The sequence below is a fragment of the Henckelia pumila genome, chromosome 4, assembly GCF_033568475.1.
Source record: "Henckelia pumila isolate YLH828 chromosome 4, ASM3356847v2, whole genome shotgun sequence".
Taxonomy (NCBI): Eukaryota; Viridiplantae; Streptophyta; class Magnoliopsida; order Lamiales; family Gesneriaceae; genus Henckelia; species Henckelia pumila.
Genome location: NC_133123.1, coordinates 202,014,168 through 202,070,790, shown reverse-complemented (window position 1 = coordinate 202,070,790; position 56,623 = coordinate 202,014,168). Strand labels below are relative to the sequence as shown.

General features: G+C 38.6%; 2 protein-coding genes across 2 annotated transcripts; one reads left to right on the top strand and one right to left on the bottom strand.

The window, feature by feature from the left end:
• Positions 1 to 18,516: 18,516 nt before the first annotated feature.
• LOC140864426 (uncharacterized) lies at positions 18,517 to 24,083 on the top strand. Its single transcript, XM_073268604.1, has 7 exons — positions 18,517 to 18,911; positions 20,030 to 20,192; positions 21,894 to 22,094; positions 22,160 to 22,405; positions 22,688 to 22,835; positions 23,099 to 23,330; positions 23,410 to 24,083. The coding sequence occupies exons 1-7, from the start codon at positions 18,584 to 18,586 to the stop codon at positions 23,745 to 23,747; spliced, it is 1,656 nt and encodes a 551-aa protein (XP_073124705.1). The 5' UTR covers positions 18,517 to 18,583; the 3' UTR covers positions 23,748 to 24,083.
• Positions 24,084 to 26,835: 2,752 nt separating this feature from the next.
• On the bottom strand, positions 26,836 to 28,309 carry LOC140864853 (sufE-like protein 1, chloroplastic/mitochondrial). Its single transcript, XM_073269237.1, has one exon. It carries the CDS (start codon positions 28,150 to 28,152, stop codon positions 26,968 to 26,970), a length of 1,185 nt encoding a protein of 394 aa, XP_073125338.1. The 5' UTR covers positions 28,153 to 28,309; the 3' UTR covers positions 26,836 to 26,967.
• Positions 28,310 to 56,623: the final 28,314 nt, after the last annotated feature.

Genomic DNA, 56,623 nt, shown 5'->3' with positions numbered 1-56,623 from the left:
CAAGAACAGCCACAGATTCCACCGCCACCTCGATTTGAAGCTGGAGGTAGTAGTAGTGGAAAGAAAAGTTTCTTCAAGGGCAAGAGCAAACAATTCAAGAGATCTGGTGGTAGTAGCTCTTCAAGTTCAGGTAGCTCTCGACAGTCTAGAGCTGGACAGAGGTCTGATGTGTATTGCACCAAGTGTGGTAGTTGCCATACCAATGAACAATGCCGAGGTGTATTTGGAAGCTGCCACATTTGCAACAAGATGGGACATTTTGCATGAGTGTGTCCACAACGAGGTTCTGAAGGTGCACAGGGTGCAGGATCATCGAGACCGGTAGGTCAATCTACATCTTCTGTTCACTCTTTTCAACCACAGCCTGCAGCACCGAGTAGAGGAGGAGGTCAGACAGTGAATCAACCTCCGAGGCAACAAGCACGAGTGTTTGCATTGACAGAAGAGCAAGCACAAGCAGTGCCGGACGATGTGATTGCAGGTAACTGTTTTCTTTCTGGTTATCCTGCTTATGTCTTATTCGATACTGATGCGTCGCATACCTTCATATCTGAACAATTTGTTACGTTGTATTCATTGCCTGTTGAGTCATTAACTACTGTAGTGTCTATATCTTCACCGTTGGGAAAAGATATAGTATCAGTGAAGTCTGTTAGAAACTGTATACTACAGTACGAAGGTATAGAAGTTGAGCTTGACTGTATCGTTCTTGGTTTATCTGATTTTGATTGCATAACCGGTATCGATATGCTAACCAAGTACAGAGCAACAGTGGACTATTTTCAGAAGATTGTGAAGTTCAGACCTGATATGACTGATGAGTGGAAGTTCTATGGTAAGGGATCACGAGCCAGAATTTCTTTGATATCTGTTATTGCTATGACTGATTTGTTACAGAAGGGAGTAGAGGGATTTTTTTATCTATGCAGTTGATATACTGAAGTCTAGTCCAAAATTGACTGATATACCGGTGGTGAGTGAGTTTGCAGATGTATTCTGTAACGCCCAGAATTTTCTTAAGTGATTTCGCATGCATAACTAGGAAATAATTAAATTAAAATTTAATAAATGGGTTAAATGACTTTATGTGAATTATGTGATTTTATTTGCATGATTTGAATATTATTTATATCATTTAACCCGCATTTTTTTTTGTTATTTATGAAATTTTTAGAAATAAAGTTTTTTTTCGATCGCGTAGACGGGACCGCGGACGAACGAAATTTATGTATTTTATTCTAAATATTTTTGAGAAAATTTTAAGAGTCTTAAAATATTATTTTAAGGTATTATTTTCATAAAATAATAGTTTTTATATATATAGATATATAGGAAATCAATTGTTCACAAAATAAGTTATTTTAAATGTTTTTTAGGAGTTTTAAAAATTATATAATTATATAATACGAAAATTGCTCAGAAATTATTTAATTTTAGGAGTTATATTTTTATATTAACTTGATATACTATCTTCCAAAAATTTAAATAAATAAGTAAAATATATCTAGCTTATCTTCTTCAATCCTTCTTAACGTTAAATCTACCCTAGCCGCCATCTATTCCCCTCCTCTCACACTCATCAGATTTCATACATTGTCACACACGATTTTTTTGAAGATTTTATACAAGGGTTTGTAGCCGTTCGTCCCGGTGTTCATTGTACGCGTCGCGATCACGTTTCTACTTCGAAAATAAATCAAGACACGTTTGAACTCTCTCCTTGGCCACCATTTAAGTCATATATTCTGTCATAAGCATGAAAATTCTGATTTTTTTGCCTGTTAAAAACCGATTTATATGGATCTCTTGATTGTATGAATATGCAACGCACGTTTGCTCATCTTCTTGCATGATTCCTTCGCTGATCACTCATGAGTTTGGCCAAGGCTGTTGGTTCACGGTCAGTGGGAATGTTAGGGTCCCTAGGGTCAGGTCGGCTCGTGTCTTGGGGTTGTAGATGGCTAGGACCGAAGTTTTTCCCTTTGTTGCAAAGTAGATTATGTTGGTTTTCGGGATTTCCAAAAGTTTTGCGCCAGTGCTGTGTAGTGATCGGTTGGGACTATGGTTGGTCTCGTTGGAACCACCCCGACATGGATTACGTCTGGGTGGTGGAGCTCCGGCCTGGGGATGGCCGGAGCTGGCTGGAAACAGGCCACAAAAATTGCAGCTCACGGCCGAGAGTTTGCACAATTGTGCAATTCTCGTATGTACTGTTCAGGCTTTAGATTCTTAGGATGGGTTGGGCTTGGTTAGGTCCGAATCAGGTCAATACATTTTGGGTTAAGTCGGTTGGGTCTGGGTCCGGGTCCGAGTTAGGTGGTCCAAGCTCGGGTATTTTTATTTTTAAGTATTTAATGATTTATTGTGTTTTTGGGCTAAATTAATTAGTTATAAAATTATTTGGGCCTCCAAATCATTTTATTTGGGACTCAAATATTTTATTTAAGTTAGCCCAATAATTTTTATGGGCTTGGGAGCCCATGAGAATTTGTGGGCCGGTCAGTGGACTTTTGGGTCAGTCTAGGTGATTAATGGTCTTAGGAATGGTTATTGGGCCAGATGTGTCTTATTGAGTTTGAATAAATTATTTGGGCTTAAGTATAAGTTAATGGGCATAAGTCTAAGGAGTAAGCAGCCTGAACCAATCCATGAAAAATATCCATGGTCCGTAAATATGTATTTAATTATTGCATGAATATTTTAAGTAAGAAAAAGTATTATTTTTATAATTATATTATTAATTAATTAAATATATATTTACGGGCAATATTTTTATGAAAATAAGATCATGAATGATTTTTATGATGTGCATGATAATGTACGTATATGTATGATGTTGGGCATAAAAATATTTTAAGGAAGTTGAAGTGGGTGTGTGACAATTACGGGATTGGGGATGGGATACCTAGGCTCGGAGCCCTTTTCATAGAGTACGGGACTGAGAGTCGGGATTCTGGGGCCCGATTGCCTTTCCATATGTTATGATGATTTGCCTATGGATCCGGGGTCAGCCTGGTGAAGGGGCCAAGAGGTGGAGAACCCACCGCCACGTACGTTGGTTCTTTGATTGATCAATCACTTACACGGTCACACGACATGGATATAACCTTCAGAGTTTTTTTAAATTATGATATTCCCTAATTATGATGCATGATGACTATGTTATGAGTATGTATGTTATGTTATGTTATGAGATGACCATGAGCTATGTATTTAGGACATGCATGTATATATATTATTTATTATATATCGTGCATGTGTTATGCGATGCATTATTTTTAATCATGTTGTTATTATGAAATAGAGCGTACTGAGCCTCTAGGCTCACTAGACTTAAATGGTGCAGGTGAGCAGGTAGACACTGATGTAGAGCATATAGCCCCGACTGGCGGTGAGGACGTATGAGATCCCGATAGTTGGCTAGCCCGTGACAATCGCTCTATTCATGTTTTCAGTGAATTGAATATTATTATGTTTTCCGCACAAGTTTTATGATTTAATTATGGGTTTATGGATTTTAGGTGAGAATTTTTATGATGATGATGATTTTATTACATGAGTTATACTTATTTTATTTGCATGCAAATTCTTATTATGGATTTTAGTTGGAACATTTTTATGGAAAATTATATATGTTTATAATTATTTTAGAAAGTAATTATTTACTATATATATATATATATATATGTATACGCTTTATATATATATATATATATATATATATATATATTAAGTATTAGTTATTTATTTGAAAAAAAAAATTAGTAGTAGTAGGATCGAGTTCTTTTCATTTGGTATCAGAGTGCGGTCCTTGGAGGGTATTAGCCTACTGCGTGGAGCTCAGAAGTCGCACTACCAGTCTGTAAGTTTTAATGTTTTAATTATGTTAAATTATGGGGCTTAGGATTAATTATGATATATTGGTTTAAATTATGAAAAAAGTTTAAGTATACTTAGTTATGCATTGTGATCACATGAGAGATTTATGGAAATTGCAGTATGGCGATGACACGAACCAGAACCCACCAATGGCGATGACACGAACCAGAACCCACCTCCGCCACCTCCACTTACTCCATTTGAGCAGGCTAGTGTGAACATGTGGGCCGAGATTACGAGACTGCTCGAGAACCAGGCTGCTCAGCCGAGGATGTCTCATGAGGAGGATGTAGCGGAAAGATTCAAGAAGCAGGAGCCCAAGGAGTTCAAGGGAACTACCGATCCACTTGTTGCTGAGGAGTGGATCCGATCTTTAGAGACCATATTTGCCTATATGGGAGTCACTGATGCTGACAGGGTTCGATGTGCTATCTACATGCTTAAGGAGGATGCAGCTCTTTGGTGGGAAGGAGCTGTAATCGGAGTGAACTTGACGACCCTGACTTGGACGAATTTCAGGACTATGTTCTTTGAGAAGTACTACACTGCGGAGGAACGAGGCAGATTGATCAGGGATTTTATGAGTCTCCGTCAGGGAGACAAGTCTGTTGCGGAATATGTGAAGCAGTTCGAGAGAGGATGTCATTTCGCGCCCCTGATTGCAAATGACGAGCAGGATAGGCTGAGGCACTTTACTGATGGGCTTAGACCGGATATCAAGCACGACGTTTTCATGGCTGATGTGGCGAATTATAGTGCAGCAGTGAAGAGAGCTTTGAGGTCCGAGCAAGAGAGGAAGGAGATGCAAGCAGCTTACCAGCAGAAGAGGCAGTTTCAGCAGCCTTTTCATGGTCAGTCTTCGCAGCCGGCGAAGAAGTAGTTTACTGGGCCGGTTAAGGGCCCGAATCCTCCCAGACCACAGCAGAGGCAGCAAGGCCCACAGAGGCCGCAGCAGAAAGGGGCAGCCGCCTCAAATCCTGGAGGTATTCCTTTATGCAAGACTTGTCAGAAGCCTCATTCAGGGCAGTGCATGTATGGTACGGGAGTCTGCTACAAGTGTAAGCTACCGGGGCACGTTGCGATGAACTGTCCTAATGCAAGGAACATCCCGAGGCGTGTATATGTCATGCAGGCAGAAGAGGCTGACCCAAACACGTCTTTGATCACGGGTAATCCTAACTTTTGTATTTAAGATTCGATAGTTTGCATGTCTATTATGAGTTGCATGGGAAATTCATTTTTACGTGTTAGTAATTGGGTTAATTGTCCTTGCATGTATAGTATAAAAAGGAAATGAATACGAATTTGGGTAATAGTATTCTTAAGGGCATTGTTATGAAATGTGGGTTTTATTAATTATTCTTAAGTTTTATGTGCGTTGGGACATTTTCTGAGTGCAGGGAAGATCCTCATTAGAGGTAATTCTACGTATGCATTGCTAGACTCAGGAGCTACGCATTCGTTTATCTCTCAAGAATTTGTTAGGCGGGTAGGCATCATACCTGAGGATGCTGTTATGGGCTATGATGTTACCTTGCCATCTGGCGAGATTCTTACTACCTCTAGTGTACTTAATGGTGTTGAGTTGGAGCTTCAGGGGAATCTGATTAGAGCCGATCTAGTGGTTCTACCAATGTCAGGATTTGATTTCATTCTTGGCATGGATTGGTTATCAGTTAATGGAGCTTCGATAGATTTTAGGAGGCGATCAGTTTCAGTGAATCCGTCAGATAGAGATTCTTTCATATTCCTTGCAGCTCAAAGTAGTGGTGCTTCGCATGTCATATCTTATGTGCGTGCAAAGAAGTTATTGTGCAAGGGTTGCCAGGGCTTCCTTGCAAGTTTAGTAGTTGCAGCGGATGAGCCGTCTTCTAAATCTATTGCAGATGTTGAGATCGTTTGTGAGTTTTCGGATGTCTTTCCGGATGATGTAGTAGGAATTCCACCAGCCAGAGAGGTGGAGTTCAGTATTGAGCTGATGCCGGGTACTGTGCCTATCTCTAAGGCACCATATCATCTTGCTACCACTGAGATGAAAGAGTTGCGGGATCAGATACAAGAGCTTTTGGAGAAGGGCTTTATCCGCCCCAGTGTGTCACCTTGGGGTGCGCTGGTCTTATTTGTGAAGAAGAAGGATGACATCATGAGGTTATGTATTGACTATCGAGAGCTGAATAGAGTCACCGTGAAGAATAAGTATCCACTGCCGAGGATAGATGATTTATTTGATCAGTTGCAGGGAGCTTTGGTGTTTTCTATGATCGATCTGCGATCGGGTTATCATCAGCTTCGAGTCAGAGAGGAGGATGAGTCCAAGACTGCTTTTCGGACACGTTATGGGCATTACAAGTTTATGGTGATGCCATTTGGCCTGACTAATGCTCCAGCGGTTTTCTTGGATCTCATGAACTGTGTCTTTAGGCCACATCTTGATCAGTTCGTCATTGTTTTCATTGACGATATTCTGATATATTCGAGGAGCTTGGAGGATCATAGACATCATTTGTAGACAGTTTTGCAGACTTTGAGAGAGCAGAAGTTGTTTGAGAAATTCAGCAAGTGCAAGTTTTGGCTCGAGCAGGTGGCATTCTTGGGCCACATTGTTTCTAAGGAGGGCATAGCAGTGGATCCATCAAAAGTCGAGGCTGTCCAGAATTGGGGAATTCCGAAGAATGCCTCTGAGATACGCAGCTTCTTGGGTTTAGCCGGTTATTATCGGAAGTTCATCAAGGGTTTTTCTTCTATAGCAGTACCCTTGACATCATTGACCAAGAAGAACGCCAAGTATGTTTGGAGCCAAGAGTGTCAGAGGAGCTTTGATCAACTTAAGGGGGCACTTACTTCTGCACCGGTTTTGGCAATGCCAGTGGATTGTGAGGAGTTTGTGGTGTATACAGATGCGTCTAAGATGGGCTTAGGCGCTGTTCTTATGCAGAATGGTAAAGTGATTGCTTATGCGTCGAGACAGTTGAAGACTCATGAGCAGAACTATCCGACGCATGACTTAGAGCTTGGAGCTGTTGTGTTTGCGCTCAAGATTTGGAGACATTACTTGTACGGTGAGAAGTGCCAGATTTTCACTGATCACAAGAGTCTCAAGTACTTATTCACCCAGAAGGAGTTGAATATGAGACAACACCGATGGTTGGAGTTAGTTAAGAATTATGACTGTGACATTAGCTACCACCCGGGTAAAGCTAATGTAGTAGCCGATGCTTTGAGTCGGAAGACTTCAGTGTTGTCTTGTGTTTCAGTGCAGCAACCTCTACAGGACGAGATTCAGAGGTTTGACTTAGAGATCTACCCCAGTGGACGTGCACCGAGATTATTCGCTCTTGTAGTACAACCGACTCTACAGGATCGGATTCGAGAGGGACATACCACTGATGAGCAGTTGCTGCGCATGAGGCGCAAGGATGAGTTGAAGGGTAGTCTTCTTTATACAGTGGATAATGACATTGTTCGATACAGAGGGCGTATGTGGGTGCCGAGTACTGATCAGTTGAGAGAAAATATCATGTCAGAGGCATATACATCTCCGTATTCCATCCACCCAGGGGGTACGAAGATGTACCGAGATTTGAGGACCTTGTATTGGTGGCCGGGTATGAAGAGAGATATTGGTCGGTTTGTTTTCGAATGCTTGACTTGTCAGCAAGTCAAGGCAGAGCATCAGCGACCAGCGGGTTTGTTACGACCACTTCCCATTCCGGAGTGAAAATGGGAGAACATCTCTATGGATTTTGTAGTTGGGCTACCGAGGAGTACTAGAGGATCGACATCGATTTGGGTGATTGTCGATCGACTCACCAAATCTGCACATTTTCTGCCGGTGAGGATTAATTTTACTATGACTCAATTTTCAGAACTGTACATTAAGGAGATAGTCAGACTTCACGGTATTCCAGTGTCCATCGTGTCGGACCGAGATCCAAGGTTCACTTATGCATTTTGGAAGAGTCTGCATACAGCTTTGGGGACTAAGTTATTGTTCAGCACTGCTTTTCATCCTCAGACAGATGGTCAGTTGGAGAGGGTAATTCAGACACTTGAGGATTTGTTGAGGGCATGTGTGATTGATTTCCAGGGCTCGTGGGAGTCGAGATTGCCTTTAGTGGAGTTTACTTATAACAATAGTTTTCAGGCGTCTATAGGTATGGCTCCATACAAGGCTCTTTACGGGAGGCGGTGTAGGTTTCCTGTGCATTGGGACGAGGTTGGAGAGAGGGTCTTGCTAGGACCCGAGATTGTACAGCAGACAGCGGATATTGTAGCTCAGATCCGAGAGCGGATGAGGACCGCACAGAGTCGTCAGAAGAATTATGCTGATCGACGACGACGACTAGACCTCGAGTTTGCCGTGGGAGATCATGTATTCTTGAAGGTCTCGCCTATGAAAGGCGTGATGCGTTTTGTTAGGAGAGGCAAGCTCAACCCGAGGTATATCGGTCCGTTCGAGATTTTGGAGAGAATTGGCACGTTGGCTTATCGTTTGGCACTACCACCGAGCCTTGCGAAAGGTCACAACGTGTTCCATGTATCTATGCTTCAGAGGTATGTCTCTAATCCGTCGCATGTTTTGGATTTTGAGCCTCTACAGTTGTCACAAGAGCTAGCATTCGAGGAGAGACCCGTTCGAGTCTTAGCTCGTGAGGAAAGGAGGCTTAGGATGCGGTCTATTCCGATGGTCAAAGTCCAGTGGCTGAATCATTTTGAGGAGGAAGCTACTTGGGAGACCGAGGCCGACATGAGGACTCGTTATCCGGAGTTATTTGGTAAGTAATCTAATTTCGAGGACGAAATTCAATTTAAAGGGGGGAGAGTTGTAACGCCCAAAATTTTCTTAAGTGATTTCGCATGCATAACTAGGAAATAATTAAATTAAAATCTAATAAATGAGTTAAATGACTTTATGTGAATTATGTGATTTTATTTGCATGATTTGAATATTATTTATATCATTTAACCCGCATTTTTTTTTGTTATTTATGAGATTTTTAGAAATAAAGTTTTTTTTCGATCGCGTAGACGGGACCGCGGACGGACGAGATTTATGTATTTTATTCTAAATATTTTTGAGAAAATTTTAAGAGTCTTAAAATATTATTTTAAGGTATTATTTTCATAAAATAATAGTTTTTATATATATAGATATATAGGAAATCAATTGTTCAAAAAATAAGTTATTTTAAATGCTTTTTAGGAGTTTTAAAAATTATATAATTATATATTACGAAAATTGCTCAGAAATTATTTAATTTTAGGAGTTATATTTTTATATTAACTTGATATACTATCTTCCAAAAATTTAAATAAATAAGTAAAATATATCTAGCTTATCTTCTTCAATCCTTCTTGACGTTAAATCTACCCTAGCCGCCATCTATTCCCCTCCCCTCACACTCATCAGATTTCATACATTGTCACACACGATTTTTTTGAAGATTTTATACAAGGGTTTGTAGTCGTTCGTCCCGGTGTTCGTCGTACGCGTCGCGATCACGTTTCTACTTCGAAAATAAATCAAGGCACGTTTGAACTCTCTCCTTGGCCACCGTTTAAGTCATATATTCTGTCATAAGCATGAAAATTCTGATTTTTTTGCCTGTTAAAAACCGATTTATATGGATCTCTTGATTGTATGAATATGCAACGCACGTTTTCTCATCTTCTTGCATGATTCCTTCGCTGATCACTCATGATTTTGGCCAAGGCTGTTGGTTCACGGTCAGAGGGAATGTTAGGGTCCCTAGGGTCAGGTCGGCTCGTGGCTTGGGGTTGGAGATGCTAGGACCGAAGTTTTTCCCTTTGTTGCAAAGCAGATTACGGTGGTTTTCGGGATTTCCGAAAGTAGTGCGCCAGTGCTGTGTAGTGATCGGTTGGGACTATGGTTGGTCTCGTTGGAACCACCCCAACATGGATTACGTCTGGGTGGTGGAGCTCCGGCCGGGGGATGGCCGGAGCTGGCCGAAAACAGGCCACAAAAATTGCAGCTCACGGCCGAGAGTTTGCACAATTGTGCAATTCTCGTACGTACTGTTCGGTCTTTAGATTCTTAGGATGGGCTGGGCTTGGTTAGGTCCAAATCAGGTCAATACATTTTGGGTTAAGTCGGTTGGGTCTGGGTCTGGGTCCGGGTCCGAGTTAGGTGGTCCAAGCTCGGGTATTTTTATTTTTAAGTATTTAATGATTTATTGTGTTTTTGGGCTAAATTAATTAGTTATAAAATTATTTGGGCCTCCAAATCATTTTATTTTATTTTTGAGAGATGTTTTATATGTTCCGGATTTGGTCAAAAACATTATATCTATTTCTATACTTGATAGAGATGGTTTTTCTTGCAATTTTGTAAATGGGATTTGCAATATTTACAAGAATGAATGTTTGATTGGAAATGGACAACTTGAAAACGATCTATATAGCTTAAAAGGACTCAAATATTTTATTTAAGTTAGCCCAATAATTTTTATGGGCTTGGGAGCCCATGAGAATTTGTGGGCCGGTCAGTGGACTTTTGGGCCAGTCTAGGTGATTAATGGTCTTGGGAATGGTTATTGGGCCAGATGTGTCTTATTGAGTTTGAATAAATTATTTGAGCTTAAGTATAAGTTAATGGGCATAAGTCTAAGGAGTCAGCAGCCTGAACCAATCTATGAAAAATATGCATGGTCCGTAAATATGTATTTAATTATTGCATGAATATTTTAAGTAAGAAAAAGTATTATTTTTATAATTATATTATTAATTAATTAAATATATATTTAAGGGCAATATTTTTATGAAAATAAGATCATGAATAATTTTTATGATGTGCATGATAATGTACGTATATGTATGATGTTGGGCATAAAAATATTTTAAGAAAGTTGAAGTGGGTGTGTGACAATTACGGGATTGGGGATGGGATACCTAGGCCCGGAGCCCTTTCCATAAAGTACGGGACTGGGAGTCGGGATTCTGGGGCCCGATTGCCTTTCCATATGTTATGATGATTTGCCTACGGATCCGGGGTCAGCCTGGTGAAGCGGCCAAGAGGTGGAGATCCCACCGCCACGTACGTTGGTCCTTTGATTGATCAATCACTTACACGGTCACACGACATGGATATAACCTTCAGAGTTTTTTTTAAATTATGATATGCCCTAATTATGATGCATGATGACTATGTTATGAGTATGTTATGTTATGTTATGTTATGAGATGACCATGAGCTATGTATTTAGGACATGCATGTATATATATTATTTATTATGTATCGTGCATGTGTTATGCGATGCATTATTTTTAATCATGTTGTTATTATGAGATAGAGCGTGCTGAGCCTCTAGGCTCACTAGACTTAAATGATGTAGGTGAGCAGGTAGACACTGATGTAAAGCATATAGCCCCGACTGGCGGTGAGGACGTATGAGATCCCGACAGTTGGCTAGCCCGTGACCATCGCTCTATTCATGTTTTCAGTGAATTGAATATTATTATGTTTTCCGCACAAGTTTTATGATTTAATTATGGGTTTATGGATTTTAGGTGAGAATTTTTATGATGATGATGATTTATTACATGAGTTATACTTATTTTATTTGCATGCAAATTCTTATTATGGATTTTAGTTGGAACATTTTTATGGAAAATTATTTATGTTTATAATTATTTTAGAAAGTAATTATTTACTATATATATATATGTATACGTTTTAATTATATATATATATATATATATTATATTAAGTATTAGTTATTTATTTGAAAAAAAAAATTAGTAGTAGTAGAATCGAGTTCTTTTCATATTCCCTAATGAGATTTCAGGATTGCCACCGTACAGAGAAGTAGATTTCGGTTTTGAATTGATGCCAGGTACACAGCCGATATCGAAAGCACCTTACCGAATGACACCGATTGAACTGAAAGAATTGAAGGACCAACTTGAAGACTTGTTGGCCAAAGGATATATCAGACCGAGTGTATCCCCATGGGGTGCTCCGGTATTATTTGTTCGAAAGAAAGACGGATCAATGAGATTATGTATAGACTACCGGCAATTGAACATAGCAACGGTAAAGAATCGTTATCCTTTACCTCGTATCGATGATTTATTTGATCAATTGCAGGGTTCGTCGGTATATTCGAAGATTGACTTACGATCCGGATATCATCAACTGAGGGTTAGAGATGAGGATATTCCTAAGACTGCATTTAGAACCAGGTATGACCATTATGAATTCATAGTCATGCCTTTTGGTCTAACAAATGCACCAGCAGTTTTTATGGGATTGATGAATAGAGTATTTCAAAGATATTTTGATGATTTTGTGATTATCTTTATCGATGATATTTTGATATACTCTAAGAATCTGGGTGAACATGCTGATCATCTCCGAACTGTATTGAGAATATTAAGAGAAGAGAAATTGTATGCCAAGTTATCCAAATGTGAGTTTTGGTTGCAGCGAGTTGTTTTTCTTGGTCATATAATTTCAGGAGATGGCATTTCAGTGGATCCGATTAAGGTTGAAGCTGTGATCAGTTGGCAGAGACCGACATCTGTGCCAGAAATTCGAAGTTTTATGGGCTTGGCAGGTTATTACCGTCGTTTCATTCGAGATTTTTCATCAATAGCGAAGCCTATTACACAGCTTACACAGAAGAATGCACCATTTATTTGGTCTGAGGCATGTGAAAGAAGTTTCGTTGAACTCAAGAAGAGATTGACTACAGCGCCGATTTTGAAAATCCCTACAGGTAATGGTGATTTTATTGTTTATTGTGATGCTTCTCACCAGGGTTTGGGATGTATTTTAATGCAAAAAGGACATGTTGTCGCTTATGCTTCTCGACAACTGAAACCACATGAAGTCAGGTATCCGATTCATGATCTTGAATTGGCTGCAATTGTCTTTGCATTGAAGATCTGGAGACATTACTTATATGGCAAGAAGTTTGAAATCTTCTCTGATCACAAAAGTCTGAAGTATCTGTTCTCACAATCTGAATTGAATATGAGACAACGACGATGGCTTGATTTGTTGAAGGATTTTGATTGTGAAATCAAATACTATCCGGGAAAATCTAATGCAGCATCGGATGCCCTAAGTAGAAAGGTATGTGCTTTATCCTTGTCTACGATAGGTGTATCTAATTTGATTGAAGATTGTTGTATTTCGGGGTATGTATTTGAGACAGATAGAAGCCAATGAGAGTGTATGCAATCAGTGCTGAGCCAGAGTTATTGATTCGTATCAAAGAAGCACAAAAAGCCGATCAGAATGTGCAGAAATCGATTGAAATGATTCGATCAGGACATCAGTCTGAGTACAAGGTTAGTGATGATGATATCTTGTATGTGAATGACCGAAGAGTTGTTCCCAATATTGCAGATTTGAGACAGAATATTTTGAAAGAATCCCATTGCAGTCGCTATAGTGTTCACCCTGGAGGCAGAAAGATGTACAACGACTTGAAGAGTCAGTACTGGTGGAAACAAATGAAGTCTGATGTGACTGAATTTGTATCTAAATTTTTGAATTGCCAACAGGTGAAAGCTGAAAGAAAGAAACCAGATGGCTTATTACAGAGTTTATCGATTCCTGAATGGAAATGGGACCACATTTCCATGGACTTTGTAACGAAGTTTCCACGATCATCTCGAGGATGCGATGCTATTTGGGTGATCATCGACAGATTGACAAAATCTGCGTGCTTTATTCCTTATCGAATGACTTATCGTCATGATCAAATGGCGGATCTCTATATTCGAGAAGTGGTAAGACTACATGGTGTGCCAAAGTCGATTGTATCTAATCGAGATCCGAGGTTTACTTCGCACTTTTGGCATAGTCTACAAGAAGCTCTAGGTACGCGCTTACATTTGAGTACTGCTTACAATCCTCAAACTGACGGTCAATCTGAACGAACTATTCAGACGCATGAGTATATGCTCAGAGCTGTAGTACTTGATTTTGGCGTTACATGGCAAAATTCTATACCACTCGTGAAATTTTCTTATAACAACAGTTATCAGATGAGTATAGAAATAGCACCATTTGAAGCATTATATGGGAAGAAGTGTCGATCGCCTTTGTATTGGGATGATGTTTCTGAGGTACCTGAGTTAGGGCCAGATATGATCAGACAGATGACTAAGAAAGTAAAATTGATACAGCAGAGAATGAGAACAGCGCAGCATAGACAGACGAGATATGCAAATGTACGACGACGGCCGTTATCTTTTGATCAGGGAGATAGTGTGTTTCTGAAGATTTCACCGTTCAGAGGCACCGTTCGATTTGGCAAACGAGGGAAATTATCTCCGAGGTATATTGAGCCGTATGAGATTCTCGAGAAGATAGACAATATAGCTTATCGACTCGCTCTTCCTATGTCTTTATCTGGGATACATGATGTCTTTCGTGTATCGATGTTAAGGAAGTATATATCTGATGCGTCTCATGTGATTCGATCTGATGAAGCTGAGTTGGATGATACTCTTTGCTACTTCGAGCGACCTATTCAGATTCTTGATAGGAAGACAAAGCAACTCCGAACGAAGACAATTCCATTGGTGAAGATTTAATGGAGTAGACACGGAGTTGAAGAAGCAACGTGGGAAGTCGAAGAAGATATGAAGCAACGATTTCCTTATCTATTTCACTGATGTGAGTTCTTATTCAGTTTTCAGTTATTCTTTATTCTTATGAGCATGCAGATTGCATATCTATACTGTTTATGAATTCGAGGACGAACTCATGTCTTAGTGGGGGAGAAATGTAAGGCCCGGGATTAATTAATATTAATCCAAATTTATTTAATTTTAATCCAAGTATATTTAATTTGGGGATATTTAGAGTTTTGATTTAAATTCTAATATTCTTAAATTATTTAGGATTGAAATTGAATTAAAATAAGGGCCGAGGACCAAATGGCAATTATTGAAGAGTTGAGGGACTAAAGTGCAATTTTTATTGAATGTTATCAGATTATTATGAAAGACTCAGCATGTGCACGTGTATTGTTGGTAGAAAATTCAGAAAATAAGAACAGAGGAGCGAGCTTCTTCTTTTCCTTTGCATTTGTGATTTTAAAATCCTTATATCTTTTGAACCGGTTGTCCGATTTCGATTCCGTAAATTGTTCTGGAATCCTTACGACGAGGGATTCGATTTAGTGTAAGTTTTTATATCTTTCAGCATGGTTTGAAGCTCAAAAGTTGACAGATATCAGATGTTGAGTTTTTGATCATGTTTATTGACGTATATGCGATTTTATCTCGAAACCGGTTTGAGAAGTTTGTATTGAATGCATCTAAACATGATTTACAACTTATGGTTGTTGATTATAGCTATTGAGATGAAGGTTTGAATGATATATCAGCTGGTTATTGATTTGAAATACATGTATAAGTTGGTTAGAAGTTAGAAATGGTTTCAGGATTACGTCGGTTACCGATTTTCAATCGCTACGCCATTTAATCGAGTTTTTGGACTGTTTTGATATTCGATAGCTAAGCTGAAACACTTATCTTGATGATGTGAATGTTATGGAATTTTATTCTTCCGTTTCAGTCGAGTTTGGAAGGCCAACGACTCGAGACAACGACTTTGAACCGAAGAAGTTGGATTGAGGTTTGAAATGAGTTTGATCGATGATCTTATGTTGTTTTCGACTCGATTTTGATATGATAGATTGAAATGAAGTTGATATATGTATTTTGGTTGTATCTTTTAGATTTGAAGAGTTCAGAATCAAGATAAACGAAGGTATAATGACGACATCGCGAAGTAGGGACTTTGAAACTCAAGACCGACTAATCTTGAGTTGGCCCGCAAAAACCACATACTTGTTTATGTTTTTGATTTGATTGTGATGTTGTCGATCCATCTCAGGTAGTTGATCTTTATATTCGAGTTGATATGATGCTATATTGAATTGATTCTATGCCAAGGTTGCTGTTAACCTTATTTGTGAGTCGGTTACGAACTCGTTAGATGGATATCCATGTCAAGATCAGTTATGAATCTTGATGGCTTTGAAGTTATGTGAATCAATTCGTATGTAAAGCATTTACGTACTCTATTTGTTGAGTCGAGTTTAAATAGAGTCAAGATGATTTATTTAACGCTTTCTATATGTTGGTTATACTGAGAATGTTTTCTCACCGGAGTTTATCCGGCTGTTGTCTTGTTTTGTATGTGTGCATGACAACAGATGGGGTAGGAGCTGGTCATCGACATCATTGACAGCTGGGAGAGAGTCTAGCACGTGAGGACTCGGGTTGTAGATGATGTCTTGAACTTTAGAAGCATGAAACTTTAGTCTAGTTGGTTTTGAATTACATGTATGAAACTTGAGATAGTTTATGTGGTTTATCGTTCTTTAGCGACTTGTTCGATGTAATAAAATGCATGTATAAATGCTTGTGACCTTGTTTATATGTATATGCATGTTTTGGAATTGATATATCATGTATTGGACCATGTTTTGATGATTTAAAATGGAAGGAATCGGATTGACAGCAAAATGAATTGCTGGTTTTGCTGGAAACAGAGGGCACGCTCGATCTTGTGAAAAGTCAAGATCGAGCGCGGCCATCAATTTTGCAAACAGAGAATTTTAGTTTTTGGCTCGCTCGATCTGCGGAAGTTGACGGATCGAGCGAGGCCAAATTGTGTTCCATCCGAGAGTTGAGCAATTGTGCTCGCTCGATCGGGTATTTTTCACCGATCGAGCGAGACACTGAATTTTAAAAAAAAAAATAATTTTACTTTGCTCTTGGTTTCTTTATTTGATGTTTAATGAATGTTAATTGTTTATTAATTGCCCTAAGATGAGATTGGCAACCCGAGGTCCCCACAATGATGAACAAAGTCGAGGCGAGAGAATCTCTGTATCCGCAAGACGAAATTGCCCGTTAACAGTGCTCAATGTTGGCGACAATCGTCTTTAAGATACAACGACTATTCAATCGAGATATAGCAGTACAACAAATATCTCGATCTTCGTCGAACTAAAAGATGTATCAACTTTTTCTTTTGTGAGAGAGAGGGAAGAATTCGCAGAGAAATCTGATAAATTACGTTATCATATGTTTCCAGATTATCCCTCTGCATTATAACAATCATATATATATATACTATGACTCCAAAAAATACGTTTTATGGCGTAAGGATGCAACCCATGACAGAAAAAGCCCAGAAATAGATGCAACTTTTTGGACTGTAGAGGGCGCGCTCAGTCGGTAATTTTTAACCGATCGAGTGCCTCACATTTTACCAACTTTCTGTTTCGCTCAAACGATGCTGCGCTCGGTTTGTAAATTTCCACCGATCGAGCGCCCAACTTTTGGCCAACCTACTGTTTCGCAGACGAGGGCTGCGCTCGGTCGGTAGTTTCTTACCGAACGGGCGCACTAACAAAAATAATAAAATATTATTTTTGAACCAAATTTTATCCAAAAAGAATAATTGATCATAAGACCTCGCCTCGCCCCGCCGTGCGCGCGCGTGTGTTTGTTGCATCGATTAGCGTCTTGCCCCTTTACAAAATATCCGGTGCTCTAAGTGCCCAATCCCATAATCCAAAGTTGGATTATATAAGGTGAACAATACATTGAACATGTTTCAATGTGGGACAACTTTTCATCCAATTTATTTCATCAATTCAAATTTTTGTATCAATTGGTACAAACTTTTTGGACAAGTATACAAGTCTTTTGGACAAGTAATTCAAGCCCATTTCATGCCATTTTCATCCAACAATTCATTCAACATTTTTTTTTCCAACAGTAATCAGTCATGGAAAAGCTCGACTTGGCAACATTTATTAATTACATGATTTTAACTTCTTGATTGATGTGATAATTAGCATAAGGAAACATGTCTTCGGGGATAGGAATGACAACGGGGTGGGTCTGAGGCGAGTCTGGCTAAACTCGAGACCCGCCACGCCTCCCTTTGGACTGGACTGGATCCGCCCCGCCCGCGAACCCGGTGGGTTTCGGGTTAAACCTGTTGGATCTGTCAAAAATTAAATAATTTTAAATTTATTAAATTAAAAAATATAAAATTAAAAAAAATAATTAAATTTAATTTTAAATATATATTGATAGTATTTAAAACAAAAAATATATTCTCACAAGTTAAAATTGATCAAATTATAATTAATTAATAATTATTAACCAAAAAAATATTATAATGATACATTTTTATACTAAATCTATCATAATAAAATAAATTGATTTCAATCCAATAATATTATACACTAAAATTACGGATAAAATATTTTTCAAAAAAAATAAAATTTATGGATAAAATATTAATTATTTAGTATAAAAATATGATTATATATTATTAATAATACATATATATTTTATATTTATATATATACATGTACATTTTAAATTTATTATATATACATATATACATGGCGGGGCGGATCCGGGCGGGTTTAATAAGTTAAATGAGTATTTTTTTTTAAAAAAAAATTAATCGATATCATAAAGTCGAACTACTAAACATCTCTAATTATTTATACGTAGAATATATAGTTCACATAAAAAAAAAAAGCATTTAACTAGTTCTACTTCTATCTAAGAAACTAATTAATTTATTTTTGTATGCAAACGTTGGGCCTTCAACTGATTGGGCCCAAATCCAATACATCGCACCCGTCCCAGCTCAGAAAAGCTCTGTTCCGATGCTCGGGTGTTGAACATGAGCTCGAAGACGACGACATGGCGCCGCCGTCGATTCCCCGTGCAGAGTCTTCTCCTCGTGATTGCATTATTCGCCACTCTGGGCGTTGTGATGCTCGGTATAAAGTCCGTTGATCCATCTTCCCCGCTTCCTGGTAACAATAACACCCTAGGAGTCTCTGAAAATGAGGATTACTCCCTGAATACGACGATGAATATTGCGAAACAAATTAACATTACAAAGAAATGCGCGACTGTTGAAGAAATGGGTGAGATCTTCGGCAGAGGATATGCGGAGGAAAGTCTTAGAGTGAGAGAAATCATTCAAGATCACTTCGCCCGAAATGGTACTCTCGTTTTCCCCAACTTTTACGCGTTTCTCGGTGGTAGTGGACATATTGAGTCCTGGAATTCGTTGCATAAATGATGTAGTTAACCAGTCGTCTTTTTCCCCACTTTGTTTTCTTGCAAGACACTAGGGTTTAGGTTTTCTGTTTTAGTTAGCCGTGAGTTGGAGATGACATTTCGATTGAAATTCGGAAATTAAGTGAATTGAGCTTTGTTTCTTAGGTTAATATTATTTGGTAGCAAATCACTCTGAATCCAATGAAAGCATAGATAGATTGAAGAAGTCCAAATGGTGATGGAGTTCTGTTGAGGGTAACCGTAAATGCCTTATATAGTTTGTTATCATAAATTTGGACTGATAACAGTAAGTCATATGCAGCGCTCTTGGATCGAACTGTGTGAGAGTTCTCCCGCAGAGCCATTAAAGGAAGTTAGTGTGTATTGCTAGAGTTCAAGATTAGTTGAGTAGTTAGTTAATCACTTAGTTCATTACTTGGCGTTATTATTATATTATATTTATTTATTAAATGTATCAGTGTTTGTTGATATTTGATAAATAACTAACTTCAAGCAACTAACTGAGTGATAAACTAACTAATCAACTAATCTTGAACAAGAAAAATTTGTTTTTCATCCATCAATCGATAATAGTGGCAAGCAATAATAGTGTACTGTGTACATCATTCTTTTTACGTACAAGCACTGGTATTTGATGAATAATTAACTCCAAGCAACTAACTAACAAATCTACTAACCTCGAACTATAATATAATCTTTTTTAGAAAAATTTGTTATTCATCGGTCAACCAATAGTAGTGTATTATGCATTGCAACTATTTGACTGTTATTTTTTCCTTGATTCCCTTAGTTGTTATTTCGTAGAGAAGATGATGATAAGTTGTGGGAAATATACTTTATACATCTGCTGAGCTATAACGACTGACAACGGTGCATTTACTATTTCTATGATTTTAAAAACAGTCTATTTCTTTGGTCGCTGATACGGACTTCTATTTTCATTGGGTGAATTAATGTTACCTGAATTGGTAATATTTGATTATTGTTGGAATAAGAAAACTCAAAAGATTCTGGTGATATGAAACTTATATTTATTCAGGTGCTTTAACAGTGAGAGAACTTCCTCAACACCAATTCTGCAAGCATGGTTTTGTTATTGGAAAGGCCTCAGAAGCCGGCTTGGGAAATGAAATGTACAAGATCTTAACTGCTGCTGCCGTTAGTGTGATGTTGAACAGATCACTGATAATTGGGCAAACCAGGCATATATTGGTTCTCCCTCAAGCCTTTCTGCCTTGGATTTTGGATATGTGCTTCTTCTTCGTTTTCTTCTTTTTCATTATTATTATTGACTGTAACCTTTTGTTTCTTGCTTGCAATTTTTAAACTCCAAGTAAATTTTATTTCCGGGAGGTGGATCTTGTTATGGCGGTGAATGGATTGGTTATTAAGATCTGTGAGATCTTTAGATTTATTGGGTATTCTTCCTTGTCTACCTATTTGAAAATCATAGGAAAAAAAAATAGAGGATTTTAAGAAGAGAACCTCACGATCGTTGATGATCAATATGAGGATAGTATTCAAGCTGTCATTTTTTATTCCATACCACTTCCTTATATACAACTACAAATGCACGTAACTTGATAAACAGAAATCTGCAAAATGAGATCCTACCACCTACCCTATCATTATCTCATGTTGGATAATGACTCAACAACTTTTATTTGGATGATAAGCAATCTGATAAAATAAATGTAGTCTTAACAATTGATAACTATCGCAGGATTCTAGCTGTCATGGAACATTAAAAACCTAGAGCCCTGAGAAATCACACTTTCTCATGCTCTGCATTTGTTGGGTCACGTTGGTGGCCCATGACATTACTGGCCCCTTGAGACTTTAGTTCGGCACTTCGGCCTCAAACATGGATGAGGGTATAACAACACGTTTATATCCTCCCTTTCCTCTAATGGTATTGCTTCTTGAATCCCTTCTGACCAAAATAGTTTCTTGCATTAATGCCTAGGCGTTTAAAGCTCTTCATAATTGTGACACAACCTGTTTATTCTTCCTTCTATATTTTCCAGTCCACTGTCTACCCAATTTTTTCACCCATGGTGGCTTAGGAGGATCAGCTGGCAATCTTCCCAGAGTGTCTTGCAATACAACCACCCCCAACCCCCCCAACCCAAAAAAAAAAAAATCTCCTTTCATAAAGATTGCAGGGCTGATGGCATCAGTCAAGTACTCTGGGTTTTAAGTTCCATTTCGATGGCTTTATCTTCTTGCAAGTCACCGTGAAAATGTTAACCTCTTTTTCACTTGTTAAGTGCTTGATTGTGCCGCCGATTGCTCAAACTGCGCTGGTAATCTTCCATGGTGCATGCTTGTTGCATTTGGAAATTTCTCCCTATCTATAGGGGGTCTAAAATGGAGGTTATGTTGCCTAAATCTTTCCATTGTGATCTGGGTAAATGCACAACCCTGCAACGCCTTCCAAGTGAAAGGAAGCCAATTAACCTTTTCTGCTTCCGGTGTTTGTTGATGCTAAAAATATTCTTTGCATTAGTATAGCCACTTTAATGGATAAGACTGCCCGTAGTCTAACTTGAGTGTTCAAGGACATATGAGTGGCCCTCACCTTCGTCTCATCCCTTGACATCCTGGCATCTGAAGTTTTGAGATCCTCTGTTGGTGCTTCCCCCATTTTGTCCAACTGTTGCTTCACTAGTTGATACATTTAGTTGCTTTGTACCTTCACATTTTTTTTTTGGTATGTGTTTATGAGAATTAGGTATGTGAAGCTAGAATCATGCGTCATCAATTTACAGGAAATTGAAGCCATTAATTGGTCTGGTCATGTGAAAGAATACGATGAAATTCCAGGGTTTATGATACATTTTTAAGTCTAGCGGCTCATGTTGATTAATTTAAACTAATTCATTATATCTTCTAAAATTTAGGGGTAAATACCCTTTCGGTGATTACATCTCTTATTCCAACCAAACCTTTACAATGAAAGAAGTAAAGCATCTGTGGAGAAAGAATCGCTGTCTGGCAAAGTATGGGAGACATCTTACAATGAGGATTGATGATTTTCAGAAACCGGCGTTGACAAATGTTCTCTGCAGTAATTGGAGGAAATGGCAAGAGCCAATCATATGGTACTGTAAAATATGCAGTAATTATCGGTAAATTGGCACATAATTATTAAATAATGTTCCATTAGGTTTCAAAATGCTACAGATGCTGTGGCTGCACAGTTTTTCTTAAAGAATGTACATCCTGAAATGAGGGAAGCAGCTTCTTATCTATTTGGGAAACCTGAAGATCTTCAACACAGGGCTAATGTGTTTGGAGAATTAATGAGGGTTTTAATCTTTCCTTCAAAAAACATTGAGCAGGCAGTAAATTGGGCTCTTAATGGCAGTCAGGACCCTGATATTGTACTGCACATGCGGATGATGATGAATAGGTAATGCAGCACAATAACTAAGGATGGAAATGATATTGTAAAATTAGCAAGTTGTCCACTTCTTCTTTCATGGTACATGGATCAAATAACTAACTTTTTCTATATTTATTAGTTAGAAAAAAAATTGAAGGATTTGTTTACGCTCACAAAGATGTATATGATTGGGTTTTCTTTATTCATGGAATAGAATTATGTTGCATGAGATTTCACATAACTTTTACCTATGCATTATCTTATGGCCTTTGGTAGAGACATGCTGGATTTTTTCCCTACTTTTTGCAGGTCAGTGAGAGCAATACAAGCAGCCTTGGACTGTGTGAAAAAAACTGTTCAGGATACTTCAATGATATCGAGACCTAAGTTGGTTTTGGTTACAGATACCCCTTCTCTGGTGAAAGACATTGTACCAATTTTAGAGGAATTTACAGAAGTAAGTATCCCTTCCTTTATTGCTATGACAAGCATATTCTTCTCAAATGCATGCTAATTTATTGCAATATTACAGTGAAGTAAAATCGCAATGAGGCCTGAATGTCGGTGTTCTTTCTTGCGATGAGACATTTTTTAGAAGGATATATGCTTCTCATGTTAGTGTGCATACTTTGGTTTCTAATCATCTTTAGGACATACTTGCACTTATGTCATGCTAATAATTATACACATTCCTGAACCTTGTTGAACTTTCCCTTTCAGGTTGTTCATTTCGATTACAAAAATTTCGAGTTAAATATTTCTGCCATCAATAACAAGTCAAACAGCTCAAATTTTAGAGTAAAGGACTGGGGCCCAGCACCCAGATGGGTAGCCTTTGTTGATTTTTTTCTGGCATCACGTGCTAAACATGCTGTAATTTCGGGAGCTCATCGACGGGTTGGGACAACCTATATTCAATTGATTGCAGCACTTGCAGCTGCTTGTAGACTAGGTAATTGCCTTTCATTTCGAATTCTGTCATTCAGATATATATTCTCATAATTAGTTTCTTCCTCTGCACCTGCCTGCAGATGAAAATAGTTCTAGCCATTCTGTCCTTAGATTCTTTAGCAGCTTCCAAGGTACTTTGCTTTCAGAGGGTTTGAAGAACCAGGTTGGATGGGGACATGTATGGAACAGATTTGCTGGTCCACTAAGCTGTCGCAGCCGCTCCAATCAATGCGCTTTAACACCTGTTCTTGCCCCTGCTTGGTGGGATGGACTTTGGCAGTCCCCTATTCCACGTGACATACGAAGGATGGAAGCATATGGCATCAAGCTCTCAGGGTTTGGAACATCTAATGACGACTACCTAAACCACTTTTGTCGCAGGAGGAAGACCCCGGTGGTTTCTGTCCCTCTTATTTGAGTTTGAGAGTACTTGGATTGTGTGTTGTACATTTGCCTATTCACTATTATGCTTCTCTACGACTCCGTCGCCCCTTGGCCATGCTGAATCCAAAACCAACACCACTCAGTTGCTTCTCAAAGGATCGTGTTTCTCCGCCGTGTAAGTCCCATTCTTCTCCAAGTCATGCACGGAACACGACTCGGTGCACCGAGGTATATCTTAATTAATTATGGGTTCGTGTGTACTTAGTTCTGTAATTATTTTTCAACAGTTATCGACTTTGTTCTATCATTATTTTCTATAGTCGGCCAGCTTGACATATAAATACGTTAGTTTTTTTTCTATAAATTTCTATTTTTGTCTGACTTGTTAAACTCATCAAGAAAAAAACTAAAATTGATAATCGCATAATACTACTGTGGTAAAATTAATGTTCTTACTCTTGAAAAAAAATGTTTTCGTATGTATTATGAAAATCTTCCATAATTTACCATTGCATGTATGATGATTGATTTTCCATTAAAAAAAAAACGACAAATGAAACGACCTTTAAAATGGTCCACACATTTTTTTTATACTTCAACGTGTGTATTTCTTTGCTTATTATGTAAGTTGGAGAAATAATGATGCTGAATGCAAGAGTAGCAAACTGTGATAAAACAAGTACTCATCTCAGTTCAGAAATCCTAAACGACATGCAATCATCGTATGCATATGATGCTCCAGAATTTTTGGATGAATATATAAATAGATAATTTAGACCACTTTAAACAATAACGTATGCATTTGATGCACCATATAAAGGTCAATGCAGAGGACAAACCTCCCAGTATTTATTCACTTCTTTCAAAAGAAGCAGCAATGATTCAGAGTGCGTGTTTGATTACTGAAGTAAAAAAAAAAAAAAAACATTTTTTTTAAAAAAAGAATATTGTTTTTCTTAAAAACTTAAGTGTTTGTTTACAGCAGCAGTTTTTATGAAAGCTCTTATTTAAGTACAAATAACTGATTTTTTAAAAATCTGAAATTTTGGCTGTGGCTTCTGTTTTTGTTTTAAAAAAAAATCATTTTTTTAACATTTATCCAAACGTTAAAACCGCTTGTGTTTTTTTTTTAGCAAAAACATTTTAGAAAACTGAACTTATTTAAGTGTTTTTTTTAAGCCAATGACTTTTGTATCCAAACTATGAATAAAGTATAAAATCGCATTTGAAAAAGAGCGGTGGCGTAAAATCGTATAATGATTCCAAATTTATTGGCTTATAATGCAGATTTGGAATAGATTATCCATGCTTCATACATGGACGTTAAAATCACAATATGCTATTCATTAATGAGGATCCTAAATTATCGGGGATAATGGCAGATTGCAGGAGAATAAACTAATGGTAATTAACAGTGAATGAAAAACTGAAGTATTCCTCGTTTATCATTACAAGTTCATGAATCTAGAATAGAAATTCTTATTTATCATTACAAGTTCATTTATGCAGAAAGATACAAACAAATTTATTGCAATTATAATCGTACAAGTAGAGTTAATTGAAAAAAATAAAGTAGAGTCAATTGATGGTAAAACATTATCCAAATAAAAGTACAATCTTGTCATGCCCTGTGTTGGACACTGAATGCAACACTTCCTTTTTCTAATGTCAACTGGGTCTATCTTTCTTGTTCAACAAATGTATCAAGCAAAGTTTTGACACTTAACTGAAAATACATCGGTAGTAAACATTTCTATGATCAGTGCTCCCACACAAATTACTGTAATTTAACTATCGGATACCATTGCCAAGGATGCATTCGTCTAGTGGTAAGGATCGAATCGATACCATCTATCCACATAAGAATACTATGCTTGGTATAAATCTTAAACATGACTGTCCACCATTTGGAAATAGTGAACTTTTTCTTCAGAGACCAATGAACATTTCTTAAATAGTTCTTACTCCAATGAGCCAAATCAGCCTATCTAATTTTTAAACCTAAAGAGCTATTCTTAGGCTCTGTTTGGCAGAGATTTTAGAAAGCACTTCTTAGTTTTTCGTACACAAAATTTTGAAATTTTGTGAAGAACTTTTTCCAATCGAATGATGCCATTGGTTCAAAAATTCCATAGACAAGAGGATATGCAGAGGTATTTAAGATACATTCATCCATAGATTAAACATGCCAACAATTTCACAACACTTAAGCATGAAGCAGTATTTTCACTTTGTTCTGCCAAAATCCTCATTTTACCTGAAGAACAAACAAGCTCAAATATATATGTACTGCAGAGGACTAAGAATATCCAGTTTCAATTCAAAATTTAAGAAACTCTCTGACTCTGAATTTGAAAATTTGAATAATAAGTTATAAGTTTATACAAAGTTGAAGCATGATTAGCTTTTCCCACAAATTCATCGTTTCTTCCGTTAATCATATCCTACCTCAGGGGCCGCCATGTTGTGCCGTCTAAAATCCATTTCCACTGGCTTCTGCAATCTCTACCCCAGCAACAAGCAGTTTCTTCCTCAGCTTCTCCCATGTCAACGTAGCCAAGTCGGTGATGTCACAACAAACAGGATGAATTCTTATAAACCTTAGAAGTATGAGTAGAGATTGTATGATGATGATTCCTATTGATGTAGTTCTATAAGGATATAACCCCAAAATCTATTGGAGACACCATTTCAAAAAATAAAAAGTAGATAGATCATAATTGATGGTGGCAAAATGAGTCTCAACGACAGGTTAACTAGACAGCCAAGAATGTACCATCTCAATAATATACCTCTGAATCAAAGCTTTCCAGTGCAGAATAAATTTATATGAATTACACTCAATAAATTCTAGCTTCTCCTATTCAAGTGACACCAGTACTAATCCTCTGAAAATAATGAATAGCAGCGATGACGCAGGGTCCCTATCAGAAAAACAAGATGAAACACTCAACCACTTGATGTCCAAATATCATTAAGCAACAGGTATGAGGACCAATGCACAACACTAGAAGATCATAGACAAATAACAAACCATATAATTCACTACGAGTTTCAAAACTCGACCAACAAATAAAAGAAATTAATCCACTACAAAGCTACTATAAATGTATCATCAGAGATCAATATAAAGTGTATGTTTTAGGAATCCATTGTATCTTTAAATAACCACATGCTCTGTCATAAATTATTCCAGAGAATGAGTAGCGATTTATAAAGAAAGCAAAATTAAACACTCAGCCATGCTAAAGCCTTCACGGAGTGCCAACTTCGGCTGGCGTTTTTGCCACAATTGACAAAGCATGTAATCCACCCTGTAACTCTTCTTGCAACAAGTTGTAAATCAATCTGTGTCTCTTAACCAAACTTTTCCCTTCAAATTCTTCAGAAACCACTTTTACATTGAAATGTGTCTCAGCATCACTTCCTCGAAACCCTGAATGCCCGGCATGCTGATAAGATATATCCTCAACTTCCAATTCTAAGGGCCGAAGCTCTTTCTCCAGCATCTCTTTAATCCGCATCCCTCTACTGCCCAACAAACTTCCATAGTCTGAGTCCTTGTTAATACCAGTAAAAGTTTCACTAGATTCCGATCCATCATCTCTGGCACCATCACTTGATTCCAAGTTTGAATTTTCAACCGGTCCTTTTCCAAATTCTTCACCGCTTGAATTTCCAGCCTTTTCAGCTTCATTTCCAGCATTTTCAGCTTCAAAATACAGCTGCAAAGCCTTCTTTTGCATCAGTTTCAACATATTCAAGAACCCATTATTCCGAGAAGGAGTTAAACTCTGCTGCAACCCCAAAAGCACCACAAAATCAGGTGACACCCTCACAATTTCATCCACGGGCCTGCCCGATAGACCTTGAACTAGCAGGGCAGCGAGCCCTTTAGTGAGTTCTGAATCAGAATCGGCCTCAAAGATAACATTTTTATCACTATCAAGGTATGCTCTGACCCACACCTGAGAAACACAACCTTGCACTTTGTTATCACTTGTTTTATACTGAGATTCCAAAGGGTTCAAGTTTCTTCCATAGAATAACAACTGTGCATACTTGGCCTTGGGTTCTTGAACTCCCCGGAAAAGATTGACAATTTCCTGTAGCTTAGGTGGCAGCTCTTCCACGGGTTGAAGAGAAACCGAAGGCGAAGGAGATGATGACTTGGGTATTTTGGTAGGTATTGGTTGTATAGTGATGGGATTAAAGAAGAACAAATTATGGGGTGGTGACGATAACAAAGATGAGGCTTTTATTGTATTAGAAATTTGGGTGTTTGAGCGGTGGAAGAGGGGGGAGTATGGGATTCTGCTGAAAATTGACATTTCAGATTTCTGATACTTTGAATGCGCAGGTAATTTTCTTGGACTGTGATTTGCAATGAGGGTTTGAAGAAGGCCAGTTTTAATTTGCAAGTGAAGGGGTATTTTCATCCGTTGTTGCCAAATAGCGACTTTGAAACCGCCATCGTTCTTGCTTGTTTCTCTCGGTTCTCTCCCCTGTTGCGGATGCTATGTCGATTCAAGTGAAGGGGTTTTTTTCGGAAAAATCGGGAAAATATGTCTGTTATTGATGATTTCAAGAGGGCATTTATTCCAAACAGATATGAAAGAAAAATATATCTTGGTGTACAAAACATAAAATCTTTCTATTAATTTTTAATTAAATTTCATTTGATATGTTTTGTCTTTATAAACCTCTTTATTATCCTTATTTAATTATTATCTTCTATTTAAGTTCATAATTGATATCTATGATTTGTTTCCATATTCAAGGACTCTATTAAGAATAAACAAAATCATCTACTTTTTAAAAAAAGATTGAAGAGTGAATGAATAGAGAGAACAACATGATTTGATATAGAACTATTCTGAAGACCAAGCCTTCAAAGATCCATAGCTCCGGTTGAAGAATTCTAGCCGTTGTTCGGTGTTGCTGGTGGTGTTTTGCACAACATCGGAATACAACACCATGAACACTGCTTAACAAAGTCCCTTCGAGCTTCTTGCTTGCGGCCTTGGTTCTCCTACTCCACTATTTGGTTTTTTATACTTGTTTTATAGTTGTTACGATGTGATTTTCATATCTCAATTGTTAGATATATTTGATTTTTCTTTTACACTTCCTAATTTTCGTTTTCAATCTAAGATTGAGTTTAGAGTGTTGTTTGGATTTTTCTACTTGTTGAGAATCTGAATTTTATAAGAATTACTTGGATTGACTTTTGTAATGGGATATTACTTTATTCTAGTAATTGTTTTTTGCCTTGAAGCATCGCACAAATGCAAACACTTGTGCACAGTTATTTGTGTGTTAAATGTTTTTTTAATTTATTTTACTTTAATGATTATTTTTGCTGCTTAATTATTTGTCCTTAATTGTTTTTATTCAAACATATTAAGTTTTCGTTGATCTTTTTCTGATGTTACCAACATCATAGGACAACATCAGTGCATTAAATTTTTTAATATGTCTATTATCAAGTTGTCGATACCGTTTATTTGGTATCAGAGACTTCTCTTGACGATACTAAGAGTCGATTCTAGTTTTCTTATTGACAGAAACATTATGGATACATCGCTAGCTTATTCATATTTGAAAGCGCCTATCTGAGATGGAACAAATTACCCTCTATGGAAGTTAAAATTTTGAATTTACATTAAGTCCATCGAAGAAAGAGCCTGGCAGATTATACTCAATGACTGGACACCTCCAAAAATCATAGATGATGATGGTGATGGTGATGGTGATGGTAAAGACTAGCCAGAAACCACTTGTACTGTTAAGGAAGTTCAAATATCGAATTTCAATGCTAAAGATCTAATGCTATTTTTTCAACTGTGGATGTGAGGATGTTCAGACTTATCTCAACCAATGTGTCTGCCAAGGAACCCTGGGAAGCTCTACAAGAACATTGTGAAGGTTTTGAGAGTGTCAAATGCTCTAAGATGAGGTTACTGACCAATAATTTTGAGAGTATGAGAATGGAAGAATCTGAATCCATCTCATCTTATGACCAGCGTATTCGTTATCTTTCTAATGAAGCCTTATGTTTGGGGGGTCCAATATCAACTGAAAGGCTTGTCAGCAAAGTTCTCCGATCACTGCATGGGCGATTTAATGGGAAATTTTGTGCCTTGGAGGAAGCCAGAGACACCACTAAACTTGGATTAGCTGAATTTATAAGTGCTCTACAAGTGTGCGAGATGAACTTAGAGTCACAGAAGAAATATAAAGGGAAAATCATTTCTTTCCAAGTGTCGAATGACTCCTATAAGGATCTACTCCAAATTACACAAGAAGTCAATGAATCAGATCTTTGTAAAGAGTCTATATCTCTGATCACGAAGAAATTTGGTAATTACTTGAAAAATATCAGAGATACAAAAGAAGGTGAACATAAATCCAAGCGGATGTCACTACCTATGTAACACCCGGTATTTTTAATATGTAAATCCGCATGCATAATTAGAGAATTTAATTATTTAAAATTTTAGATTTATGTAAATTATTTGTGCATGATTTAATTTATTTTTAAGCATTTAACCCATAATTAGTGATTTTATGATTTTTAGTATTTAAATTATTTTATCGCGTAGACGGGACCGTGGACGGACGAGATGACAACTTTCTATCCAATTTATTTCATGAGCCTTTTAAGAGCCCAAAAATATTATTTTGAGTTTTATTTCCTCAAAATTTTTAGTATTTAATTTTATATAATTTTAGAAGTCCGTTTTTATTCAAAATAAGCCAAAATAATGACTTTTTATTATCTTTAAAATTCCCTTAATTTTATATTTCGGGATTTTATTAAAGTTATCAGATTTTAAATATTATTTAGAGTTTTTTTTAGTTATATATATTATATATTTAATATCCTTAATAATATTTGTAATTATCCTAAAATCTATTTTAATTAAAAACTTAAACCTAGACTAATCTAACCTACCCAACCCCACACACACACGCCTCCACTCACTCAGCCGACACCTCCCTTGTTCTTCATCATCTTCTTCGGCTAGCACCAGCAAGGAAATCCATAGCCTAGTTTTGAAGCTTCAAAGTTTGTCGTCGTCGTCGTCCCGGATTCGCCACCGCCTATTCCTTCCATTGTTTTTATCGGTGAAAGGCATGTTTCCTTTCGATTTTTATGTCATATAAGTTGTTATAGTGTGTGTAATGTTATGCATTGAAAATTTGTAAGTTTTTTTTTTTTTCAGAAAATGGTTTGAGTTTCGATGAAGGCGCACGGTTTTGTTGGATTCTTGGTTCATACTCACGTTTTCTTAGCCATGGTTGCATCTAACTGCTGGTCAGAAGTTCAGATGGTTGTGAGGGTAGCCTGGACTCGAATGGCTCGAGTGGTTCGAGCCAAACGAGCCCAGGAAAACCAGAAGGTTCGATCGGCCTCCTGTAGCGCGCAGTTTAGGGTTCGCGGAGAGGGCTCGAGTTTGGCTAGGGACTGGGCTGCATGGCTCAGGTTCAGGGGTCAGGTTAGGACCGCCCAGATGTGGGCTACGTCTGGGCGGCGGCGCTTCGGCCAGGGGCGGCCGGAGCAGGCCGGCAGCAGCCATGGAATGGCTGCTGCCCGCGGTCGAGAAGCATGGGGAAGGGGGCGACGGGTTTAGGTGTTAGGGTTGGTTCCGGGTCGGGTCTATGGCCTGTGTCGGGTCAGTAGTGTGGTGGGTCGGGTTAAGTTGGTCCGGGTCCGGGTTAGGTGGGCCGGACTCGAGTCTTTTTAATATTAAAGTATTTTATGATTTAATTGGTTTTGGGCCAATTAATTTGAAATAAAATGATTTGGGTTCCATTTAATTAATTGGGTTGAATTTAATTATTTTTGGGCTTATTTAATTTAACTAAGTGAGTCCACTAATTTTCATGGGCTTTAGAGCCCATGGAAGTTATTGGGCCAGTATTTGGGCGTTTGGGCCCATTGGGCCAGAATAGGTTGTTATTGGGCCAGGAATGTCTTAATGGGCTTTAATTAATTAATTGGGCTTAGAATAATCATTATTGGGCTTAAGTATGTTAATGGGCCAGTCTCAGTGTTAGTGGGCCAGATTTTAAGAAAATGGGCTTGAGTGTTAGGGCCAGCAGTTCAGCACAAATCATGAGAAATTGCATGTGTCCTAAATATATATTTAATTATTTTATGCATGAATGTTATTTTAATATTTATATGTTAGTATAAAAATTAAATTAAATATATATGAAGGACACATATTTTATTTAAGTACATGCATTCATGAAATAATTTTTATGCATGATTTAATGTTTAAGGTTCAGCAAAAGAAAAATAATTTTTATGTTGGAAGTTGAAGTAGTGTGACAATTTGAGGGGGATTCGTCCCCATATGTGAACTATTGAAGGGCAGTTTACTGCCAATTTAAGAGGTGATTCATCACCGCCACGTACGTTGGTTTCCACGCTGATCAGTATTTAATGTATGATTTAAGGTTACACTATGGATACAACCATGCGATATTAGAAAATAATTTTCTCAACAATGTTTATGTATTATGTATGATTATGATATTTAAGTTAATTTAAGTTATGTTATGTCATGATATTTTTTTAAGCATGCTCATTCATGTATATGTTATGTATTAGTATTAAAGTGATTTAAATTATTTTAAACCTTTGTTATGTTAGCATGTTGGGCCTCTAGGCTCACTACACTGGTATAGTGCAGGTGAGTACGTAGAGGAGGATGTGGTACCCACCGGCGGCGAGGACATATGAGCGGACATGCAGTGACCCCGTGACCGTGATAGTGGACTGAGTCATTACGCATGTTTTTGAATATTTTAGCATGATATACATTTTTAATTATTTTCAGTGGTTGAGAATTGGGATATTTTATCTAAATATTTTCAGTGCATGCAGATTTTAATTATTTTACTTATGACAGTATTTTATTAAATGTTTGACTCAGATATTTAAATTTATTTAAGGTGGCATTTTATTTAATTTATTTATTTATTTTTAAATCTATTTATTCTGTGCATATATGTATGGGCATGTATGTACATATTTTTATTTAGTAAGTAAATAAAAAAAAATTTCCACATATTTATTTATTATTTAGAGAGTTAGGGTCGTTTCAGTTGGTATCAAAGCACGGTCCTTGGAGGGGTCATTACTGCTATGCGAGCTCAAAAATCCACGCTACCGATCTGTAAGTTTTAAGTGTTTATAGCATGATTTACTTTTAAGAATTTAAGTTAGCATTAATTTTAAAACACTTAGTTATGCATGATGATTTACGTAAAGAAATATGTGGTGGAGCAGAATGCCTCCCAGACCGATGAACAGACGTGGAGAATCTCCACCTCCACCTCCACCTCCGCAGAACCCTCTTGCAGCATTGGAGCAGGCCAATGAGAATATGATGGCAGGGATTACTGCTCTGTTAGAGCAGCAGGCTACACGTCCTAGACTGTCCCATGAGGAGGACGTAGCAGAACGGTTCCAGAAGAAAGGACCCAAGGAGTTTTCTGGTACCACCGATCCTTTGGTGGCTGAGGGGTGGATTCGCTCTTTGGAGTCCATCTTTGCTTATATGGGGATCACAGATGCCGACAGGATGAACTGTGCGACGTATATGTTGAGGGGAGACACAGCTCTTTGGTGGGAGGGTACTGCTAGGGGAGTACACCTTCCTACACTGTCTTGGGCGGAGTTTAGGCGTATCTTCTACGCCAAGTATTTCACGGAGGATGTGAGGAGTCGCATGATCCGGGAGTTTATGAGTCTCCGTCAGGGGGACAAGTCAGTGGTTGAGTATGTGAGACAGTTCGAGAGGGGCTGTCGCTTTGTGCCTCTGATTTCAGACAGTCCACCGGAGAAGTTGAGGCAGTTTGTGGAGGGACTGAAGGCGGATATCAAGCATGACATTCGCATGGCAGACGTCCTTACTTATGAGACTGCAGTCAGTAGAGCCTTGCGTTCCGAGGAGGGCAGGAGAGAGATCCAGAGGGAGCAGCAGGGTAAGAGGCAGTTTCAGTTTGGGTATCAGCGACCACCTTCACAGCTTCCTGCGAAGAAGCAGTTTACTGGGCCGGCTAAGGGCCCGAATCCGCAGCAAAGGCCACAGCAGCCGAGGGGCGGGGCCCCTAATGCTGTAGGTTTTCCTACTTGCCCAAAGTGTCAGAAGATGCATTCGGGACTTTGTCTGTTGGGAGCAGGAGTTTGTTTTCACTGTAGGGAACTAGGGCACCAGATAGCTAATTGCCCGAGGAAGAAGAACACTGCTGGTAGAGTGTTCATCATGCAGGCAGAGGAGGCAGACCCAGACACCTCCTTGATCACTGGTATATCTTACCTCTAGTATTTTATAATTTTTCCTTTGGTTAAGAATTTCGTGTTTCTTGTGGAATTGTTGTTATTTGGGTTACCTATCTGCATGTTAGAATAAGAAGCATGTTTTACTTGTGATTAAAATTAAGGGTTATTAGTGACTCGTTGGGGGAAAGTTTAGTAGTGGTATGAAATTGTTGGGATTCTTCTGCGTGCAGGGAGAATTCTAGTTGGAGGCAACTCCACGTTTGCGTTGCTAGATTCAGGGGCTACACATTCGTTTATCTCCCTGGATTTTATCAGACGGATAGGCATCACACCTGAGATTGTTGACAGTGGGTATGATGTCTCTATGCTGTCAGGGCAGATTATTACTACCTCTAGTGTCATTCGAGAACTGGAGTTGGAGCTTCAGGGACACTCCATTCGAGCAGATGTGGTGGTTTTGCCGTTGAGTGGTTTTGATTTGATTTTGGGTATGGACTGGTTGACAGTCAATGGAGCTTCGATTGACTTTCGTCGGAGATCAGTGTCAGTGAAACCATCAGAAGGCGACCCGTTTACCTTCCATGCATCTCAGAGCAGTGATATTCCTCAGGTGATATCTCTTATTCAGGCGAGGAAGTTGTTGAGACGGGGTTGCCAGGGTTTTCTAGCAAGTATTGTCACGGCCTCAGAACCATCTAGCAGATCATTATCAGAGATAGAGGTGGTTCGTGACTTTCCGGATGTCTTTCCGGAGGATGTTGCAGGAATTCCACCAGTGAGAGATGTGGAGTTTAGCATCGATTTAGTGCCAGACACCGCCATGCCTATCTCTAAGACACCGTACAGACTTGCTCCTACCGAGATGAAAGAGTTGAAGGAGCAGATTCAGGAGTTATTAGAGAAAGGCTTTGTTCGTCCTAGCTTTTCTCCATGGGGAGCTCCAGTGTTATTTGTGAAGAAGAAGGATGGCAGTATGAGATTGTGCATCGATTATCGAGAGCTCAACAGGGTCACAGTGAAGAATAAGTACCCACTGCCGAGGATAGAGGATTTATTTGATCAGTTGCAGGGAGCTTCAGTGTTCTCCAAGATCGACCTGCGATCTGGTTATCATCAGCTGCGAGTTAGAGATGCAGATGTGTCCAAGACTGCTTTCCGGACACGTTATGGGCATTACGAGTTCTTAGTGATGCCATTTGGGATGACCAATGCTCCAGCGATTTTCATGGATCTCATGAACCGAGTATTTCAGCCGTATCTTGATCAGTTCATCATAGTCTTCATTGATGATATCTTGATCTACTCTAGGAGCATTGAGGAGCATAGACAGCATCTGCAGACAGCCTTGCAGACTTTGAGGGAGCATTGTTTGTATGCCAAGTTCAGCAAGTGCGAGTTTTGGCTCGAGCAGGTGGCATTTCTTGGCCACGTTATTTTGAGAGATGTGATTGCAGTGGATCAGTCGAAGGTTGAGGCAGTGCAGAAATGGGGTATTCCGAGGAATGCTTCGGAGATTCGCAGTTTTTTGGGTTTGGCAGGATATTATAGGAAGTTCATCAAGGGTTTTTCCTCTATTGCAGTACCCTTGACTTCCTTAACCAAGAAGAACGCGAAGTTTATTTGGAGTTCAGACTGTCAGAGGAGCTTCGATCAGCTGAAGGAAGCACTCACTACTGCACCAGTTTTAGCGATAACAGTACCACACGAGGAGTTAGTGTTGTACACCGACGCGTCTAAGCTAGGTTTAGGCGCAGTACTTATGCAGTGTGGTAAGGTTATTGCTTATGCGTCGAGGCAGTTGAAGATTCATGAGCAGAACTACCCGACACATGACTTGGAGTTAGCAGCAGTGGTCTTCGCTTTGAAAATCTGGAGGCACTATCTGTATGGCGAGAAGTGCAAGATTTTCATTGATCATAAGAGCCTCAAGTACTTCTTCACTCAGAAGGAGTTGAACATGAGGCAACGGAGATGGTTGGAGTTGGTGAATGATTACGACTGTGACATTAGCTACCATCCGGGTAAAGCTAATGTAGTGGCCGATGCTTTGAGTCGGAAGTCGTCAGTGGTATCGTGTTTTTCAGTGCAGCTACCACTGCAGAGTGAGATTCAGAGGTTTGATTTGGAGTTTTACTCGAGTGGTCATGCACCGAGCTTGTCAGTGTTGACGGTGCAGCCAGTTCTGCGAGATCGGATCAGGGATGGACAGTCTACTGATGAGGAGTTGCAGCGATGGAGACAGAGAGATGAGGCCAAGGGTAATCTTCTGTATACAGTTGTGGATGGCATTGTTCAGTACCGTGGTAGGATGTGGGTACTGAACGTCGATCAGTTGAGAGCTGAGATCTTAGCAGAGGCTCACACATCTCCGTACTCCATTCACCCCGGAAGTACGAAGATGTATCGAGATTTGCAGCTATTGTATTGGTGGCCCGGGATGAAGAGAGACATCGGGAGAGTTGTGTCAGAGTGCTTGACTTGTCAGCAGGTCAAGGCTGAGCATCAGCGTCCAGCAGGACTTCTTAGACCTCTTCCTATTCCGGAATGGAAATGGGAGAATATTACGATGGACTTTGTAGTTGGCTTACCGAGAAGTGCCAGAGGTTGCACAGCGATTTGGGTGATTGTGGATAGACTCACCAAGTCAGCTCATTTCTTGCCGGTGAGAACTACTTACTCATTGACACAGTATGCAGAGCTTTACATCAAGGAGATTGTTAGACTGCATGACATACCAGTGTCGATTGTGTCAGACAGAGATCCGAGGTTCACATCCGCGTTTTGGAAGAGTCTGCACACAGCATTGGGGACTAACTTTTGTTCAGCACAGCATTCCATCCCCAGAAAGATGGTCAGTCTGAGAGAGTGATCCAGGTTCTCGAGGATCTACTGAGAGCTTGTGTCATTGATTTTCAGGGCTCTTGGGAGACTAGACTGCCATTAGTGGAGTTTACCTATAACAACAGTTTTCAGTCATCTATAGGAATGGCTCCTTATGCAGCATTGTATGGGAGGAGATGCAGATCTCCTGTGCATTGGGATGAGGTTGGCGAGACGATTTTACTTGGTCCTGAGATTGTGCAGCAGACAGTTGACATTGTGACTCAGATTCGGGATCGAATGAGGACTGCTCAGAGTCGTCAGAAGAGTTATGCAGATACTCGATGACGAGATTTGGAGTTCGCAGTAGGTGATCACGTGTTCCTGAGAGTGTCACCTATGAAGGGAGTGGAACGATTTGGCCGGAGAGGGAAGCTTAATCCGAGGTATATTGGGCCATTCGAGATATTGGAGAGAGTTGGCACGTTGGCCTACCGTTTAGCTCTACCGCCAGGGCTTGCAGCACTGCACAACGTTTTCCATGTATCCATGCTTCGGAGATATGTCTCTAACCCATCGCATGTGTTGGATTTCGAGCCTTTGCAGTTGCCACCTGATCTGGTTTATGAGGAGAGGCCAGCGCAGATCTTGGCTAGGGAGGAGCGGAGGCTTAAGACGCGAGTCATACCGATGGTCAGAGTCCAGTGGCTGAATCACTCAGAGGAGGAAGCTACTTGGGAGACCGAGGCAGAGATGAGGACTCGTTTCCCGGAGTTGTTCAGGTAAGTACTTTAATTTCGAGGACGAAATTCAATTTAAGGGGGGGAGAATTGTAACACCCGGTATTTTTAATACGTAAATCCGCATGCATAATTAGGGAATTTAATTATTTAAAATTTTAGATTTATGGGTTAAATATTTATGTGAATTATTTGTGCATGATTTAATTTATTTTTAAGCATTTAACCCATAATTAGTGATTTTATGATTTTTAGTATTTAAATTATTTTATCGCGTAGACGGGACCGTGGACGGACGAGATGACAACTTTCTATCCAATTTATTTCATGAGCCTTTTAAGAGCCCAAAAATATTATTTTGAGTTTTATTTCCTCAAAATTTTTAGTATTTAATTTTATATAATTTTAGGAGTCCGTTTTTATTCAAAATAAGCCAAAATAATAACTTTTTATTATCTTTAAAATTCCCTTAATTTTATATTTCGGGATTTTATTAAAGTTATCAGATTTTAAATATTATTTAGAGTTTTGTTTTAGTTATATATTATATATTTAATATCCTTAATAATATTTTTAATTATCCTAAAACCTATTTTAATTAAAAACTTAAACCTAGACTAATCTAACCTACCCAACCCCACACACACACGCCTCCAATCACTCAGCCGACACCTCCCTTGTTCTTCATCATCTTTTTCGGCTAGCACCAGCAAGGAAATCCATAGCATAGTTTTGAAGCTTCAAAGTTTGTCGTCGTCGTCGTCCCGGATTCGCCACCGCCTATTCCTTCCATTGTTTTTATCGTTGAAAGGCATGTTTCCTTTCGATTTTTATTCCATATCAGTTGTTATAGTGTGTGTAATGTTATGCATCGAAAATTTGTAAGTTTTTTTTTTTTTTTTCAGAAAATGGTTTGAGTTTCGATGAAGGCGCACGGTTTTGTTGGATTGTTGGTTCATACTCTCATTTTCTTAGCCATGGTTGCATCTAGCTGCTGGTCAGAGGTTCAGAGGGTTATGAGGGTAGCCTGGACTCGAATGGCTCGAGTGGTTTGAGCCAAACGAGCCCAGGAAAACCAGAAGGTTCGATCGGCCTCCTGTAGCGCGCAGTTTAGGGTTTGCGGAGAGGGCTCGAGTTTGGCTAGGGACTGTGCTGCATGGCTCGGGTTCAGGGGTCAGGTTAGGACCGCCCAGACGTGGGCTACGTCTGGGCGGCGGCGCTCCGGCCAGGGACGGCCGGAGCAGGCCGGCAGCAGCCATGGAATGGCTGCTGCCCGCGCCCGAGAAACATGGGGAAGGGGGCAACGGGTTTAGGTATTAGGGTTGGTTCCGGGTCGGGTCTATGGCCTGGGTCGGGTCAGTAGTGTGGTGGGTCGGGTTAAGTTGGTCCGGGTCTGGGTTAGGTGGGCCGAACTCGAGTCTTTTTAATATTAAAGTATTTTATGATTTAATTGGTTTTGGGCCAATTAATTTGAAATAAAATGATTTGGGTTCCATTTAATTAATTGAGTTGAATTTAATTATTTTTGGGCTTATTTAATTTAATTAAGTGAGTCAACAAATTTCATGGGCTTTAGAGCCCATGGAAGTTATTGGGCCAGTCTTTGGGCTTTTGGGCCCATTGGGCCAAAATAGGTTGTTATTGGGTCAGGAATGTATTAATGGGCTTTAATTAATTAATTGGGCTTAGAATAATCATTATTGGGCTTAAGTATGTTAATGGGCCAGTCTCAGTGTTAGTGGGCCAGAATTTAAGAAAATGGGCTTGAGTGTTAGGGCCAGCAGTTCAGCACAAACCATGAGAAATTGCATGTGTCCTAAATATATATTTAATTATTTTATGCATGAATGTTATTTTAATATTTATATGTTAGTATAAAAATTAAATTAAATATATATGAAGGACACACATTTTATTTAAGTACATGCATTCATGAAATAATTTTTATGCATGATTTAATGTTTAAGGTTGAGCAAAAGAAAAATAATTTTTATGTTGGAAGTTGAAGTAGTGTGACAATTTGAGGGGGATTCGTCCCCATATGTGAACTATTAAAGGGCAGTTTACTGCCAATTTAAGAGGTGATTCGTCACCGCCACGTACGTTGGTTTCCACGCTGATCAGTATTTAATGTATGATTTAAGGTTACACTATGGATACAACCAAGCGATGTTAGAAAATAATTTGCTCAACAATGTTTATGTATTATGTATGATTATGATATTTAAGTTAATTTAAGTTATGTTATGTCATGATATTTTTTTTAAGCATGCTCATTCATGTATATATTATGTATTAGTATTAAAGTGATTTAAATTATTTTAAACCTTTGTTATGTTAGCATGTTGGGCCTCTAGGCTCACTACACTGGTATGGTGCAGGTGAGTACGTAGAGGAGGATGTGGTACCCACCGGCGGAGAGGACATATGAGCGGACATGCAGTGACCCCGTGACCGTGATAGTGGACTGAGTCATTACGCATGTTTTTGAATATTTTAGCATGATATACATTTTTAATTATTTTTAGTGGTTGAGAATTGAGATATTTTATCTAAATATTTTCAGTGCATGCAGATTTTAATTATTTTACTTATGACAGTATTTTATTAAATGTTTGACTCAGATATTTAAATTTATTTAAGGTGGCATTTTATTTAATTTATTTATTTATTTTTAAATCTATTTATTCTGTGCATATATGTATGGGCATGTATGTACATATTTTTATTTAGTAAGTAAATAAAAAAAAAAAAAAAATTTCCGCATATTTATTTATTATTTAGAGAGAGGGTCGTTTCAACCTATTCCCTTGAGGACTCAACGGCCAACTCCCTCTCAAGGTCAGAATAAGTCAACCAAGTTGAAGCATGTAGTAGTTCGACTTTTAACTGAGCTAATCTATTGCTTAAACATGATTAAAAGATATTAATTTGAGCTTAAGGAGTTAAACATCGGATTTAGAACAATCAAAAATGGTTTCTAAGGCTACGAAGGAGTATTTGGGACAGTTCGGAAGTTCCGAAGGAGGATCGGAAGCTACGAACGTGTTCGGAAGCTAGCATTGCTGATCGGAAGGTCCGAGTAGTTTTGAAGTTACGAACTTGCGATCGATATTTCTGATTGTATGATAGTTGGATAGGACATGAGCTTTGATTGGGTGATTGTACAAGAGGGAGTTCGGAAGCTACGTACTAGGATCGGTAGTTCCGAACTGCTATCAGTAGCCGAGTTGTCAAATCAGAGACACGTGTTTGGTGGAGATCGTTCGGAGGCACGATCGAAAGCTCCGAAGTGGGATCGAAAGTTCCGATCAAGAGTTTGGTAGTTCCGAACGTGGTCTATAAATAGGAGTGTCGAGACCCTCATTTCTTGCTCATTTCCATTTCTCTCTCTTGGCCCTAGATGTTTCTACTGGGCTTTTAGGCTACTTTAGGAGTCATTTCGGAGGCCAGACGATAGCGAGGGTGTAGGGACCTCGGGTGCTAATCTCATTTTAAGGGAAAATTAATGAATAAACATCATTAAACAAAAATAATCCAAGCCATTTGGCGACGCAACAACATACATTTGGCGACGCAAAAACACATCGCTAAAAGAACCAAAAAAATTTTTTATTATAAGGGGTCATGCGCGGCACGCATGCCCCGCTGCCTTAGGGCACAGGGCTGCACGGGCGCGCCGCTCGGCCGCGCATGCCCTGCGGTTTTGCTTGCCAAAAATCAAGTTTTTGCTGTTCTAACCATATCTGGTCAGTTTACAACATTCTAAACATCTTAAATCAAGTCTATAAGGATCTAAGTACAAGATTTAAGACACAATAAGAAGTTTAGAAGATAAGAATCTCATACATGTTTCTAAGGTGCAATAAAATAAACTCAATTCTAAGTTCTCAAAGCTCAAACTAAACAAACACCTTCTAACATGCATTTGACAGCAATCTATTCTTAGCCCGAAGTCATCACATGCTAATATTTCTCAATCTCGAGCTATCCAAGCCACATCTGACTCGCTCATGCCCCAAACCTGATGCAATACACACATACAAACAAAGCAACAACCGGATAACTCCAGTGAGAATAAATCTCAGTATGAAAGACCTGCATATACACCATGTAAGCATATTGAATCTATATGCTATAAGAATTCTAAATCATCAAAACATGTAACATGTAATCATAGAAATATACTCCATTCTTAAATCCTTAAATCATAGATATTCATCGAAAGCAATATCATATCAAGCATATCAATAAATTCATATCTAGAATAACATATCACAACATGATAGCATTTATAACTGTATATTCTAAACCATAAAAATCTCTAGGTTAATGCATAAATGCAATGTATGTTTCAAGGAATAGACTATCAAATCTGATACCAATAAATCTTTGTTCTTGGGATCCCGTGGAAATAAAATCTTTAACCGACCACCAACTACCCAATTGAGGTGGCGTTAAATATCTCAATTCCCCTGACTTTGGTGCAACTATAGTAAGTCTTCTAGCTCGTGAAGTAAATTTACATTCCGTGCCACTCAACTACAGCCCTCCAAACGTCATATGCACTTTAGGCCAATCAGCCCTCTGTGCTTTTCAAGGTAGGGTTCAAGATGAATGCAACATAATTTTGATACATTAAATCATATAAATACTGATAAAAATCTTGAACACACAATTCAATCATCATTCATAGCAACAATAGCAAATAAATCACATAAGAGCACTTAAACAGATAAGTATGTGATTTTAGGAAAACTCGAAAACCACCACGTTCTCGAGTTGTTCTACTGGCAAGGATAATGTCGAATCATACCTTTCGATCATAACTTTGACATATTCAAACTTGCTAGCATCAAATCTGATGACGTATCTAACTTCTATTCATTTCACGCTTGCTCATTGACGTTGATAGTTGAGCAATTTCTTGATTCAACTTTGCTTGTTCAAACAACTTGAACTCGCCGATTCGACTTCGATAACTTCAATTTCCAACTTAAATGAGGTGTACAATATGCTTAATATCATTATCAAATCTGCTATTCATTGCTACTTTCAATCTATAGCTGATATCGGATTAAAATACAAACCGGCGGCGTAACGGTTCAAAGTCGATAATTCCAAATGGTTAACCATCAATAATACCATCATATAACCATCATATCATCACCAATTTATCACTTCATGCACGTATACAACAGCCCTTAACTTTCAGATTTTACACAATTCTTCAATAATTCGAAAACATGTCCAAACGACGATCTTTTATCGATCCGTCCTAGATATGCTATCGTCGTATATACTAGAACATGTTCAAATTATCAAATCTTAATTCTAACAACATCATAAAATTCAAACATGGTAGAACTTCATAAAACTTACGCCAAAACGTAGCACTCGGAGCTGTGATCGCAAATATACGATCAATCGAAAATTCTATCGGGTGGATCAATAAACATCGAAGCTTGAAAATGAAAGAAATGGTTTCTTCCTTCTTGCTTCCACCCTCTCTGCCACTTTCTGAATTTTTTGGGCTGAGACATCTGATTCCCACGTGTATTGCTAAGTAAAAGTAGATATATATAGACTTATTTGCAGTTTAGTCCCTGAGATTTTGGAAAATTGCAAATTAATCCCCGAACAAGCGATTTAATTCAATTTCAATCATAAATAATGTAAAAATATTATAATTTAATTCTAAACTCTACATATTCTCAAATTAAATATTCTTGAATTAAAATTAAATCATTTCGAACCTTATCGCATTTTAGTCCTTGAACTTCTCCATATTTGCAAATTGGCTGCTCGGATTTCATCCTCAAATTCAATTCTTCTTAATATCAAACTCATAATTTAAATCTCAAATCTCATAAATATTTAATTCAAATATTTTTATCTTTTAATTTAAGAATTTCGGATATTAAAATCTTAAAATCTGAAAATCCTCAAATTGAATATTTTCGACCCGAAATTTAAATCTCTTATTTGTTCTGGACACTCCATTCCATGGGGTAGGACATAAGTTGGACGGATCGGGTGGTAGCTGTAGTAGCCCGTATCCAAAATGGAGTGATTAAGTCGTTAATCACTATTGGATTAAGTAAAAACTAATTAAGGAAATACCGAATGACTGTTAAGAGTTGAAAAATGGATTCAGAGTATTCGAAAATACTCGAAGGGTCAATTTAGATCGGACAATCCGATTAGGGTGAGCAGTTGGGACGCTCCGATAAGGAGATCGAACGATCCAAACTTTAGCGGGAACATGTGTCTTCGTCTCATTGGGTGAATGACATCATGGATGACATAATATCGAGTTCGGACAATCCGAAGACATGATCGGACCATCCGAACAGTAGGTTGGACAGGTGTGCGGTTTTCATGGAACTCGATTGACATGTGTCTGGGACACGTGGAGATCGGACGATCCGAAGTGGGATCGGACTGTCAGAACCCTTGCTTATATAAGGGGGCCGAGAGGCTCATTTCAGAATCGCTCAGAAAACTCTCCTTGGCCCATGTTAGCTCATTTTAAGGGGCTTTTGGGTACTCTTATTTAAGAGTTGGAGTGGGTAGTTATATTTTAGAGTTATCAGATAGTGTCAGGCATAGTAGCGGAGCAGTGTCCGAGTAGCGGAGCGGTGCTCGAGTGAGGAGAAACAACATGATTGTACTCTAGTAGGGAGTAGTCGCCATCAGTAGGCTGACGATGGACGCAGATATGGTCCGAGTTCCCTAAAAATATTAAGGATTATGTAATAGTGTAATCAAGGCTTTTAATCATGTTAAGTGATGCATGGGTATAGTGCATTGTAAACTTGTAGTACCGGATGGTAGGCTTGTAAAATAAAGTGGGACTTCTAGGATCTGTCTTAAAAAGGTACGTAAGTACTAAATGAGATTATCAGCGGGTATGCATGCTTATATGTTTCATTTATGTGCCATGACTGCATGTTTTTGTTATGCTACACGTGCATACATATTGATTTAGCCGGTATTGTTGGCTTACCTAGTATAGGGGATTTGCTCAGTCCCATTGCATGTGTGGATGGGAACCATAGTTTTGAGACTCAGATACGTCCACGATTTATGGTATGGGAGCCACCCTCTAATGCAACGACCCAGCATGCTACATACCATGATGCCTAGACTGATCAGATATGATTCTCAGTATGATACCCCAACATTCATTTGCATGCATCATGTTTGTATGTTTACCTGTACTAGTGTATTGAGCGTTAGTGCTCATGTCCAGTATTTTGTTGTTGTCTGGAAACCCAATTCTACGGGGCAGGTGCAGGTGCAGGTGTAGGTGCAGGTACTCCGGAGACTCGGTGGAGTCAGTGATCAGGGAAGAGACATCAGAGTTATCTGTTAGGATTATTTTGTTTATCTAGGTTTATTCAATTGGGTTGTAAATTATGGTTTAGCTGGTTGTATTCTGCCAGCCAGCATTTATTTAAAGCTTTCCGCGATATATTTTTGATTTACTGTTATTGCATGCTTTATTAAGCACTAATCTCTGATTAGTAGTGGATTCGGGTTTGTTCACTACATTTATTGATATCAGAGCATGCAGTAAGAATCGAGACATAGAAATGTTATTTTTAGGATTGACTTAGGCAACTCTTGTAGGAGTTGACCAAGAAGTATTGGCAGTAAGTGCGATGAAGGCTGGGATGACGAAGCCTATCTTCGGCACAAATGATAGTAATTCGATTCGGCAGAGAAGGATTGTGTCCTTATTAATATTTGATGTTGGGCCTTCAAGGTGTTGAGAGGACATCGAGACTGTCATCGCCAGATATTGTCACCAAGATTTAGACTCATATGGATCCTAGCTTTGGATCAAATACCAGATGTCAGAGGCAGTAGGAGAATATTGGTTAGGACACACTTGATGCTTGCATATAATCCGTTCTAACCATGATAACACTCATCTGAAGACCCTCCACAAGTAGTTGGAGAGATTGTCATAGAGATCTTACCTCGTCCATCGGGGAATGCACATATAATAGTGACGCACCCGATCGAGTGATAAGAATCTCTAGGAATAAAATTTCAGGAAATACGCCTGTCAGAGTATGCTTGTATTGATGCGTTCGGTCGACAGCCGAGAAACTTAACGTTCAAGATCAAGATGTGTAGAACGATTTAGATATATTTGAATACTGTGTAATATTGGTTGTAAACATAATTTCAGTTGTAAACAATTATATCGTTGTAAATTCTGAATTCCAATATGTTGGAATTTCTTAGTGGATGTAACTAAGAATTTGTAATAAGAATTGTATTAAACCTGATTAAGTGGTTTAATGATTTGTAGTATTGGGATGTTTATTATTCAACTGTTGGTACTCATGGGTCTTTTGAGTAACCGAATTTTGAGCACTTACCTTGTGATTAGCTCTAGGAGTCTTCCTAGGAGGATTGGGTATGTGTGAGCCTTGGGATTTATGCCAGGGATGATATGTTTCATCAAGGGCATGATTCATATGAAGATGTTATATGATTTAATCTAGGTAGTTCCCTAGATCATCTGGTAGGATTTGATCTTATCAGGTTATTGTCAAGTGAAGAGGGATTTTCTTTAGACAGGATGAGGGTTTATACCAGGGGCTGGGGAAACTGTGTTATTTGGCCAAGACGGGTGGGGAAGCATGACCCTATGCCGATGTTTCTTGAGGGTTATTCCAGATAGGCTTTCAGGGAAGACTACCTCAGTCTTGATATGTTACGCAGTTTTATCCAAGTGTGTATAACTATCAGGATAGTTTTGGCTGAATTTATTGGGTTTAGTTCGGTGTTGGGTAAGTACTAAGGAAATTTAATTGATTATAGAATCTGGTTTTTTATGTAGTAAAAATGACTTTGGAATGAATATTTTTGGGTTAGTGATCATTTTATACAGGGTGATTCTGTTTGGTGGAATTTTCTATATTGATAGATCTAGTACGTGGATTGATGATTATTTTCGATAATTTAGAGTATCGTCTGGTTTAGTTCGTAATTGGGAATTGAGACAAGTGAGGAGTTGCGACCTTAGACCAGTATGCGTGGAAGGATATTCCAGCAGGGTTAGATAGAGAGATTAACTCAAGTCTCGATTTGCTACGCAGACATAGTATGTGGGATATGAGATCTTGATTTAAAAACCAAAGTATTATATTAACTATGGTACTATGTTGTACAAAAGATAAAAGCTGTCTATTGACAGGATAGTCATAGACAGGGATCATTCTTTAATATTAAATAAAGGCAGAACTAAGAATGTCTATCATGGTTAGACTAAGACAGTTCTGATTTTATAGATTAAGGTTGACACCTATAGGCCAGTATTATAGAAAGTTGCAGTGAGATCATTGGGGAGGGAGCTTCTCGCAAAGTATTATCGAGCAACAACTAGGACTTGTTTCATATGCGGAAGTGTAATAACCCGACTCCATTTTACAAGATTAAGTGATTTTAAACATGTTAAAAAATGACATGTAATTTTAAAGGCATCAAAACATGTTTAAGGATTCATTATTTGGGGAAAATAAGTAAAAAATCATACGCATAACGCCCGAAAATGGTAGGAAGGGTCCCCGGAGGTCCCAAAATAGTTCGAAAGTTCTGAACCGATCGGAGCTTCCGATCTATTTCGAAGCTTCCAAAATCAACCAAAAATAGGTGTCAAGGTGGTTTGAACACGTTTGAACACGTATATGCATGCAGGAGATCGGAGCTTCCAATCGTAGCTGTCCGGAACGTGGCATGCATGCGTGCGATCGGAGCTTCCGATCGTGCTCTATAAATAGAGGTTCCAAGGAGCTCATTTTCACAACAATTCCAAAACCTCTCCTCTCCCGTAATGGCTCGATTTTAAGGGCTTCGGGACTCTTTTATAATGAGTTGGAGTAGGTAGTAGTATTTTTATAGTTAGCGGACAGTGTCCGTAATAGTGACCAAGCAGCGGAGCTTTCGCGAGGTGTCCAGGGGTCGTAGCAAGGTTGTGCCCAAGCTTTGGGGCAATTGATACCAGCGGGCTGACGACGGACGAAGGTATAACTCTAGCTCTTTATAGAAGATAGAAAGTATGCTATAGTTTAGTTAAGGCTTTTAGAGCATGTTAGATGATGCATAGTTATTATGAATTATAGTGTTGCATGGTAGGCTTGGAACCTAGATGGGGGCTTATAGGAACTACCTTAGAAAGGTACGTTAGTACTGACTGAAATTTCCAGCGGGTTTCCATGCTTATGTGTTGCATATTATCTGACATGATGCTTGTTAATGCTTTGAAATATAATGTTGCATGTGCATTTCATATTGAGTCTGTATCTCCTTTGAGATAAACTAGTGTTATAGGGTGCTCAGCCCTTGTTAGGACAAATAGACACTGAGAGTCACTATGATCGACAGGTCTGTTGAACTCTAGTGATCCAGGGACATTTTGTTGGAACACGCGTTCTCGGATCAGTCAGACGTGATACCCGGAGCATCAAAAGTTTAAAAATTTTTATTTTCTTATCTAGAACGATTTTAGATCATGGGTATCAAATCCTAACGATTAAAATCAAACAAGTAAAATAATAACAACAATTAATATTTTACCTCTTCAAGCTATGGCTTGATTATGGACTCCAACAGATTAAATCTGCTCTTGTTGTAAATCCCAGGAACCGATGACTCGCTCGATCAACTCCTGAATTAGGTCCACGAACAGAAAACAGAAACCCTTTGATTGATTGCACTAGAAATCAATCAGATGTTTATCGAAGAGATTTACAGATTTGATCTGTCAATTCAGAATGTAATTTTCCAAAAATCACAGACTGAATTTTCTCTCAAAAGGGAGACTGATTTTCGAACAACCTAGGGAGAGAGCTCTCTAGATTTCAAAAATTATGAGGTTGTGTGTATAATTTTTGTACTGCAATAACTTATTTATAATGTGGGCTGCTAACAGCTTAGGACCCATTAGTCATAAGTTCAAGCCTGACAAGCAAAGCCCGCATGTTCAGAAATTAATATAAAATTCATCATGATTCCGATTGATAAACTGATTTTACCAATGTGCACAGAAACCATTTCTGCACCTTTTAAAGTCAAGATAATTTTTTTGAATCCGAATTCAGTGATTTCCAAAAATGTCCATCCCTATGTCATTTTAGGAAATTCCACTCCCTTTAGTTAAGAAGTCCAACTTTTATTTCGCTAAATTTAACTCTTTAAATTTAACTATCTCAATGGGGATTAGTAATCCATTACTTGTGTAACCCTCAATGGTTCAAGGATACAGCTAGCTGTGGGCTCACAACTCCTTGTGACTCGGAACAACAATTTCCGGCTTACCCATCGAATCATGGTAAGAGCGCCTAACAACATCGCCCCATGATTCCCTAGGTATCACTGATAGTGCCTGCAAGAACCAGTAGGTTTTGGTTAGCGTACAGTACGGTCCCTTCATCCATATATCCCGATCGAATCAACAACCATTGGTACATCAAGAGTCGTTTCAGATTCGATAACTATGCAATACATCTTGAAGATCAAATAGTGACATCGCATGTGCAATTAGGAAACCAAGTAACCTAAAGCACATCATGTACTCTGGCCAGAGATTTTTCACACTAATATCTCCTCAGATCGCATAGGATATCCACACTCGCAAGCATGTGGTGAATCCTTGACAACAAAGCATCGACTCCTATATGTGTCGTAACTGTACCCAATCCCGACACCTGATGACCCTCATAGAGTCGGTAAACGAGTCAAAATACAGTACTAGCATATAGAGTCTCCATGATGTTTCAAGTAATAAGGACTAATGGTGTACAACCAAAACCGCGGAATTTTCCACTCAACTAATGATAACCACTTGGAAAGTTCGAATAGGGTAGTTCGATCATCCATCATATGAATATCCATTTGCATGCTTCGAACATCTCTATGTTCCATACCAATGAAACGTGGTACTTGGCATCGCAAATGCTAGTCTCAATCTCGAGCGATCCTTATCCTTATTTGCGGACGGCTCAATTGACTAGGAACTGTTTAGAACACACAGTGCTTATAAGATGTGTCTCATGATAGTCATCCATATGTACTATCACATCTTACATGCACTCTAGTATATTCAAGGTCTTTATCTAAACATCGTATAATACGTCATAACATAATAATATGATAAAAGATAAAGTAAATGCCAATATAAAAGTGTAAATTATATTAAACAAAGATTGTTTACACATAGAGTCATAAAAGCCCTTAGCCACAAGTTGTCTAACCGTGCACCCACTCTTTCAATCTCCCACTTGCCCTAGAGCCAACTAGTCATACTACGTAGTCCCATTGCTTCGCGATGTTTGTCAAATAATGGTCCTGGCAAGGGTTTAGTAAGTGGATCAGCGATATTGTCTGTAGAGGCTACTCTCTCGACAGTGATGTCTCCTCTTTCCACGATCTTCCGGATGATGTGGTATTTCCTCAGTATGTGTTTGGATCTTTGATGAGACGTTGGTTCCTTTGCCTAAGCAACGGCACCCGTGTTGTCACAGTACACCGGGACTGGACCAACAGCTTCAGGAATGACACCCAACTCTTGGACAAAATTCCTCATCCAAACGGCCTCTTTAGCAGCAGCTGATGCTGCAATGTATTCTGCCTCAGTGGTGAAATCCGCTGTGGTGTCCTTCTTGGAAATCTTCCAAGAGACAGCACCGCCATTGAGCATGAATACAAATCCAGAGGTTGACTTCGAGTCATCCACATCACTTTGGAAGCTAGAGTCGGTATAGCCTTCCAATTTCAATTATCTTCCTCCATAAAACATGAATAAATTCTTAGTCCTTCTTAAGTACTTAAGAATATCCTTCACAGCTTTTCTATGCATTTGACCGGGATTGGCTTGATATCTGCTCGTGACGCTCAGAGCATAGGCCACATCCGGTCTGGTAGATATCATTCCATACATGATACTTCCTATGGCTGACACATATGGTACGTGTGTCATTTTCTCTATCTCTTCGTCAGTCTTGGGACACATAGACTTGGACAGAGAAACTCCATGACACATAGGTAGATGTCCTGTAGTAACCCGGAACCCATTTTAAGATAATAATATGTTAAACATGATTAAGGGTTGGTAATTGATCTATTTCGGAGTGTTATTGGACTTCGGAAGAGGAATTTTGGCTTTTGACTTTGGGCCAGATCGGAAGCTCCGATCCCAGTTCGGAAGCTCCGATCCTGACCACTTCGGAAGCAGATCGGATGCACGGGGATCGGACGTTCCGATCAGGAACGGAGGTTCCGATCTCAGCCAGCCAGCAATGCTCGATGACTCAGCCGTGAGTTTTGACAAGTGTTGGTCGGGGGTTCGATCGGAAGTTCCGATCCCGGAACGGTGGTTCCGATCCCGACGTGTCGGACATGCACAGAATGAGCTGGAATCGGAAGCTCTGATCCCGAGATCGGTGGTTCCGATCGTTGCCGAGATTTTGGCTATAAATAGGGCTCATTTGCTTCAGTTTTGAAATATGAATTCCCGCGTTTCCTTCTTCAGTTATATAGTGTGAAGTATACACTTGAGGGCCCTATCGGTTAATAGTGAGGTTCTGAAATAACCACGGTGAGGTTATAGTCATTCAGGACTAGCGACTCCAAAGGGCTAACTACGGACGAAGGTATGGTCCGGGAATCTATTTAAGTTTTGGGAGTACTTATTAGCTTAGTTAAGGCTTATAGAATTTATGTAGTGATACGGTGAACTTTTGAATATAGGCTTGGAACCTAGGATCCTATTATACTTGAACTAGCCTAGAGGTACGTACACATTGACTGAGATTGCCAGCGAGTATACATGTTTATATGTTGCATTTATTTGGCATTATTATATGGCATGATGTATGATTTACCGTTTTCTATACTCATATGTCATGTGCATATACACGTTGAGCCTATACCTTGTTATACCTGACTATAGAGCCGCTCAGCTCTATACTCGATAGTCTGTCACTGAGAGTACCGCGACGGCGGGGGCATTTATGTCTGTCTACTCTGGTGTACTAGACGAGTGTGGTTGCACCCAGAGGTTGATCCGTGCGGTGGCAGCACTCATGTGGCGCCGGTTATGAGCATGACTTTTCAGATGACCCTGTACCAGTCATCATGTTGCATGCATTATATACATATGTTTACTCATGTCTATGTACTAGGCATAGCGCTCACGTCCTAGTTATTATCTTGGACACCCTATTCCATGGGGCAGGTCGCAGGATGGACGGAGCTGGTAGTTCAAGGCAGGACTAGGGAGCAGGAGCTTTGAAAGTTTTTATACAGCACGATTTATTAGTTGTATAATGTTTACTTTTAAGAATTTCGATATGGTTGTATCACTACAGATTTAAGCCTGGATTATATTACTAAGCTGATATGTAAATTATGGATTACGTTTCCGCACATTTTTACTCTGTTAAGTATTTTGCTGTATTAAGTTTAATGCATGCTATAAGTTGCCAGTTAGTAGGTGATTCCATGCAGGGTCACTACATGTCCTCTCTTGGACTCATCCATAGAGAACCTTTTTAATATGGTGTCGATGTAGGTTGCTTGAGTGAGTCCTATCATTCTCTTATATCTATCTCTATAGATCTGTATTCCTAGAATATAGGACGCCTCACCCAAGTCCTTCATCGAGAATCTACCTGATAACCATATCTTTATTGACTGCAACATCCCTACATCATTCCCAATGAGTAGGATGTCATCAACATAAAGCACTAAGAACGTCACAGCATCCTTAACTACTTTCTTGTACACGCACGGTTCCTACGGGTTCTTGATGAAACCAAAATCCTTTATTGTTTCATCAAATTTCTGGTTCCAACTTCTTGATGCCTGTTTGAGACCATATATTGATCTCTGAAGTTTTCATACCTTATGCTCGCTTCCCATGGATGTGAATCCCTCGGGCTGCATCATATAGATCTCTTCCTTAATGTTTCCATTAAGAAGTGCAGTCTTCACATACATTTGACATATCTCATAGTCATACCAAGCTGCTATGACAATAAGGATTCTTATTGACTTGAACATTGCGACTGGTGAAAAGGTTTCATCATAGTCAACACCTTGTCTTTGAGTATAACCTTTTGCGACCAATCGTGCCTTGTAGGTCAGTACCTTACCATCAGGCCCAAGTTTTCTCTTGTAGATCCATTTACACCCTATTGGAACAATTCCATCGGGAGGATCTACTAAAGACCAAACTTGGTTTGTATGCATCGAGTCTATTTCCGACTGCATAGCTTCAAGCCATAAATTTGAATCAGCATCAAAAATTTCTTCCTTGAAGTTTCTTGGATCACATCCAATGTCGGGTTCACTTTGATCCCCTTCAAGAAGCAGACCATATCGAATAGGAGGTCTAGAAGTCCTCTCGAATCTTCTAGGAAGAGGCGTGCCGTTTAATGGTTCCTGAGGTGTAGGATCATTATTTTGTATCTCGTGTTCTTCTCGAATTTCTTCGAGTTCCATCATCTTGCTTTTCTTATCAAGTAAGAACTCCTTCTCCATGAAGGTGGCATTCCTCGAAACAAACACTTTTGTTTTAGTAGGATGATAGAAATAATATCCGATTGAATTCTTCGGATACCCTACAAAATAACATAAGGTGGATCGACTATCCAACTTATCTTCCACTGTCTGCTTCACGTAAGCAGGACATCCCCAAATCCTCAAGTACGAATACTTAGGAGTTTTTCCAGTCCATAATTCATATGGAGTTTTGTTCACTGCTTTAGTGTGGACATTGTTCAACAACAATACCGCCGTTTCAAGTGCATAGCCCCAAAACGAAGGTGGGAGCTCAGTGAAGCTCATCATAGATCGAACCATGTCCAACAAAGTTCGATTGAGACGCTCCGAAATGCCATTTAGCTGAGGTGTCATAGGAGGAGTCCACTGAGAGAGAATCCCATTCTCTTTTAGATAGTCCAAAAACTCGATACTTAAGTATTCTCCACCTCGATCCGATCGAAGTGCTTTAATACTCTTACCTAGTTTGTTTTCTACTTCAACCTTGAATTCTTTGAACTTTTCAAATGATTCAGACTTATATTTCATCAAATATAAATACCCGTACCTAGAATAATCATCAGTAAAGGTAATGAAGTAGGTGTGACCAAATTTAGTACCAATACTAAATGGGCCACAAACATCTGTATGGATCAAATCCAACAGATTTTGACTACGCTCAGGTTTTCCTTTGAAAGGAGTTTTAGTCATTTTTACTTTTAGGCAGGACTCACAAGTTGGTAGAGAGTTAATATCAGACATATCAAACATGCCCTCTCCCACTAGCTTGTTCATCCTCCTTGAGGAAATATGACTTAGCCTAGCATGCCAATGGTTTGCCGGGTTTTGACTATTGTTTTTCATTTTATTTGTTGTTGCCGGTTTATCAACATAATTAATTGGTACGTCTTTTAATTTTAAGTTATATAGATCGTTTTCAAGTTGTCCACATCCAATAAAACATTCATTCTTGTAAATATTGCAAATCTCATTCACAAAATTGCAAGAAAAACCATCTCTATTAAGCATAGAAACAGAAATAATGTTTTTAACCAAATCTGGCACAAATAAAAAATCTCTAAAAAATAACTTAAAATCGTTCTGCAAAACTAAATAAACGTCTCCCACAGCTTTGGCTTTAACTCTAGAACCATTTTCAAGCCCCAACTGGGTCTTTTCCATCCTAAACTTACGACTTCTTGTCATCACCTGCAAATCATTGCAAATGTGAGATCTACATCCGGTATCCAATACCCAAGAAGTAGTATTAAGTGAAACATTTATTTCAATATAAAACATACCCTTTGCAGTTCGCAACTGCTTGAGATATTCTTTGCAGTTACACTTCCAATGACCGGGTTTCTTGCAGTGATGGCAAACATCTTCAGATTTGTTCATGTTTGAAGCCTTTGTTTTGTTCTTCTTCTTTGGTACAGTTTTCTTGGGTGGGGCAGAACGTTTCTTACCCTTTCCACTTGGCCTCTTCTTAGAGTTAGAAGAGGAGCCTACCAAGAGTACCGGTTTATCCTTCTTTAACGTGGCTTCATATGTGACAAGCATATTGACCATCTCTTCAAGGGTGGCCTCTATCTTGTTCATATTGAAGTTAATCACAAAACATTCAAACGACGAAGGAAGAGATAGAAGTAATAAGTCCGCACTTAGTTCGTGCTCCAATGTCAATTCGAGTGTTACCAATTTTTCAATGAGCCCAATCATGTGTACCCCATGCTCACGGACCGAAGTCCTATCTCGCATGCGGTATGTCATGAGCTCTTTGACAGTGGCATACCTCTCGGATCTCGACTGAGCTCCAAAAAGTTCCTTGAGAGTCTTGTGAATGTCAGCAGCATTCACTGCTTCCTCAAATCGTCTTTGAAGTTCATCAGACATTGAAGCTTGCATGTAGCATTTGACCTTGATATCATGGTCCCACCATTTATCAAGTTTGACCAAATTTTCCGGACTCACATTAGCCGGGGCTTCCTTCGGAGAAGACTTTTCTAACACATAGAAAACCTTTTTCGAATTAAGAACAATCTTTAACTTATGGAACCATTCCGTATAGTTTGCGCCAGTCAGTTTGTTTTGTTCGAGAATAGTCAATAGTGTATTGCGCGAATTCATCATAATGAAATACTGAAAAGAAACAAACAATAATCAGTGATTGTTTAATTAATTTACTAAGACATAAAATAAGGCGAGATTAATTTTATGAATTTCACTCCCACTATTTTAACGATTTCACCACCCTCTTGTGAAAAACGAGAAACTGGTTTCCTTAGTGGGAACATGGAGTCCAATTGACAAATCATAGTCCCGAATAATATCAGCCAACCATAATTTTTAAAAGGTAGAGCCCAATTGCTTCCAAAGCAACCCCATGTTTTTACCTCATGTCCAATAAGAGCCCAATAATATGACGCCGTTTATTGTGATATGTCAAGATGACCCATCAATATTAAGTTGTGATGGACGGTCGCCATGTGGATCCCCAATAATATGAGCCAATCCCATGGGAGTTCCACCCAACTTACAACGTGTGTCGATCCAATATACAACTTTCCGACGAACGAGCCCCCCCAATAATATGAGCCGGACCATGCCCGCGGGTAGCATCTCATACATTGATCGTTGATGGAAGGTAGGAACATTTAAATAATATTTAAATTTCCTTTTGTTAATTTTGATATCAATTTTAAATCATATTTAAAATGAGGGATTTTAATTTTGAAAATTTGTCTCATCATTTAATATTTGTATGCTTGCGGGATTCATGCAATTTAGTCTAAACATGCATACAACAATAATATCAAATATTATATAAAGGATGATCGACCCCTATAACTAATCGACCCGTGGTTGCCAATCACGAGTCTAAGTCCAATCCTAGGTGATATGCAAGTATGCAATGCAATCCTATTACATTGAGCTTCCAATTTACATTTCTTCGGTCTTTATTGTCTGCTGGGCCCACCATTGTATTCAAATCTTTATCTCCCACTAAGTCTAATAAATTTACAATAAATTTCGATGACAAGTAGGGGATACATATTTAAGGGTGGGAACGGGCCATAAACCAGATCCACTTTTTATTACAAATGACAAATCAAATTTGGGCCATAAACCAAGCCCATTAATAAAACCCAACAACAATAATAAAAACCAAATGTAAACAACCTAACATACACCTAAAAAATTGATCATGACAATCGATCATCCTTTTATCCAATAATTAATTCAATAATTAAATCATTGGATAACATGCAATGACAACATAATTAAAAAGATAAAATCAAATTTTATCTTATATCTTCATAAGATCATATCTTATTATCAATTGTATCAAAATCATTAATTTTATAAAATCTAATTTAACGGATAAAACTTATAAATTCTCCAAAAATTCAAATTTATCCAAAAATCAATTTTTAAAATTTCGGACTCAAACAATTTGACCCAATTCCTCGTGGTCTAATCAAAACAATT

Bases quoted from the DNA above. Each gene is read 5' to 3' on its own strand.
- LOC140864853 (XM_073269237.1), bottom strand. From the start codon at position 28,152: ATGAAAATACCCCTTCACTTGCAAATTAAAACTGGCCTTCTTCAAACC.
- LOC140864426 (XM_073268604.1), top strand. From the start codon at position 18,584: ATGAGCTCGAAGACGACGACATGGCGCCGCCGTCGATTCCCCGTGCAG. The intron at 22,406-22,687 runs GTAATGCAGCAC...TACTTTTTGCAG, and splicing joins ATGCGGATGATGATGAATAG to GTCAGTGAGAGCAATACAAG. The intron at 23,331-23,409 runs GTAATTGCCTTT...ACCTGCCTGCAG, and splicing joins TGCAGCTGCTTGTAGACTAG to ATGAAAATAGTTCTAGCCAT.